The 53295-nt window shown below is 33.9% G+C and overlaps 4 protein-coding genes across 5 annotated transcripts; 3 read left to right on the forward strand and 1 right to left on the reverse strand.

The window, feature by feature from the left end:
* Window positions 1-11342: 11342 nt before the first annotated feature.
* LOC110692995 (ADP-ribosylation factor 1-like 2) lies at window positions 11343-18000 on the reverse strand. 2 transcript variants are annotated; one of them, XM_021870087.1, is made up of 7 exons: window positions 17642-18000; window positions 16107-16197; window positions 14520-14635; window positions 13375-13434; window positions 13228-13293; window positions 11847-12046; window positions 11343-11769 (listed from the first exon to the last, which is right to left on the reverse strand). In XM_021870087.1, the coding sequence occupies exons 1-6, from the start codon at window positions 17696-17698 to the stop codon at window positions 11855-11857; spliced, it is 582 nt and encodes a 193-aa protein (XP_021725779.1). In that variant the 5' UTR covers window positions 17699-18000; the 3' UTR covers window positions 11343-11769; window positions 11847-11854. The 2 variants fall into 2 exon arrangements, with proteins under 2 accessions (XP_021725779.1, XP_021725778.1); XM_021870086.1 differs by having other exon boundaries at window positions 11343-11766; window positions 17642-17999.
* Window positions 18001-25913: 7913 nt separating this feature from the next.
* LOC110692996 (anthocyanidin 3-O-glucosyltransferase 7-like) lies at window positions 25914-30657 on the forward strand. Its single transcript, XM_021870088.1, has 3 exons — window positions 25914-26807; window positions 29206-29651; window positions 29911-30657. The coding sequence occupies exons 1-3, from the start codon at window positions 26270-26272 to the stop codon at window positions 30334-30336; spliced, it is 1410 nt and encodes a 469-aa protein (XP_021725780.1). The 5' UTR covers window positions 25914-26269; the 3' UTR covers window positions 30337-30657.
* A 2012-nt stretch (window positions 30658-32669) lies between these two features.
* On the forward strand, window positions 32670-36247 carry LOC110692997 (anthocyanidin 3-O-glucosyltransferase 7-like). The gene is made up of 3 exons (XM_021870089.1): window positions 32670-33211; window positions 34896-35341; window positions 35644-36247. The coding sequence occupies exons 1-3, from the start codon at window positions 32719-32721 to the stop codon at window positions 36067-36069; spliced, it is 1365 nt and encodes a 454-aa protein (XP_021725781.1). The 5' UTR covers window positions 32670-32718; the 3' UTR covers window positions 36070-36247.
* A 6451-nt stretch (window positions 36248-42698) lies between these two features.
* LOC110693100 (protein FAR1-RELATED SEQUENCE 5-like) lies at window positions 42699-46857 on the forward strand. The gene is made up of 4 exons (XM_021870225.1): window positions 42699-42771; window positions 42871-43129; window positions 44617-45746; window positions 46187-46857. Exons 1-4 carry the CDS (start codon window positions 42699-42701, stop codon window positions 46855-46857), a joined length of 2133 nt encoding a protein of 710 aa, XP_021725917.1.
* The last annotated feature ends 6438 nt before the right edge of the window (window positions 46858-53295 follow it).

Here is a 53295-nt window from a genome sequence, read left to right on the forward strand (position 1 = left end):
TCATCCGAGTTATTAAATCCACCCAAACCATGGAGTCGAGTTCGATTTCATCACGAACTCGCGGAGCCGCCCGTTGGCATACACCCTCAAGGGAGGCTGCCTTGCTAACGCGTCCAAACTCTTAACCATGGTACCCTTTTGACACCCAAAGCTTGACCAATAGTTGAACATAGATCTTGACTCTAGGTTGCGATTTTTCTTACATCATCGTGCCTAAATGCTATGTGGTTGTTTGGTGCTAACCTTCATGTGTTTGCTCTTTTGTTTAACCCATGACCGAGGGTTTTTATTCTCACATAGTAATTAGTACGGATCTAAAATCGGTTAAAATCTGGAAAAATCACAAAACTGACCTGGAACTGCGCACCGTGTCACGGCATGTTCTGCCGCGCCACGGTGAACAGTGCCGTGACACGGGGCTGTCTACCGTCTGACGGCAGACTGCACCGTGTCACGACAGTCTGTACCGTGACACGGTGCCCAGAAAAGTGTCCTGTTAGTCCTTTTTTCGATTTTTGTGCGAATGCTGTGTCCAGTTTTGTGTCTTGTCTAGTTGTACGGTCAAAACACGCGTCCATAACCTCACTTAATCACTCACATGTCGTGTTCACACAATTTTTTGCTTTAAGTCGTGCATCACTTTTTTGACCGTATTTTAGGGAAGTCTTGTTTTTGTGTCGTTTTTTTTTTTTTCGGAGTAAGTCGGATGGTATCCTCCCTTTAAAAATAAACAAGTAGAATTTCAAAATTATAGTTTTTTTTTTAAAAAAAAAAATAAAATAAAAAATAAAAAAATTCCCGTGCCACGTCAGCATCCACCGTGGCACGGGAATGGTTGCCGCGACACGGGACTGTCCACCGTGTCACGGCACAGTCCACCGTGGCACGGTGGACCTGTAAAAAAAAAAAAAAAATCTCGTGCCACGTCATCATCCACCGTGGCACGGGAATGGTTGCCGCCACACAGGACCGTCCAGCGTGTCACGGCACGGTCCACCGTGGCGCGGTGGACCTGTAAAAAAAATAAAAAAAGAAATTTCCCGTGCCACGTCAGCATCCACCAAGGCACGGGAATGGTTGTCGCGACACGGGACTGTCCACCGTGTCACGGCACAGTCATCCGTGGCACGGTGGACCTGCAAAAAAAAAAAAAAAAAAAAAAATTCTCGTGCCACGTCAGCATCCACCGTGGCACGGGAATGGTTGCCGCTACACGGGACTGTCCACCGTGTCACGGAACGGTCCACCGTGGCGCGGTGGACCTGCAAAAAAAAAAAGAAAAAAAAAAGGGGTTGCCGCGCCACGGGAAACTTTACCGTGTCACGGCAAATTTCCACCGTGACACGGTGGAATTTCCAAAAAAAAAAGAAAGCGTCAGTCAAGTCTTCCGTTTTAATTTGGTCCTCGCGTCAGTCATTTTGGTTATTGTTCACATGTCTAGCCATACGATCATACCACGAGTCTTATAACATCACTTAGTCACTCACGAGTCAAGTATAGTCCACACACTTTCTTTATGTTCCGACTCGAGTCGTGCACCAGGTCGTTTATGATCGTATATTAGGTTCATGCACCCTTTTTTCGTCATAATAAAAAATGAGTGGAGTTTTCTCACCTGTTTTCAAATGTCTATTTTTTCCTTCCTTTCCTATCTTGAGCAATGAGTCAAACAATTAAGTGAATTATTTTATTTCAAATACTTGGTCAAGGAACAGGGAGAGATCAATACGTTCGAGCCATTACCGCAACAATCTCTCAGATCTAATAGGTGTTCAAAGAGAACTTTGTCATCTCCGTTACTCATCACCTTTCAATGGCCACTAAAGAAGACATTGAGAACATCAACAAATCCATTGAGGCACTGTCTTCCATGATGCAAACCCTTACCACTAGGGTCACTACCATGGAACAAAACAAGGTTACTGTTTCCACCCTTGACAAACTGAAGGAACAAATGAGTAAGATCTCTGAGGATTTCACTTATGTGGAACGGCCTCCCACTCTTTTGGATGTGAAGGATAGACTCCCTGAAAAGTTCTCCACTGCTGATATTCCAAAGTTCAAGCCTACTGACAATCCAATATTCCATTTGAAGGCGTTCTCTGCAACCATGGCTCTTAAGGGATTGGACGTAACACTCTTCCCTACGGTGTTCCCTCTCTCCTTAGAACATGCTTGCCAACAATGGTTTTATTTCTTAGATGCCAAGCATACTGCGACTTGGCAAGATGTCACCGAAAGTTTCATGAATCGTTACAAGTGTAACATTCAAACTATAACTTCTGAATGTGAACTCTCCATTCTCAAACAGACAGAGAATGAAGGCTTCACCGCTTACCTGAACAGGTGGAGGGAAACAGCTTCACTCTTGGTAGATCCCCCCAAAGAAAGAGAGATGGTTCGCCTCTTTATTCAAAATCTGACTCATAAATATAGGGAACATCTCAAATTTCTTCCACTGAACACTTTCGAAGCTGTATACGACATCGGCATCAATATCGAGGATGAGCTAATAAAGACTGCTGGTAGTAACAATAATAACACTTGGAAAAACAAGAAGAACGACCATCCTTCTTCTTCGTCTTCTAAGCACGAAAATACTACCAACAATATAAGTCAAGTTGATCTCAATGAAGTGTTAGCTCTTGATACTCCATTGCCCAAGAAGAAAAGAACTTACACTCCTTTAGGAATGACTTATGATGCGTCCTTTGATCGCCTTTACAGTTAAGGATTGATCACACCTATTGGGCAATTTCCAGAGCCAAAACCTGAAGAAAGGAGCGCCAAATGCAATCCCAATGCCTATTGCAAGTACCATCAAGGAAGGGGCCACACTACGGAGCAATGTTGGAATTTGAAGGACGTCATTCAAGACTTGATGGATGCAAATAAACTTCCTGTCCCTCCAGGCGGCAAGAAGTAATGAATACAAGGCACACAGATCCTTCATGCAAGATTTCATGCTTTTTTTTTGTTCTTTTGTTTCAACCCTCTCCCCCAATAAGTCTAGCATAGGTTCCCGTTATCCATGTGTATTGTCTATGTGTCATATTTCTTACCTTTTCCATCAATGAGCATTCCTTTCCTTTGCAATCGATCATCGAATTCATTTGCAAAATAAAAAAATAAAAAAAAAATAAAAAAAAATCAATTACCGAACTAAACCCAAGGTACACCAATGACTTGAGGCACCTTTGCAACCATGTCATTCCCTGTTAACCGTTCAATCACATTCCATTTCTTCATCAACCATTTTGAGCCTCGTCTAACGTTTGGCCTTCATTTCTTCAACCCACATTCACTTAACCCTGGGATTGGAAGATGTTTAATTGTATAACATTCAAAAAGCAAGTAAAAAAAAAAAGAAAGCAGCAAAGCAACAATAAAACAATGTCTAAAGGCAAGTGTTCCAATGTCTTTGATATGAACACGTCTCAAACTGCGTCTCTCATCGAGTGCTCGGTACCGTGCCTGAGAAACATGAATGCTAAGTGAGTGATGGACCGCATGATCTGAGATTGCCTACATTGATTTAAAAGAATGAAAAAAAAGTTCAAAGCAAAAAAAAAAAAAATGTGTTGAAAATAAACTTGCAAAATTCAAAATTTTCAAATTCACAATTACACATCTTGGGGGCTTCTCTCGGGTCTTGAGCCTTTTACCTTCCTTAAACCATCAACTTAACCACATTACAACCCTTGAAAGACCTTTTTGAGGTGTACGTACACTTGTGCAAAGTTCGGTTAGAGCTACGTTCGGCCTGATTCCTAACGGATACGTAGGCAACCTCACATCGAGGTGCGGCCACATTCATATTCATATCCATGCATGATCGAGTCAAAGAATATCCAATGCTTATCCCTACACATTTAGAGCTAGACTTGGGAGCTTGAACCCAAATCACATTATCTTACTTAGCCTGAAGAGTCATCATCTTTAACTCTTCTCACATCTCTTTCCATCGCTATAACCCTTGCAGCCAGCCTTAGTATCACATTCACACACTTCACTCACACATCCATATCCATATCAATCATCCTTCCCTTTAAGAGCCTTTTATCATGAAATCTTGTTTCAACACTGTGCATGTTTCATCATATTTAAAGACAACATTCAGTAGAAGAAACATTGTATACTTGCTTAGCTTCCTGACCTGAGCAATGTTCATTGTTTCGCATAATGTGCTAAGAAACATTTATATATCAATGATTTTTAATCATACAAAGCATATCGTGCTTAGCTCCTTGATCTAAGCAACGTTCATTATGCAATAATCACTATACGTGCTTAGCTTCCAGACCTAAGTGACGTTCAAAATCGCTTCTTTACACCATATATGATGCTTAGCTCCATGACTTAAGTTCATTCATCTATCGTGTCACATGATGTAATTTTCCTTAGCCTCCTGGCCTAAGAACATGCATCATGCCTACATTATTTTCAGGACAAACAATTCAATCCATACGATTCATTTCGTCTTGCTCAAGGAGGAAGTTCAAAACTTCTCTCCCTTTTCATTATTTTATTTTGGGGAAGTTCAAAAAACTTTTTCCAAGTTTTCATCGAAGGAAGTTCGAAAATAAAAGTTCAGTTTTCACATCTTTCTTTTTCGGGAGAAAGTCGGTACCCTCCACTCATGACAAAAATTGACGGAAAATTTTTGCTTTTGCATCTTCGTTTGCTTGTGTCTGCACACACACATACATACACACACACACACACACACACTCACAAGTCATACACATGTCATGTCACATCAAGTCAAACTTGGTCAAGTTAGTGGTTAAGTCAATCACAGTATATACGAGTCCATTGGCAAATTTATTTTTGCAGGTCTTATCTACAGCCCACGTCCGGGGACAAGCGGACCACCATCATTTCATGACGCAAGGTTCTCGATACACAGAGACTTGCAATCTCATAATCTTTCGACTTTCCTCAAACATAGAAAGTATTATCCGGTGGATTTTTCTTCAAGTATAGAAAACCGCCCAAATCGGCTTTCCTCAAGCATGGAAGGCATTATTGGTGGAATTCTTCAAGCATAGAATGACACCATACTCATAAGTCGGCTTTCCTCAGGTTTGGAGAGCGTTATCGGTGGATTTTTCTTCAAGTATAGAAAACCGCCAAGTCGGCTTTCCTCAGGCTTGGAAGGCGTTATCGGTTGATTTTTCTTCAAGTATAGAAAACCGCCAAGTCGGCTTTCCTCGGGCTTGGAAGGCGTTATCGGTGGATTTTTCTTCAAGTATAGAAAACCGCCAAGTCGGCTTTCCTCAGGTATGGAAAGCGCTATCGGTGGATTTTTCTTCAAGTATAGAAAACCACCAAATTCCTTTGTCGGCTTTCCTCAAGCATGGAAGGCATTATCGGTGAAATTCTTCAAGCATAGAATGACACCAAATTCGTTCATCGACTTTCCTCAGGCATGGAAAGTATTATCCGGTAGCTTTCTTCAGGCTTAGAAAGCTACCAAACTCTTCAGTCGGCTTTCCTTAAGCATGGAAAGCATTTCAACAAACGTCATCCGGTGGATTCCTTCAAGCATAGGAAAATACCAAACTCATTTGTCACCGATACACTGGTGTCAGATACGTATTTTATCCCTTTACTCCTTTTATCTGTAGAACTAACATTTTTCTGCAGGTATCGGCGTATACAGAGTGATTTAGGATCGCAGACGTCTTAAATAATTCTCCGTCCCTATCAGGTACTTTGACTATCGTTTTCGAAACTGACGTTTCTACAAACTCAGTCAAAGTGGGGGCTTCTGTAGACACCTAAAAATGTCTCCCCAAAACCAAACCTGATGATGAACAACCTTTCACCGCCACTATTGGTCGGGTTCAGTATTTAATCCCGAGAGTGCTTAAAAAATCGTATTTGATTAAATTCGTATTTTTGAACAGTTCATGGATTAGCCTTGATGTTTGGTAAAAGCATAGTTTTTATTTCAGCCCAAACTTATTATTTAATTTTAGCCCAAACCTTTTTTATTTTATTGTTTTATTATTTATTTTTTGGCCCAAACCTTTTGTTTATTTTTATTTTATTATTTTCTTATTTTAGCCCAAATAATAATAAGTCAGAAAAGGCCCGAAATTATCAATCGACACTTTAAATGCCGAAGGAAATTAGGGTTAAAAATGTATTTAGACGGAAAAACGGGCTGGAATTTCCCGCGCCACGGCAGGTACCTACCGTGTCACGGGAATCCTTCCCTTCTGACGGTGGGATTTCCCGTGACACGGGAAGTCTGCCGTGACACGGGACATTCCGTGTCTTTTCCGCGTAAACCCTTAACGCGTTTTCTTTCCCGTTTTCTGAAAATTTCCCGCGTCACACCAAAAATGTACCGTGTCACGGGAAAGTGTACCGTCTGACGGTGGGACTTCCCGTGTCACGGGATACTTTTTTAGGGTTTTTATCATTTTAGGGTTCCGTGTGCTCCCTCAGCACATTTTCCCTATAAATACCCCCTCATTTCTGATGTACGGGGCACCGAGTAATTCTCTAATTTTATTCTCCCCTCTTCTATGCTTTAGCCTAAACACTAGCCTACCCTTTTCTACTTCAAAATTCCTTCTTCAAGTACTCAAAGGAGTCCATACTTCACTCGTGGTTCCATCCTTAAGCCAAGGTGTGAAAGGTAGAATTGTTTGAGGGTTTGGCCCCAAAATCAACTTTACTTTATTTAATTTAATTTAATCATCGTTTTATTATTTCCTTGAAGTTACTAACTCGTTTATTATTTTGTAGTTGCAAACAAACAGAATCAAAGTAAGAGTCATGCTCCTTTTATTCTTATTATTTTTCTAACGATTTTATGTTGTTGGAATTGTGATTAAATTGGTTTTAATATTAATGTTGTTTTTGTAACACCCCAATAATTCTCCCTTTTCCAAACCACTTACTTTAAATAAAAATAGAGGAGAACCATTGGCATGTTACCGCCAGTGTTAAAACGTTAAGGCTTTATCAAAGTATTGCAGCGGAAATCCAACTTAAATATTAAAATAATATAATTTAGGAAACCAATAAGTCAAAGCTTACAAATTGGAACCATAAAGGCCCTTATTAAAACCAAACCAATATTCCAAAATCCCAAAACATAATTAAAATAGTAAAACATAAATAAGTTCAACACAAAGAACAAATACTCTCAATCACACCAATCCCTTGACAATGCGTATGTCAAATCCCCGAACTTCACATCATCAAGCTAACCTGTGCAATACTGCTCCCCAATAATACAAATGTAATAATTGGATCATCACAGGGTCATTGAAAGGCGAAGACCATGACCAAAAGAAAACACACAAAAGCACGCAATCAGCAAAGCTGAGTACATACAAGCTACAACGTACCAAGCCTAGCATGCTCAACTAATTAAAGTAAATAAACATACAACATAAATTCATTAATCAAGACTCCACACTTAAACAATTCAATCGACTCAACATACTTGCTAATCAATCCCAAACACTTGACTCTTTATATTTAATTTAATTAATTTAGTTGGAGTAAGCAATAGACGAGGTTGTCCAATCCACCAAATCATTTTGGTCCCAAATGACCATTTAAAATAAAAGTTTAGCGCGATGCAAGAATGGGCGCGACTCCATTCTCACAAAGTTAGCCTAGGATCCCATCTAACTTTCATTATAAAATAAAAATGTAAATACCAAAAGAAAAGAGGACATGTTGATCAAACAAGCCTCGAAAAGCCACGGGCTACCACCGTGTACCCCAACCCATAATTGTCAATACTCTAGAAGTGCACGCTTTCCAGAGTTTTATTGCTCATCCATGTTTCACTTTACGTGATTACAATTTTAATTAATAGCCGACTCATTCAAGAAGACCATACATAACAATCATACATCAATTCACTTTTAATCTTATTTAGGACAATGGTGATCACATCACAAATTGACCTTTAATTCCATTAAACTTCCAAATTATCCAAATTGTTGAACATAGTCAACTCACCTAGCCATTTCGGCTTAATCTTTCTTTACTCAACATACTAACAATTCATGATTGAGTAATAAAATAAAATAAATAACAACCTTGTGGAATAATTAATAAATTCACTCCACTTAAACCATTCAATTTCAATCCTTTAATAATCCAAATGTGGTTAACAAACCGATCCAATAAAAATATGCCTGTATCAACATTCCATACAAACAATTAATCCAATATAATTCAACATGTTTGCATCCATAATTCCATACAAACATAATCAATTCACCAAAACATGTCTCATAAACATAAGCACATGAATTAATTAAATGTATAACCAAACAATTTTCATCCAAGTGTTCTCTAATCATGAAACTAAGTTCTTTTGTTTGGTACCTAAACATGATACTACTTACAACGAAGTAGACATGTACGTACCTCGTATAAACAATCCTTTGTGCCACTTTTAATCACTTAAAAGTCTCCTAAGAAATAATCACTTCCTAGAAAACAACCAACAACAATAAATTAATACTTAACCAAATTTCCAGCAATATAATTTAGATTAAAACTCCTTAAAAATTCATTAAAAACATGTTTTTATGGTTAATTATGCATTAGAAATACAATAGGAATAAAAGCCCCAATTTAATTAGTCATAAGAACCCTAAAATCCCAATTTAAATAAATTGAAACCCTAGGTTTTTAAAATCATAAAATCTGAAAATTATAACAACAATTATAATCTGAAATTATTAGTTTAAAACATAAAAACATGATTTTGATACTAAAAATATAAACTTTATACTATAAAATCAAAACCCAAAACTAATCATAAACATTAAGCATAAAAAAAACTTCGTTAAAAATCAAAAACTGCCCGAAAATCATATTTAGAGGCTGAATTTGGCCACGAGAGGGTGGTGCACACAACCAAAGGTAGTGAGTCTTTCTTAAAACATTGTTTCCACATGGAAAACACTACTTTTTTGTCAAAATCGGATGAGTTCAGAACCTGATCGGGATTAAAACGAGATTAATATTAACGAACCAAAATCTAAACATTAAAACACGAATTTACGTGTTCAAAATAATCTGGAATTAAGTTAAACTAATTAGTAGTATAATCACCAAAATTTCAAAACATCATTACTATAAAATCCCTAAATCGATTGTTCATAAAAACCCTAAAATCATGATTTTCAATGATTAAAAACCCTAGGTTATTAAATTTACAAAATCTGAAAATTATAACATTTATAAAATCTGAAATTATAAAGTTTAATCATCAAAATACAATTTGATACTAATTAAATTAATTTCAAACAATAAAATCAAAACCCATAATCAATAATTATAATTACACAAATTAATAAAATAAAGGAGAATAAAAATAAGACTAACCTTTTGTGTGGGGAAATTTTTGGGGATGAATGGGGTATTTATAGGAGAGAGGGTAGTAGGGTAAGTAGGGATATTGGGCCTCATTAAATTAATGGGTCAATTAAGAAAGTAAACTGGGTTTGGTTTATTTGTTGGACATAAATTATAGAAGGAAGGTTCATAAAAAGTTCTTTGTAATAAAATCATTTATCAACCCCAAAAATAATTTGAAACTTTTGAAATTAAATTTCGGAAAAATACAAGTAAATATTATAAATAATATATAATTTCATTTATAATATATTTAAAAATATGGGGATTACAGTTTTATTATATTTTTATTGATCACCATATTGCATGTTAAAGGGAATATGTAATTGAAAATCGCGCCTAATAAGATAATTTGGACAACCGATTTAGGTTCCTTTTTAATCTTGTTATTAACTCAAGTGATCACTAATATTTTAGAATTATGTGTTGCATTAATATTAAACCAATTTTAGCTTAATAATAGTTTGGAGCAAATTGAATCTCTGTTTGTATGCCCTTGAGATCGCAGGAATCACTTTTCACTATAAGAATCGAGTAGAGGCCAATACGGGCGAATGTGACTCCATGACTCACTTCGTACCATCATCCCCGATCCTCCTTTCGTGGTTGCGAACCATATGGAGTTAGTAATCTCATGGATTATGAATGGGGTGTAACCTTCACGGGTCAATCGTTGTTGCCTTCGTTGTCCCTTTATCGTGGTTGCCTTTTATGATCCGTGAACGGTTTACAAGTTCCTTAAAAACTTGTTGGCGGCTCCCTACTTTCCTTGTCCCTAATCGTATTATGTCAATTCCTACTTCCTATGAGTGCCAAGCATATTCACAACATGCTTTAACGTAGGCGCACTTCGAGCGACGCCTACAGGCCCCTTAATCTCTTTCTCTCTCTTGATGCTCACCACCAATGGAGTTGCTCTACAGTACGAGTACATCACATCGTCACATAACCATTACTATTAGTCTATTACAATAACTTGGGCTCCCACACATTGGTAAGTTAACAAGAGCTAGTTGTTCCTCTTAAAAAAAAAAAAAAGAAAAAAAATAGCGAGAGAGCTAGTTGAGTAGGGAAATTTTTCAAAATTCTTGTGAACATCCTAAAAGAGAATATCAAAAGTAATACATAAACAAAAGAAGTAACTATCGCAAGATCATGCTGATATCTTACGGGCTCTCCAGATTCTCATGCTGATATCTGTCTTGTGTTCGATGGTGCTTATAATTCCCAAGATCATGCAGCAGGGGCTGATTGGATTTTTAGATATCCACATTCTGATACAGTACTTGGTGGCGGGGCTAGAGCTTTTATTTCATCTTCGGCCTTTCATTCAGAGTTGCAAGCCTGTTTGTGGGCCCTGAAGGCTGCTGATCGTCATGGTTTTCGCCGTCTGCTGATCTATACAGACTGCTCTACCTTGTTATCTTTCCTTACTAGCAAGGGGTGTCGAGATATTTCTTGTTTATGGCAGCTTCAGGACATCAAGGATTTAGTTGCTCGATTTTCTTCTTGTGTAATTCTGAAGGTTCCTCGTTAGTGGGTGATCCCGGCGCATTGGTTGGCAACTCAAGCTCGTAGCGTCGTCTGTTGTTGTGGTCCTTCTAGTTTTTTTCCTGCTTCCTTTTATGTTTTTTCGTGTTTTTTGGCTCGTCTTGTCAAAAAAAAAAAAAAAAAAAAAAAAAAAAAAAAAAAAAAAACTATCGCAATGCTTTTAATAGAAATCTCACAAATGTAGTGCAAAGTTCAATTTTTCGAAGAGGAAAATTTCAATTTCAGAAACTAGGTGACATACACATCTCAAGAATCTGACAAAATTATAATGTAGTTAGATTTCTTCGGGTGTCTTAGCCTCTCAGGGTTCTATTAACAGCTGCTGAACAATGATTGCCAATTTGCCATATAAAGTATAATGGGGTAATTCAATGGGATGCATGGTCTAACACAATTCACGAGCGTGGACACAATCAAAAAATTTGCTCAACTGCAATAGCTAATATGTTGCAATTCGAGAATGGTACAATCACACTGCCATGAAGAATTTTTACAAACAGATCTGCATCCATTTCAGGAAAGCCCTGAAACAAACTCACAGTGACAGAAATTGATGCTTATCAACCTCAGTTGAAAACACACTTTCTATGAATGTTGACAGATCCCCAGCGAGGTACAGCCATACAGTGAACATGTCATGTCAATATACATCTGAAGTTGTCAGGAGATTTGAAGGCAAGGCAATGCCAAAAGCAAATGCCCAAAGCATCATTAGTTTTCACCACAAAACCCGAGAATTACCTACACTTGCTATTAGTAAATGGTAAGCTCTCTCACTACTTCCTTCAAAAGCTATCGCCTTGATTCCACCTGCTGGAAGTGTGAAATACAACATAAGCAGTATGAAGACAACTTGATTCTAGAAAGGTGTCAGAAATTAAAGAATATACCTGGTCAATCAGATGGATGACGCCCCCAAAGACGAGTATCCTGCAGCTCTTACCTCCTTGAGGGTGTTAGATAACCAATCTAAACCCTCATATAGACCATCTCCCTTTAGAGCACAAGTCCCCTGAATATGCCATTTCCTATTTTTGAGATCAAAAAGACCCAACCCTTCACAAACTTCCATCGGTGTCATTGCTCCTCTCTGTAAACAGAAGACACTTCTTTGTTAGCTATGGAGCTGTAAGATACAGATCTACAAAAAAAATTCAGCAACAACCCAATAACATGTCATATAATAGTATAAAAATCTTTTCTGTAGAACAGCTTTAATCACTGCTTATCACATGGACAAATACTTATAGTCAGATCTTATTCAAAATCGCAGATGACAACAGCAAGCAATTTCACGAAAGGGTATCTGATTCAAAATCCTGCATATTGCCTTGAAGGTGAAAGAAATTTGACAGAGATAAATGGAGTGTAAAAATGATCCCATGGCCTAAAGGGTCCAAAACATTCTAAAGAAAAGGCTGCATCAGTCTAATGTACGCCAAAAGATCTGGTCAGATCTCATGATTGGAATACATGACTTGTGAGAATGGTAGTAGAGTATCAAGGTCAACAACCTATTTGTGTTTGATGTTCAGATATTGACAATGAACTTCCCAAATATAATTCCTTCACTAGTTTAATCCTACAGTCCTCCACAGCCATAGTCACCTCTCACCAGCCAGTCAAACTATCATTTGAGATCCTTCAACAAATTCTAACTACCAGAAACAAAATTCCAAAATAAAATAATGATAATAGAACAAAAACCCCCATACCATCAAAAAAAGGGGAAGAGGCATCACATACAAAGGCAAGAATCATATTTTCTCCATGTCATTGATTTAACTACCTTATCACCTCCACCTACTTGAGCAATTAAGCTCAATTCAGCCCCACTAGAACTAATCCTTCACTTAACCCCTAAATTGAAGGGGAAATTAAAATAACAAAACTATCCTATAGTAACCCTGTGCTTAGATTTGACACAGCAGGTTTTGTCACATCTTAAACAAACCCTTTTCCATAGACCAATTGCAAAAGAAAAATATGTTCAACATGATGTGTTTATCAAACTGAAGCAAGCAAGACTGCTTGGTAATAATTACACTCTTTAAAAGCCTATTGCACTTGCTTAGACTGAATGGTCTCTTTGTGCCTTATAGGGTCAGGATACAGGTGATACCTGTGTGTGTGTGTGTGTGTGTGTGTGTGTGTGTCTAATCTGGTGAAAATTGTCCAAACATTAGGTTATTAGTTGAAACCTATACTGGGTTATCATTTCTGTTGCTGTGTTAATCTATACAGAATATTTCAGAGGTAGTAAGCTCATACCATATCTTGCTTATTTGCAAACACCAGAATAACACTGTTAAGCATGAATGGATCATTGATGATAGTCTGAAAGAAGAACAAGGAGGTCAGTTCAAGAAATCGATGGTACCAAACAATGGAACTCTTCCCATTTAAACATAGGATCACCTGAAACTCTAGCTTTGCTTTTCCAATTCGTTCTCGGTCCAAGGAATCAACTACATAGATCTGCAACCATAGAATGGATAAATTTAGGCCAAAGTGCCATAAGGCCATAACATCACAATACACGACAATAATCAAATGAAAACTAAAATAAAAGCTATGTAAGTAACTTCAAAAATATATACTTCCTCCATTTCAAAAAAAAAAAAAAAAAAATGCAAAACTTTCTGTTTTGAGAAGTTTCACAATAATTGCAACACTTTCTTTATATAGTAAGTTTCACCAATCCAAATCCCAAATATGCCCTTAATTACCAAATATTGAACAGCTGCCCTCCCCACCACACCACCAACCTGGCACCTCTCATTTCCATGTTCCATCCTTACCATCACCTTCAAGCCCACACAACCCTCACCAACCACCACCGTCAAGTTCACTCACCAACCACCACTCCGATATTTTCTTCAAACCAAGTAGCAACCACCATGGCACCACCACAACTTCCATGGCTCCATCTACTTTCGCATCAACAGTTGGCAAATTTCGATTTTAAGGGATTAAACTCGTTGAAGAATATCGTGTCATCGAAGGGGGTTAAATAGTCATATTCAACAACCAACTCATGATTTGAAATTTTAGCTCTCAAATTTGACCCTTAAAAACCTATGCCAGAGATAAAAGTAGTATTTCCTCATTCAAATTATTTTTTTTTTTTAATTGTATGATTGTGGTATACTGGTATGATTGGGTGACAGGGTGAGGCTCTTAGGGAGGTGGTCGTGGCGGCGGAGACTTAAAGGTAATAATTTGGGGTTATTGTGGAAGTAGGGTGGTATGGTAGTTAATCTGGTGTTGTGTGACGGTGGATGGGGTTGTTGTCAGTTTGTCACTGGTTAGGGTGGCTGAGCAGAGGGGTGGAGTTGGAGTTGGGGTTGCTAGACATGAATGACATGGGATCATGGGTAATTGGGTATATGGGTAGATGCATTATTTTACCCCATCTCTCATCTTTCCTTAAAAAAAGCGTGCTAAGGTAAAGTGTTGCAATTTTTATTGAAACAGATGAAGTAAAAAAAAATGCCTACAATATGAAAAACAAAACAAAAAAAAAATAAAAAATAAAAAATAAAAAAATATTGAACTAATACCAGCCCATCTGTATTGTTGAAGTAATGCCTCCAAAGCGGTCTCAGCTTTTCTTGACCTCCAACATCCCACACAGTGAACATTACATTCTTGTACTGGACTTTTTCAACATTGAAACCTACAGAGGGGAAAAACATATCAGTTTGAAGTTTCAGATTACACCTTATGAACTTCAGCCTAGCAAATTATAACCAAGGGGTAAGGATACTACAGGTCTCTAGGATAATTGCATAAATAACAAGCATTAGGGTGCTAAACTAATTACACAGTCAGGAAATCATGCCGCCATGGTCGTAGCTTGTGATCCTCTAGAGTGTAGAGTTTAGACAGATCTGATGGCCAATGGGCAATCAATCAATCAAAGCCTTAAATCCCATAATTGGGGTCGGCTACATGAACAAAAAATGATTAATCCGTATAGGCCGATGGGCTTCCCAGACCCAACATATTTAATCCCTCCAACAAAGCAGATTTTCTGACCTCAAAATCCAACTAGATCGCTGCAACCCTTAATCCTAACTCTCACTCATCATCTATCAACTAGCAAGCCCCTCTAAGCCTAAAAAGCTCTGAAGCCAAAATTCTAGCATTGTACCTCTTAATAATAATGCTATAGTTTTCTACAACCAAGATTGGCTTCAAGGGATTAAAGTTACTTATCCAATTATGTGCTCAATTATGTGTTCCAACTCTTCCAAGATATAATCAGCCTAAAATAAGCAGAGATAGGACAGCACATTTTACTAACTTGTTTATATAGTTAGTTGCTTTGTTGTCTCTTCCAACCTCCCTCAGTCGCAAGTCTCACAACATTGTGAAAATGTCTTACCAGTCTGCAAATATACCTCATCTCTCAACAAATAAAATAAAATAGGGCATTTCAGTTTCATGCAGCTAGCTTAATGTTCAAAAAATCTATTCTATAGTTTCTTAGAGATTAAATTTCAACAATATGATTCAAAAATACAAAGGTTTGATTGTAAAGACTTTAAACTTAGGAATGAAAAGTCCTTTACGATAAATCAATACTACTCTTGCAAGTATGTGAGATGGAGACCTACCAAACCAAACAAAATTAAACTTTCTTTAAGCCATACAGAAAAATTATTGCAATTCAACCTGCAAGTTTGGAGACATAACTTATTTAATGTTTTACACTATCTTTAAATAAAAAATACAACCCATAATTTCATGGCTTAGTGGTTAAGACTGAGGGCTCGTGTACAATAGGTCGCAAGTTCAAATCCCCCACCCCCATTTGTAATATGTATTTCCTTATGGCTTGTTTGTACCAAAAAAAAGCCACTTGTAATTCACAACTATCAAAAGAAAAATGGTACCAGCATACTGCAAAACTACTTCATCTTATTCTTAGATAGTGAGTATTGAAGAGCCAAGCAAGATAGAGAAACAAAAGCAAAAAGAGGGTTCATGGGGATGGAAGGAAGCAAAAAAGTCCTAATCAGCATACTATGTTAGGTCTATGGTCAGTGGCAGGTCAATCGCAGCCATTCCCACACTATTCCACAACAGAGTAATTTTTCAAGGTACAGAATAACAGAAACAAACTAAATGTTAATGAGATGTACCTATTGTTGGAACAGTAGATAGAACTTCACCAATGTGCAGTTTGTACAGTATGGTTGTTTTGCCAGCTGCATCAAGACCAAGCATCACAACCTGATCCAACTCGAACAGATAATACATTGCCAGATAATGTGATCAAAACTCAAGCATCAATTACATTTTAATTATTAAAGACGGAAACAAATGCAGATAGGTGCAAAAAGATTGAAAACATAGAACAGAGAACAGTTCGATGAACAGCCAAAAAAAGCAATAATTGCTACATTATTAAACATACAAACCACGCCAAACTACCCAGAGGCCCTTTTCAGTTAAGAGCTCGCCCATGCCTCAATATATGACGAGTTAAACACTTAAACTCACCTAGGTGACAGATGTTCCAATAAAAAAACTGCCTAATATGCTTCCATCCAAACAACTTTGGCAATGGCTGCAGGAATTTACCACTACTCTTATACTGAATACTAATTGTCTAGTGCCAATAACTTCCGCATGAAAAAAGCTTCCCACATATTTACTTCTTCAACAACGACCACAGTCTAAATCAGTAGTAGAGAATTTCCCTGACTTCATTATCTACCAAAGAAGCGTGATGCTATATAGTCCCTCAGTACCACCCACATCATCAGACCAGCATCACTAGCAATAACTCCCTCAATCAAATGCAATATTTCATTAAGATTTTACAATATCTAACTTCGACAACCAAATTATCTTCAATCACGCTGATTGACAACATGAAAATATTGTTATATTTGCATTAAAGATAACTTTCATAATGTTTACTTTTTATAATATCAATCCATTATAAGAGTATATCACAGTCGAAATTCAATATTAAACTGAGGAGAGGCCAAATAATCCAGCTCTTTCGCCCCATCCCCACTTCCTCAACCGGTAGACTGACCCCTGTGCTCCAAGCCTCCAATACTCATACTACTCGCAAACCCAATAGATAGATTTTTTTAGAAACATACAAGAAAACTATACAGGCCGCAAATGAAGCTAATCTAGCTTGTTTTATTTTCCCTTCACCTTTATGTCACTCATACTCATCAATTCACCTCAACTACCCATGTCAAATCCTCCACACTTCATTTTGGGCAAAAATCAAGGAAAATTTATACAAAATAGCCGATTTAGACACTTAGACTCATCACACATACCCGTGTCCGACACAAGTATCCTAGCCCGAGTAACATACCACACAAATTAACAATTTCAACAATGCATTGCAAGATTTACAACTTTAAAACAACAATAAATAACTAAACAAACCCTTAATAAGAAACAGGATCAATAAACACCCTATTAAAGTAATTAATCAATACACAGGAGAAATCATCAATTTAGGTGTAATTCTGTTAATGTAACCTAACAATCAATAATTACAAAAAAAAACTAAAGACAATCCAAGCAAAAATAAATGATTAACCACAATCAAATTTTAAAACCCATATACAAAACAATCAAAAAATAATCAACAATTAAATGAAATCGTGAAATTAATCAACAAAAACAAAATAAAAAGACTAACCCTCATTTCGGTGTTACCAAAGAAAGTATCAAACAGCTTGCGAAAAGCTTGACCCATTTGTCAAGAACTCTCACTACTATCACCAACAACACCGATCTCTCAAGAAATTGCAGAAAATTGAAGAAAAAAAGAAAATTTAAAATGGGGTAGAAAAAAAAAGAGAGAAGAAAATGATCAACTTTAATGACTTGGATTAATTTCTTTTGTAGTAGTAATATAATTTGGGTATAATTTGGATTCGTGGTTGATCAATTGAGAGAGTAGGAGAGAGATTATACAAAAGGATCGAAAATAAAAATGGGTAGCGTTTGTTTTCTTCAACTTTGTTCGTCAAGACTCAGTCTCTTTTTGTTTTTTTTATAAAAAATAAAAATAAAAATTGGCACCAACAATCTTTGACTCTTTGTTCTTGGTCAAGGTAACTTTATAAATTTTTACATGGAGTACCTAAATTAATCCCTTTAATTTCCTTAAAAAAATCCCTTTAATGATAATTTTTTATTTGTTGCACTAAAAAAAATTAATTTGTAATGGAATTTATTGTACTTTGTATTTTAATGAGTAATTTTTAATGGATACATGTTATGAACTTATGAAGACTTATGATTGATTTAGTGATTTTTAAGGGTAAACTTTACATTAAAAATATGATAATTTTTTTAATACTTTCTCCGTTCTTTTATTATTGTACCACTTACCTTTTAGGAAATTTCACAAATAATGCACCATTTCTTTTTTAGGAAAAAAATTATTTGTGTTCACACTACAAATACCCAACATACCCTTGTTTTTTCACACTTAGGGCCTGTTCCGATTGACTAAACTCAGCTGAACTGAACTGAACTGAACTGAACTGAACCGAGCTGAACTGAACTGAACCGAGCTGAACTGAACTGAACTGAACTGAACCTGAACTGAACTGAACTGAACTGAACTTATTAATTAGTGATTTTTAACTACGGATTAGTGATCTTTGATTATTTATTGATTATTTATTACTATACATATGTGTATATACAAATGTACATATTAAAATATTTAAGAAAAATATACTATATAATTATAATTATAAAATGTATGGAAAATATATTATAAAATGTATGGAAAATATATTAAAAACTTGAAACCTCTAATTTTCTCAATGAGATTAACATTAGAAATATGTTTCAAAAAAATAGAACCATTTGAACAATGAATTGTATCAATATTATTATTGTTATTATTATTATTATTAATTATTGATAATTATTATTATTATTTATTGATTATTATTATTAGTATTATTATTATTATTGTTATTATTATTATTATTATTATTTATTGATGATTATTATTATTTATTGATTATTATTGTTAGCATTATTATTATTATTTCAATTATTATTGTTATTATTATTATTGTTAATATTATTATTATTATTATTATTATTATTATTATTATTATTTTTATATACTATTTATTATTATTATATTTGTTGTTGTTGTCGTTGTAATAAGATCTTAAAAGAATGAAATTTGGCTTTATATCATTAGCAATATCATTAGACATAAATTAAGAGCTGAGCTGAGCTGAGCTGAGCTGAACTGAACTGAACTGAACTGAACTGAACTGAACTGAACTGAACTAAACTGAACTGAACTGAGCTGAGCTGAACTGAACTGAATTTCAACGGAACAGAACAGGCCCTTACTTTTTTAATTTATCAATATGTCACATGGGCAATTTTGTATTTTTACCTTTCTCTCTTACTTTTTCCACTATCAAAATATTTGTACCCAACCCCTTTGCTGCAATAATAAAAAAAATGGAGGAAGTATAAAGGTTAACTTTAACACAAACTATTGAGTGCGTCAAGTTACATCCAATTGTTTGTACGACAAGAAAAGGTACTCCCTCCGGTTTTTTTATATGCATCACTTGCATTTACACGGAGTTTTAGGAAAGTTATTTGCTTCAATATTAAATTGTGCAAGTGGGGCAAGTGGATGATTAATTTATTTTGATAAAAGTACAATGTGGGTCATGAAATAGATAGTATGTGAGAGAGAATGATTTATTTAATAATATAAGTGGGGACCATGAAAGAGAGTGAAATGATAAAATATTTTGAGTGAGGTATTTGAGAAGAGAGAGAGATAATAAAATATAGTATAAAGTTACCAAATATAAAAGTGATGCATATATAAAAAAAAACACCCCTAAATAGAAAGTGATGCATATAAAAAAAACGGAGGGAGTACTTCTCTCTTCCTTTCTCCTTTGCTCTCCTGCTTTCTACTCTACTCCATTAACTAATCCTCTAAAATTACTACCACCACCACGATTATTCGACGGATAATTATAATCATGATAATAATTATTACAGTTATTGCGATTGTAATTGTAATCGAAGCTATTAATCGGGCGAAAATCGGAGAATTACTAGCAATCCCGGGCCGATCTCGATCATGACCTTGACCTTGACTTTGATCTCCTCTGAACTACAATGGTGGGGAGAGAAGTGATAGAATTTGATGGTGAAGAAGATGAGAGAGAGAGAGGATAGCCTAGTGCATGATTATGGTGGTCATTGAATTGAAAACAGCTTGTAATTGGAATCAACGTCACTACAAAAATAAAAGCTTTTTAGCAACTAAGTTTGGCAACAGATATTTTAAACGTTGCTAAATAGCAACGAATATAATTTTTTTCATTGCCTAATTAAAAACGACATTTTATCCTTTAATTTTTTAATAATCAATGGCTACATTTTTTTATTTGTTGCTTTTAAAAACAAATTGTCTTACTAGTTGTTACTAGATGGCATCATATTTTTCTCTTGTTGCCATTTAGTAACAAATTATGACAACAAATATTTTATTTGTATTGATTTAGAAACAAACAAAGACAATGAATTTTTTAATTGTTGTCATTAGAAACAAGTCGTCTAAACTTTTGTTGCTAGATGATAACGTATTTTTTTTATTTGTTGCCATTGGAAACAAGTTGTGTTACATTTTGTTGTTAATTTATATGTAGGTCAGTTTTTTCTATTATGTATAAAATTATTGTGAAGACCCTCTTCTTATTATTTGTTGCTATAATGAATTCAAATAGAGACGGATTTCAATTTAGTCTCTAATTTGGAGACGGATTTTTAATTTTGTCCCTAATTTAGAGACAAACTTTTCAATTTCATCTCTAATATTTCATTCACTTATTATAAATTATATGTATAGAACTAAACAAATAGTGCTTTGTATAATTGGTAAGAGATTCACCATGTGACTTTGAGGTCACAAGTTCGACTCCTACCAACTGCGATTCTTGAGATAGGAGATTCAAAAAGCCTTACATGCAAAGTCGAGCCAAGTTGACCTGACCTGAGTGAGATTTCAGATTGGTAAAGGCCGAGATCGGGTTGAACTGATTTACTAATAGGGATTAGGTTTTTGTCTCGTAGTGTTGATATCAACCAATATTTATGATTTGTTGCTATTTTTATGAACCAACTTTAATAATTTGTTGCTATTTTTAGGAACCAACATTAATGATTTGTTGCTATTTTAGGAACTAATATTAATAATTTGTTGCTAATTTTAGCAACGACCAATGATAATCTGTTGCCAAAGTTGGCAACGAATGTACCAAAAACAACAACAATCATGGAAACTGTATTTAAATTGATGCAATATTGCAATAAAATTGCTTTGCAATTGGTAGCCAAAATCCCATGGCAACAAGTTTTTTAGCAACAACAAATTTTCGTTTCCAACCCGTTGCTAAATAGAGTTGGCAACAAATTTTAGTTGATGCTATATTGACTTAATTTTGTAGTGCGTGTAGTTGGTAATTGGAAGCAACTTGTAGTTGATATCTTTTAATGGAGGTAAAAAATGCAAATGGTGTTATGATTAATTGGATGTATGATATGGTTAATTGTATAAATGATATCATTTAAATGATATCATTTATTTCTTGGCTGATATCATCTATAAGTTATATGATATATATTATCTATTGGTTGGATGATATCCTCTATTGGCTATATGATGCCATTTATGATATCCTTTATTGGCTAGATAATATCCTCTATTGTCTATATGATATCATTTATGATTGTGTCTATGATATCTTTTATTGGTTGGATGGTATCCTTTATTGGGTGTATGATATCATGGCTCATCTAGCCAATAAAGGATATCATATCATCCAGCCAATAAAAAATATCATCAAGCCTGTGTAGAAATATCTATCATCCAACATGTAGAAATATCATCCAACCAATAAAGGATATCATCTAGCCAATAGAGGATATCATCCTGCCAATTGAGGATATTAAAAATCTGCATGTCGTCAGTCTGGACTAACGTTATACCTTCATTCTCTAACTTTAAATATTTTTATGATTAATTTAACCCATCTTATAGGTAGATTGTGGTCTCTATCACTATTTTTTCTCTTTTATGTACATGGAAGAGAGACCGAGCAAAGTTTGATGAAGTTGGTAGGGAATTCACCTAGTGACTTCAAAGCCACAAGTTTGAAACCTTCCAAAGTCGGTGCAGTAGAGTGACAGAGTCTTTCATCTTATATATTTCGGATCCAACATGCATTTGAGGGTATTTTCTACTCATTTAATACTATTTATTTGAAGTTATAAAATGAATGTAAGAAAATATCAAATCAAACAAAAAAAAAAAAAAACAATAAAAACAACCACAACTGCACAAACACAAACTTACACTTGAATGAACAGAAAAAAAATGCAATCCAACCACTCCATTTAATAAGTTAAGCAAAAGCATATTTCTGCAACCAATGAATCCTCCACCAAGTCAGTCATTCATTCATTGTGGCATGCTACCTTTTTTCTAAAAAAAATTGTCAAATTAGATCTTTTAATTTTTTTTTTGTCAAAAACAACCTTTAAATGTATTTTTTTTTTAAAAACAAAGTTAGACCTTGATAAAAAAAATAATAATAAAATAAAAAAAATTGTTAGAAATAACCTTACTCAACTTTCACGCATTGTCCGACAAATTTCCAGTGTTGACGTGACTCCTATTTTCCTTAATTACACCCCATTTCAATCATATTAAATTATCCAAATCGAGATTTCAAATACACTTGAACTTTATATATTACTCATACTTTTGTATTAAATTGAAGGAAAAAAGGGGTGCAATAAGGAAAGTAAGAGTCACATGCCCTACATAAGTGATCAAGTCAACACCGAAATTTGTCAATAAAGCCCGAAAGTGGAGTAATGTTAGTCGTAAGTTGTAACACAAAATTTTCTTATTAAGGTTTGACTTTGCCAAAAAAAGTTTAAAAGGTTATTTTGGATAAAAGTGTCTTTTAAAAGGTTTGATCTGACAAATTTTCCTTTATTCTATTATGAGTTTTATTTGACACAATTTTCATTCACTTTGTCACAAGTTTGAGATTGATGAGATATAGTGAAACATCCTTTTTTGTGGTGATATTCATGAAGGCTAAAAGTCAATTGTAGACATATATGTTACACCTAGACAAACTTAATTCCAACCTCAAATTATTGATGTGGATCATTATTACTATTGATGGAATTGAACCTAGAAGCATAATATTTGTAGTATTTAAAATTTTAAACCACCCCCATTATTAAAAACTTTGGTATCCAAATACTCATATAAAAGATTAAGAGTAATTAAACCTATTTTGGCATTCCTATTACTAAAAACGAATTGATGAACCGATTAGATCAAATTTTGACAATGGGCATGATTTCTGAGTAATGGATAAATTTATGAATAAAGTTTGATTCTAGTTTAATTAAAGAATGGGAAAAGATTGGGAGATTTAAACTATGAATTGCATGGGAAAGTTAATGGAATTGATATGAAAATTGAATAAAATTGGAAGTTAGGGCCTGTTCTCATATATTTATTTTCATTTCAATTCAGTTCAGCTCCTAATTTTCTTCTCTTATAAAATATTCATTTCAGTTCAGTTCAGTTTAGTTCAGCTCTGCTGAGTTCAGTAAATGAGAACAGACCCTTAGTGGATGAATAGAGAAGATCACTTGGGGATTAAACATTCTAGAAAGAACGGGAAACTGAAGTAATCCTTTAATTCTCTACGATCTTTTATGTTCTTTCTATTTAAAATATTTTCGTGGAACAAAAGGTAGAGGAAAATTATTGTGTAGAACATACTCACATGAGTCCAATAATACAAACAGAAAAAAAAAATTGTTAGAAATAAGATAATAATGATCAGATTTTAGATTATAAATATCATATATTAGATTATAAGTGTCAGAATTAGATAATAATGGTCAGATATTAAATTTCTTTTGTTTGATAACAGGTTATATTGGTCGAGTATTAGATTTCTTTTGTTTGGTAATGGGTTATATTGATCGGGCATTAAATTTCTTTTGTTTGGGCATTGAAACTTGATGCATGTGTGAGTTCTCCATACATTGTAGTATTCTAGGTACACATATAGACGTGGCACATGAGTATGACAGAAATATAGTTTTAACTCACTTGGGAAACTGGACAAGTATGCTACTGTCACTAAAATTGTCTTTATGATTCTGACTGCGAATTGCGAAATGAAATCTCAAGAAATAGGCAATTATTTGAAAACGACTGTTTATCATCAATAAGAGTATCACAAAGCAAAGATAATGGAATGAAGCCATTGTTTTTCGAGAAAAAGAGAGGAGATCAAATGTGCAATTAAATTTGATAATAGACTAACACTATATAATACTCCTACTTGTTGTATCAGATGGCATTTGACTTGTATCGAGCTGCCGCTAGTGTTTATATAACTTTATATGAAACTTGAGAAGTGTGAAGGTGTTGCGAATTAATACCTTCCTAAGGTTGGGGAGGGTCACCGGCGCCGGGATGAGAGAGGGAGGGACGCCGACAGGGGACTAGGCCGTGATAGTGGGTGGGAAATGAATGTGTGCATTATAAATTGGACTCACTTGCGTCTGTTCTATGATGGAACAAATTGAACAAGATAAGGGATTGTGGTGCACTCATTTCAATCCATTAATATAGTATGCATGCATTTGTCAGACAAATTTATGAACATGTAATAATGTAAGATGCCTTAAAAAAAAAAAAAAAAATGTAAGAAGTGTCATAATTTTGATGTGAATGAAGAATACAAAAATCTTCTGTAATTAATAGTTTAATTACTTTAATATAGTTCCTGTAAAGTGACCGAGGAGTACATTTCATTGTTACTTTAATAGTTTAATTTGTTAACCTTTGTGTAGACAATTACCGTAATTAAATGCATGACTAATTGACTATGAATGGAAAAAGAAAATAATTTCCCAACAAAAAAATCCAATAGCCTAGGGCCTACTACACCTGCTTAAGTCTTTAACAAGATTCCTACCAATTTGTTCTTTTAAAAATAAAAAAAAAAGTTCCTTACCAATCTTAATTACATTTTGCAACCAAACCCCAAACCCTATTAAAACGAAATTAGTAATAAATTAAAGGAAAATTTGATTCTAATAATCCCACATTTAGCCGGTCCGTTGTTAATAATCCCACCTTTAGATTATTACTCGCTTCGTTTTTTTATATACATTACTTTGATTTTTGCACTATTCACATATCATGGTTGACTTGATTTTTTCACCTTTGTAAGATAAATAAATGTTATTATATAATACTAGATTAGACACTCGTGCGATGCACAAATTGAAAAATTTAATAGAATGAAATAAATTGTTTCTATTATTATTACCCCGTACATATTTATAAATTAGATCATAAAAACATATCTTTTATCATAAATTACTTAGTAACAAAATATAAAAATGAAAGCCAATCTGATCTAAACAAACCATATGCATACGAATTTATATATCTTAGAGTTCGATAAACAAATTAAAAATACATGTAACTTAAATAAATTGAAGCGATGTAATAAAAAAAAAATTGAAGCACCTTGGAAACATTGCGGAGCAATGGTAACATTAAACGACAACATTAGATCATTTTTGTATAACAAACCTCTATATTATTATTACACGACTTCTAAATAGGCTGCTTGCACAATCCTACGTTTACATACACAAATAACAGTAAAACCCTAAAAAAAAAATTAAAAAAAGAAACGTTGTAGTTACAAAAATATTTTAGCTCAATATCAATTTTATTTATTCCAACCCCCAAAAAAAATATTTATTATTTATTTATTTATTGACACAGTCATAGAGTGAAATAAAAATGATTAAAAATAACTAATTCTTAAAAAAAAAAATATGTATGACATCATAAGTGCATTAGGCGGAAAGTTTTTTTTTATGAGATAGCAACACGTATACAATTTGAGGAAAGGGTGATGCCAGCAGTTTTCTGTTTTAGTAATAGTTCATAGATATCATTAGATTCGTCATAATGTCTAGTTTCATAATACGGAGTATAATTTTGTTATAATTTTTACTACTGTAAGTCTGTAATTAACAATTAAAGATACTAATGGTCAAAGTTGCATCTCGAAAAATATGTCGGTCGACGCAAATTAAAGAACATATGGACAAATGTATCAACACTTTTTTTTTTTTTTTTTTTTTTTTTTTTTAAGAACATCTACCAACTATCCACCACCTAATATATATACATATGCACAAATATTTTAACACCCAAAAATCCAACAAAATAAAAACCATGAACAATCACATAGCTATATTTGCCTTCCCATTTGGCAGCCATGGCACTCCTCTCCTAAACACAACAAGGCAATTAGCATCCTTAGCACCACAAAACAAGGTACATTTCTCCTTCATTAGCACACCCAACACAATCACCTCTCTTTTTCCGAGCGGCTCGAAAACCGATGCCGATTACCCTAACATTAAGGCCTATGAAATTTGGGATGGTAAGCCTGAAGGCTACGTTTTTAGCGGAAATCACTTGGACGAAATCGACCTTTTCCTTAAGCACGCGGCGAGGCCGGGTGCATTGACAAAGGTTTTGGAGGAAGCCGAGGACAATATCGGTGTTAAAGTGAGTTGCGTGATGGGAGATGCGTTCTTGTGGTTTTTATGTGATTTGGCTAAGGAAGTTGGTGTTCCTTGGGTGTCTTGTTGGGTTTCTGGAGAGCATTCTCTTTCTGTTCATGTTTACACTGATGTTCTTAGGGAGAGGTTTGGCATTCAAGGTAACAATTTTATTAGTTTTGGTTTTTTTATAGATCGCATTTTGATTTTGTAAAATTGCAATGATTTGACTGTTACACGTGACTGCTATAATTGGTAAATAGCTACGACTTAGGGCCTGTTCTGTTCCGTTGAAATTCAGTTCAGTTCAGTTCAGTTCAGCTCAGTTCAGTTCAGTTCAGCTCTTAATTTATGTCTAATGATATTGCTAATGATATAAAGCCAAATTTCATTCTTTTAAGCTCTTATTACAACGACAACATCAACAAAAACAACAACAACAATAATAATAATAATAATAATAATAACAATAACAATAATAATTGAAATAATAATACTAATAATAATAATCAATAAATAATAATAATAATCATCAATAAATAATAATAATAATAATAATAATAATAATAATAATAATAATAATAATAAATAGTATATGTGTTTAAAATGATTAGAGGTTTCAAGTTTATAATATATTTTCCATACATTTTATAATATATTTTCCATACATTTTATAATTATAATTATATAGTATATTTTTCGTAAATATTTTAATATGTACATTTGTATATACACATATGTATAGTAATAAATAATCAATAAATAATCAAAGATCACTAATCCGTAGTTAAAAATCACTAATTAATAAGTTCATTTCAGCTCAACTCAGTTCAGTTCAGTTCAGCTGAGTTCAGTCAATCGGAACAGACCCTTATTGTAACTCTTAAAACTAATAACTTGTCAAATATAGAAATTATAATTTGACTATTACACGTGAGCTACAATAGACAAATAGCTACCATTAATTGCAACTCTTAAAACTAACCTGTCAAATATTTGTAATTTTTTTAAAAAATATTTATTTAATTTGATATGATTTTTTTTTTTGTTAGTCTAACTCGTAATAAATAAAGTCATGATATGGAGCATAAGTGAACTAAACATAGCATTAGTAGAGACCAAGACTGATCATATCACAATTTTTACCGTATTGGATTTTTGGTATACTCCCCTCCGTCCCAAAAAGTTCTAACTTTTATGATCAAATTTTAGTCCCAATATGATTATCTCATCAGTATTACGGAGTACAATATGGTCAATAATTATCAATTTACAATAATATTTGTGCAAAATTAGTTTTCTCATATAAAGTTTTGTTTTTTCATATACTTTTATTAATTTCTCTCTTTACTTTTTTAAAAACCCCATATAAATTTATCTTTACAATATATATATATTTTATTTAGCTTTTTTAATAGCCGCAAAATAGGTCAAAATGACCGTTCTTTCGGAAACAAAGAATAATATTTAATAGTCAGATACTTGAAGTAGAGGGGAGAGTAAAGAAAACTCTACTCCCAATATTCACTTAGCAGGATTCGAACTGTAAATCTTAATGATCTGAGGTAAGCAACTTATCAACACCTTCTTGTTAAAAATAATGAGTATTTGTGATATGTAAATAAATGATGCTCGATCCATATAAAAGATACTCTCAATCTAGTCCCACAAGAAAAGTACTCCGTAGAAAACAGCTACATGCAACTAGATCAATCTAGTCCCACATGAAAAGTACTCGTAGAAAACAGCTACATTTATGGCAATAAACACTAGAAAACAAAATAAAGTAATTGAATGGGAATTTTGATTGATGGAATCAATTTCAAACAATGCCCATGTCACCATTATTTTTTATTTTTTTAAAAATAGAATAGAAAGGCGTAATTTTATTAAATAATTATAGTCATTCTACACTTATAAATTTATAATCATCACTTACGAATGACATTAATTGCCCATGTCACCAACTCACAACATAAGTGTTGCTCATTTATAAATTTTAGGAGCAAAAATCTAATGAATGAGCAAATAGATATAACATCATCACACTTTTTATAAGAACTTTTTAGGTTAAATGGTTCAATATAATAAGAAATAAAGAAGGTACAACGTTTTAAAAAAAAAAAATCTAAAACTTGTGTTATATTAGTTGTACCTAGTTAATTCCTAGACAATCTGGGGTATAATAGTCTTTTCAAGTACTAGTAGAGGGGTACATGCGTCTTTTCATGTATTAGTTGAGCAGTACATGTATAATTTCCTAAATGCAAGTTGCAAACACTAATTGGATAGCTCGCCAAAAGTACTGAATAAATGACGACGACGCTATTTCAATATATTTACAAAAATGCCACTAGATTAACAAAAATTTGTTTGTCTGACAGATAAACTTGTATTTGCCAATATTATATTCCTCATAAAACCAAGTTTAATGTGTGTGTTTTTTAAACTAATACCTGTAGTTGTATAACTAAAACTCGACCACCTTAGACTTCTAGTGAAGTCGAACATGTTACGAAGTACTTGTATAATTTTTCTATTGTTGGATCAATGAACTAGGCGTCGAAGCAAGAGAAGACGAAACATTGGATTTTATACCAGGACTATCCAAGATCAGGGTGAAAGACATACCAGATGGAATTGCAACAGGAAATCTTGATTCAACATTTGCTCAAATGCTACATAAAATGAGTCAAGCTTTACCTAATGCAAGTGCAGTTTGCATTAGCTCTTGTGAAGAATTGGACCCTGTTGTTACAAATGATTTAAAGTCTAAATTCTCAAAAACTTTTTCAATTGGTCCACTAAACTTAGTAATTGCACCACAAAAAATAGCAGACAATTATAACTGTTTAGGTTGGCTTGACAAACAAAAGCCTAATTCTGTTGTTTATGTGAGTTTTGGTTCTGCTGCTACACCAACACCAAATGAGCTTTTTGCTCTGGCTCAGGCTCTTCAAGCTAGTGGGGTCAAGTTTTTATGGTCTATCAAGGATCATCTAAAGGTATGTATGCTACTTATAAATTTTCGATCGAGGATTACTTTCTACACCCATGGTCGGGGGCAGAAGGATCAAACCCCGTCCATGGGTGCTGGAGGTATGTAGAAGATCTCACCAATCTTCCAACCCCTCGTTTTTTTATTCTTTTTGTGTATGTAGTTGTTATAATTGGTCATATAATAGACATGACATTAATCATTTACAACTTTGGACAAATAAATATGTTGCATTGAACCTTTTTACGTGACCAAAATTATTACAGGTACATTTTCCAAACGATTTCCTAGAGAAAAGCAGAGAAAATGGCATGGTGGTCTCTTGGGTACCCCAAATAGAAGTCCTGGCACATGATGCAATAGGGGTGTTCATCACCCACTTTGGTTACAATTCCGTGACCGAGAGTATAGCTGCAGAGGTTCCGATGATCGGGCGGCCCTTCTTTGGAGATCATAAGTTGAATGGACGACTAGTAGAGGCCGTTTGGGAGGTTGGACTGCAAGTTGAAGGAGAGACTTTTACAAAGGAAGGAATTTTGAAGAGTTTGGATCGAATTTTGTCGAGTGATGAAGGAAAGAAAATGAGGGCAAATATCAAAAGCCTTAAACACTTGGTTGGAAAAGCTGTTGCCCCTGATGGGAGTTCCAACAAGAATTTTAGGTTGCTTTTGGAACATATCACAAAAACATAGTTGTAACTATGAAACTAGTCGAGTAGAAGAACAATTTTGCATTGGTCACTTGTTAAAATAGGTCAAATTAGGCAAGTTATGCTCTTATTTAAATTGAAGTGAGTGAATATGGTAAGATGTTGCATTCCTTGTTTCCTTCTAAAACAAGGGGCTAAGATATCTCAGAGTTGTATTAAAAATAGTTCAAACAAACTCATGAAATAAAAGACATTTTTTTTTTAATATTTTTTAATATTTTTTTTTATTATGTATACTTTTTATTACTTTCATCGAACTACAAGCTGATAATAACTTAGGCCCCGTTCTCTTCACCTTAATTTTGCTGAACTGAAATTATTTTTACTGAATTGAAATTATTTTTGCTGAACTTAAATTAATTTTACTGAACTTAAATTAATTTTACTGAACTGGAATTATTTTAGCTGAACTGAAATTATTTTTATTAGATTCTTTTAGTTATAATTCTTCCTTAAGGAAACTAAATTTTACTGAACTGAACTTATTTTTACTGAACTGAAATTATTTTTACTGAACTGAAATTAATTTTACTGAACTGAACTTATTTTTACTGAAATGAAATTATTTTTACTTAATATTATTTTATTAAGGTGAAGAGAACAGGGCCTTACAAATCATAATAAAGAGCATTCTAGATTCCCTGGAAACTACTAGGTCGTAAAGACCAATCATTACAGAAATTACTAATTAAGGATCTGTAAGGGTCGGGTATGTTCTCTTTAGCTTAATTCTAGTTCAGTTCTTTATTTAATTTCCTTCTATCACAAACAGTTCACTTCAGTAAATCAGAACAGTACAGACCCTAAGTCTAATAATCCAATGATTGATTTTTTTTTTATTTTTTTTATTGTTTTTATTTTTTTGAATCTAAAAATATTACTCCCTCTGTCCCTAAATTACATTCCTACTTCTAGTATTTATTCCTCACAAACTCGTAATAATTAGAGAGAAATAGAAATGTAATTTAAGAACAGAGGGAGTATTTCTAAATAGACTAACAAAAATAAACAAGGGCCACAAAATACTAGTTACCTATATATTAAGGGTGGCGACGTTTGATATTAGTTATTCCACTATAGTGATATCATATATACGAAGTAGATTGAACTTTTCCAAATTTTGATTGAACATATAAACAATAATAAGTAATAACAATCACAAAAACTTACAAATTTGAAAGTAAAATTGCTATCCAACTAAAATTAGTTTGAATTTCAAATCAATTAAAAAGTTGGTTGATGTTTGGAAAAGATGAATTGGGGATTAATCATAGCCCCAAAAACAAATGAGAAACTAACAAACTAGAAAACAAAAAACAAAGCAACTAGAACTAAAGCAACTAGGTCAATTGCTATTGTGACGTTTAGGAAAGTGAATATAGGAGTAATAGAGTTAAATAGAAAAATGACACGAGTGTTATTATTGGCTATTAGTACTACCTACTACGTAGTACCTAATATGAAGACAAAATTAAATGAATGAAAAATTGAAAAGTTAAGGCTTATGCTACGATTTTCTAATTAACTACCTACCTACACGGCTACACCAAATTATTACAACGGGATGTTTGGTATAGTGTGTGGTTATGTGAGAACGAGAATTTGTGGAATAGAGGTTTGGATAAGAAGTGAGAACTTATTGCTAGGAATTAATTAAAATATGTGTGTAAGAAATATATTATGGAGTACTCCGTACAAGTGTAAAAGCTTGTTCTGATTTATTGAACTGAGTTGAGCTGAGCTGAATTGAACTGATTGGAGCTAAACTAAATTAAACTAAATGAATTGTTTATGAGAAAAGGAAATTAGGAGCTGAACTGAACTTAAGTTGAAGAGAACGAACCCAAGTTTACAAAGATACTCCCTCCATTTCAAAATACTTACTCTACTTTATTTTTCCGACCGTTTTTAAATATTTGCTCCATTCCCTTATTTGAAAAGTTTTTACAATATTTAATTAATTTATCTCATCTAATGGCCTGGACCAAACATAAATATATTTTATTAATTTCATATTATTTCCCATTACCAATAAGCGAACTCATAATTGACGGCTATAATGGAAAGAAACAAAAAAAAAAAAAGTTTCTCTCTCTTCCAATCCTCTCATCTAATTAATTTATCTCATCTAATGGACCCAATATATATTTTAATTTAGGTGCGTAACACTTTGTGCATATACAAACGATACACTTATTTAAAGTCAACTACTACTATTTACTGAACCCACCTAAATTATTTGTAGTCCTAAGTTAAGGTAACCAAGTAATTAGGTACCAACTACTCACTTTAATTATTTTATCAACCTTATATATAGACATATAGTCCATGCTATAAGCAACAAAGAATAACGACCACCAAAGGCATGAGTACTCATATAGCAGTATTTGCCTTCCCATTTACCAGCCATGTCGCCAATCTTCTAGTCACAATAAGAAAATTAGCCAGCTTAGCACCGCAAAACAAGGTGCAGTTCTCTTTCTTTAGCACACCCAACTCAATAAACTCTCTTTTCCAAAAAGAGTCTAAAACTTGTGAAGATCATCCCAATATTAAGGCCTATGAAATATGGGATGGTAAGCCTGTAGGGTATGTTTCTAAGGGCAACCCCTTGGAGGAAATTGACCTCTTTGTTAAGGGGGCAACGTGGCCGGGTGTTTTGAAGAAGGCGGTGGAGGAAGCTGAGGAGGATGTAGGTGTTAAAGTGAGTTGTGTTATGGGAGATGCATTCTTGTATTATTTATGTGATTTGAGCAAGGAGATTGAGGTGCCTTGGGTGCCAATATGGAACGGAGGAGAGCATGCTTTCTATGTTCATGTTTACACTGATGTTATTAGGCAAAGGTTTGGCACTCAAGGTACGGTACATATACAGTTTTTAATTTTTGGTTTTACGATAATCTGATCTGTATAAAGTACCAAGTATAATTTATAAACATTAGAGTTCATATTCTTAAATATAAATTGGGTGACTAATAGTTTGTTTGGGTAATGTTAAGGGAAGGAAAAGAAAGGGAGAAAGGTGAAGGGGAAGAAAGAAGAATCATTTTCTTAGAATTTAGTACTACATTTCTCTCCCTTTCAATTCTCTTTAGGGCTTTTCGGTTCACCTTATTTTTTGTTATCTGATCTGATTTGATTTGGTCTGGTCTGGTCTGATCTAAATGTCAAATTTGATCAAACTTTGACTCTAAAAATACGATAATCCATATGAAAAAATATGTTAAGTGGGGTCTTGTTAGATGCGTATTAATGTGTATTTTATTAATATGTGATTTTCATAATTTTTTTCATTACGAAATTAAAGATATTTAGCGATAAAAAACTGCACATAAAACGAGGATTTGATCTGAACCTTTTTTTTTTAAATAAGTAAAAATAAGGTGAACTAAACAAGACCTTATTCCTAATTTTTTTTATCTAGATGAAATCAACTCCTTCCCTTCCTTTCCTTTCCCTCCATTTCCCTTAATCCAAACACACTATAAAACAATAAAGTTTTACCAAAGTAATATATGTGGTGTGACCGTGTAAATTTGCAATTTAGTGTATATTATCAAATAGTTGAAAAATTAAGGAAATGCAAAGTTCTATTGAGTATTGACCCCCAAGGCTAGACTTGACAATCTCAACCCGACCCGAATGACCTGACATGCGATCCGAAAATTGGTGGTGGGTTTGGCTAAAAAAAGTGGTAGGTTGGAACAAATTTTTCAAAATTGGTGGTCTTAAAACGTGGTTATATGTAAAAAAAAAAAAAACAAGATTTAAAAAGGTGGTTATTTGCAAAATTTCCTAAAATTAACTAATCTGTACTATTACTGAAATAAGAGGGAATTATCCCACAATTTTTGTAGGTGAATTTATTTTTGGCGACCCAGCCCGAACTTGACCCGACTCAAATTGACCTGCAAAAACTAATCCGACCCGAAAACTAGTCCTGAAAATAATTGACTCAACCCAAACTAACACGACCTAGCTCTAAATATTAACTGGTCCAAAAGCAACCTGACCCGAACTCGACTTGAATGACCTGTTCTCCAGGTCTACCCAAGGCTATATGTTTTGAATTTTACCAACTACATTAAAACAACAAAAACCCTAATTATGAGTATACATATTATTGTGAAAAAAATTCTTTTTGTTTTGGCACCATTTAGGGCTTGTTCTAATTTATTGAACTGAGCTGAAGTGCTGAACTAAACTGAACTGAACTATTCTATTTATGAGAGAAGGAAAATAGGAACTGAACTAAAATGAACTGAAATTAAGCCGAAGAGAACAAACCCTTAATATATTCCTTTCAAGAATTTATTGGTGGACTCATTTGTTAGTTTTCTCTCATTAACTATTTTCATGATCCTCCTCCTTCTCTCCCAACAAGTGTAGTTACATGACTAAAACTTGCCCATCCTAGACCTCTGGTCAAGTCGAGACACTGCTTAATGTTATTTTCTTATCATCATTACTGATATTGGTTGGCCCCTTTTATGGAATTAAGGCTTTGATTGATTACTAATACTGGTGTGATCAATGAATTAGGCATTGGAGCAAGAGAAGAAGAAACACTGGATTTTATACCAGCACTATCCAAGATCAGGTTGAAAGACCTCCAAGATGGAATTGTATCAGGAAATCTTAATTCACCCATTTCTCAAATGTTACATAAAATGAGTCAAAATTTACCTTATGCAAGTGCAATTTGCATGGGAGGTTGTGAAGAATTTGACCCTGTTGTTATAGGTGATTTAAAGTCTAAATTCTCAAAGGTTTTTCCAGCGGGTCCACTATGCCTAGTAATTGAACCACCAAAAATGGCAGATAAATATAATTGTTTGGGTTGGCTTGACAAACAAAGAACCAATTCTGTTGTTTACGTGAGTTTTGGTTATTCTGCTACGCCACCACCAAATGAGATTTTTGCTCTCGCTGAGGCTCTTCAAGCTAGTGGATTCAAGTTTTTATGGTCAATCAAGGATCACTTAAAGGTAATATACTCGTAAATTTTCGATATAGGATAGCTTTCTGCACCCCACCCATGGTCGAGGGTGGAAGGATCAAACTAGACCATGGGTGCGGGTGTTAGAAAGCTCGCTCACCGGTATTCAACCCCGGCCATCGACTTTTCTTTTTCGTGAGGTGTGGTTAATTTGTATTTATGTTTACGTGATTTAATTTGTTTTTTTTTTTTTTTTTTTAAAATAAAGTGAATTAGTCTTGACATAGTTGTTAAAATTTATACTCTGTGTACGTAGCACTGAACTTAATTACGGGACCAAAATTAATGTAGGTACACTTTCCAAACAATTTCTTGGAGAATAATGGAGAAAATGGCATGATGGTCCCTTGGACACCCCAAAGAGAAGTCCTAGCCCATGATGCAGTAGGGGTATTCATCACCCATTTTGGCTACCATTCCGTAGTTGAGAGTATAGTACCCGAAGTTCCGATGATCGGACGACCCTTCTTTGGTGACCAAAAACTTAATGGACGGCTAGTAGAGGCAGTTTGGGAGATCGGATTGATAGTTGAAGGAGGGACTTTTACAAAGGAAGGAGTATTGAAGAATTTGAATCAAATTTTGTTGGGTGATGAAGGGAAGAAAATGAGGGCAAATATCAAAAACCGTAAAGAATTGCTTGTTAAAGCTATTGCCTCTAATGGGAGCATCAACAAGAATTGTATGTTGCTATTGGAACATATCTTGAAAACATAGGTGTAACTATGTAAGGCTGAAACAAGTCGAGCCACCGAATTGTTAGTTATATTTTAAATTTAAAGTTGTTATACTATATTGGTAGTTGGTGTAATAATGTCTTTATTAGATTGCATTTTTAAGGAAGGATTGTTTTTTTTTTTTTTTTGAAACAATAAAGGAAGGATTGTTTAATTCATGATTGTCTAAGCTTGATTTGATTGAGTTTTCTTGCTTGGATAGGACAAACTTCCAACCTACATCAAACAAGTATTACTCGGTATAAAATAAAGCTTGCAAATTGCAGAGACTAATTAATATTTAGGAAAATTTGATAAATACCACCATCTATTGTTGGCAAAATTGGAAATACCACCTCAAGTTTTTTTTTTTATATTTTACCACCTAGTTTTTTTCTAAACTTTTGAAACTCCCACCATGACGTCATTGTGGGTCCCACATTTGCGTTTTCCCTCTCTTTCCCTCTCTCTTCCCTTGATTTCCCCTGTTCCTCATCTTCTTCCTCCCTCTCTTCCAATTTCGTTTCTTGATTTTGATAGCGTGTACAAAAATTTGCGCAAATTAGGTTATAATTTATGCAATCTAACCTAAAACGAAGTGTATTGATTAGATTAATTAGGGTTTGGGTAATTAATTTGGAGGTTTTGCTAAATTGGACAAATTAGGGTTTATGAAGTTAAAATTGAATGAATAAGTGGACAATTAAACAAGTAATTACCACGAAAACACAATTAAACATGCAATTGGAGGTGAAAACACTAACATTGTTGAATAGAGAAGGAGAAAACAAGTAATTACCATGAAAACACAATTAACCATGATTCTTTCACATAGAAAAGGAAAGAGTGAAAAATGAATGTTGAATGTTAGGGTTTAACAATAAATTTGGGTGGGTGAGAGTATAGTAATGGGTATTGAAGAGGAGAGAGATGAAATTGAAAGAGGAAACTCGAGGAACAGGGGAAATCGAGGGAAGAACGGGGGAAAGAGAGGGAAAACGCAAATGTGGGACCCACAATGACGTCATCTAAGAAAAGAGGTGGGAGTTTCAAAAGTTTAGGAAAAAACTAGGTGGTAATTTACAAAAAAAAAACTTGAGGTGGTATTTCCAATTTTGCCAACAATATATGGTGGTATTTATCAAATTTTCCTAATATTTATAAACAACACTCTTATTTCCCAAAACTATTATATTATTATGGCAAAAGCTAAATGAGCGCCCCCGGGGCATTAGATAAGAGAATTAAAGTGCAAATATTAGAGTAAAATTAACATTAATTACACCGAACGACGCGTGATTTTGTCATGAATTCCTAACTTAATACCATTTGAACCAATATAATTTATTCTTATCTAACGCCCCGGGGCGCTCGTTAGCAAGATCGTATTATTATTATATTATTAACCATAATAAATACTATAATGTAGGTACTCGGTACTCCTCCACTTGTTTTTGATGTTTTCAAATTTGTAACTATTCAAAAATGGAAGGGAATAATCTTATAAATAATCTCAATATATAAGGAAAAAAATGGTCATATGGAATCTTAAGATTTTTCTCAATGAATGTTTTTTTTTTTTTTACAAGAAGAAGAATATTATCATTAATAAATAGCCATACGACATCTACAACAATAATAAAGATTTGTAAACCATAAATCTAGAGAAAATAACGTAACTTTTACAATCAAAATCATAACTAATTTGCATATCGGGCATAGCTCACACTCCACTACTTCTCAATGAATGGTTTAAGAATATACAAATTTATAAAAAATATTAATGAATTTATACATACAAAGTTATAGAAATTAGTTGTCAAAGATTCACATTAGCAAAGGTACAATGTCAAAATATATAGAAACTACTACTCCCTCCATCCCTAAATTACATTCCTCCTTTCTATTTTTGGTAAGTTTTTTTTAGTAAATCAACTCTCTTTTTCTGTTTTATATTTAATGTTTTCTCACTCATCCTTACCCTAATCTCACTCATAATCCTTGTGCCAAATTACAATGAATATGATTGGTTAAAAATTTTCAATTAGGAGCATGTGATTGGTCCTTTTTTTTTTGCAAAGGATTGATGACATGTCATGAGTAATAACTAATCTATTTTTGTACTTCCCATTGCATTATCTAATTATTGTTATTTGTCTTATTCTTCCCTCCTTAATTCCCGTGTAAATTTCCAAAGAGAAATGTAATTTAAGGACGGAGGGAGTAAAAAAACAGAAGGGTAGAAAATTAACTAGGGATTGAGAATTTATATTAATTATTACAAGAATACGGGGTACATTTTTAATATTTTATACGAGTACTAATTTTATTTTTAAAAAGGTACAATTTTTTTCAAACTTTATTTGAATGAGTTTTAATCGAGCTATAAAATGATCATGATTGGGCAATTTTGTGAACACAAATAAGAATCTCATTTATTTATGGTTTTAATTGCGCTATAAATGATCATGATCGAGCTATTGATCATGATTGAGCTTCTTAATAAATAATTAGTACTCCGCAGTGTTAATGTTAAACAAAATTGTTTGTGCTAGATTAACTTTAATAATTATTTATACTTTTTTTTTTTTAATTGGGCGAGTAAAGCGGGGTTAACCCTACCTAAAACACCGACCATTATTTATGATGCGAGAGACAAGAAGGTACAAATTAAATTATTACAACGAAAATAGGGTGTCATTGTTGCCCCTCCTTTACTGACATTGCTGTATAGTCCAACTAACCCCATATTGTCTTAATGTAACAGTGGTGGATGGAGTACGAATTGAGAAGGTGTTTAAATTAAATAATTTAATTACATTTGTGTCATAAATGAAATTGTTGATTTAATGATTTCCTATGATATTCAATAAGTTGTTCGCAAATTTATTGATTCATTTCTTTCCTATACATTAGGTTACAAAGTGAACACGTATAACCTACAAATTCTTAAATGGACCTGGTTCACACTAATTCATTGTGGACCACTAACATCAGAAAAACTATGGTTGTTTTATTAGTTAAAAAAAGTCACTATAATAGAAAAAAGGTCTCTATGTTGAAATAAAAGTCATTTTGGTAATATATAGGCTATAAGAGGTTAATTTTTTTAATAAAATATTTTATATACCGGTCAATATGAATAATAAAAGTCACTATGCTAAAATTAAAGTCATAACGTTATACTTTAAGTTCACAATAATATTAAACGTTATACTAGTTTTAGTAAAGGTTACTATGTTAAAAATAGGGTTACTATGTAAAAATTAAAGGTTACTATGTTCAATATAATGTCAGGTGCGTGTGTATAAACCTCGGGTCCACAATATTGTGGACCAGATCCACGCAAGTCTTTTTGCGTTTAACCTGCGCAATAGTATAGCGGACAATCCTTTTACTTATCGTGTTCTTAATGTCCCTTTTGTAATTACTACCTCCGTTAACTATTATGTGCAACAAAGCAAGGGGTATTATTTGTGAGACATAAAATACTCCTTTGTTGCACATATTAATTAACGGAGGTAGTATTTTACAACTGTATAAACTGATTTTTAGTTTTTTTTTTAATAAAAAAGTAAAATATGGTAAAACTAAATAAAATCACTTCAAAAAGGGACATAATTTTAAAGAATACAAAATTACGAAAATGTCATTAATGACAAAAAATACATGCATTTTAGGCATCCGATTATGATGTTTATTATGAAACGAATAATATTGGTTGCTTATTCTCTTTTTTAGCCTTAAAACTTTCACATGATCTAACCTATATCAAACTAAAAAAAAAATGTACACAAAATCAATGACGACTACAAAATTGTTCACTTCACTGACATTGGGGTTTTCTATTTTTCGAAATCATATGATATATGTCACATAATGAATAAAAAAATTAGTCAAATTTATTAAACTCATGGTAATTTTAAAAACTGACAACAGAATAGTGGAAACACATTTTTCTTATTTTCAATTTTTGTTTTCCAAAAATAACTAATAACAAAAACGTTTTAATTCACATGCGTAACACTTTGTGCATACACAAATATTTTTTTTTAAACGGGATGTAATAATAACATTACATAATAGTCATACGACATCTACAATAATAAAGATTTGTAAACCATAGATTCAGAGAAAATATCATAACTTTTACGATCAAAATAATAACTTTTACGATCAAAATAATAACTAATTTTTATATTTGGCATACATAGCTCATACTCCACCGCTCCGTTTCAAGCTTGACGCGAGCAATGATTTTCGATATCTTTGCATCTTTCCAAGTTGAGACCTCTGCAATCTGCGCTGATATTTTGATCGATCGATTCATGACAAATCCCAGACCCATAGGAATCCAAATCACCTTCCCAATTAGTATAAGAAACCTTACAAAAAAAATTCTCATCCATGAATGAGAATCAAAACCCCAGAAAATTAGGACAAACTTTTACAAATGCAGAGAACAAAACAGACAAACCAAAATGTAAAACAAAACAAAAAACTAAATTGAATTAAAGAAAAAGCGTTGGAATACTTGGAAATAGTCTAATTTCCGGCCTAAATGGCAAAGAAAACTAAAACCCTAGAAGAGAGAAGAGAGAAAAGAAAAAGGGCGGCTTATATATATCGTATTACCGTGCATGCATACACAAATATAATGATACACTTAGGGGGTGTTTGGTATGAAAATTTGTAACATAGGAAACATAAACAAATAAGTGCTTCCGTTTCTATTAATTTGGTATGAGCTATAAGTAACTAATACCGTTTCTAAAAGGTAACAAAATCCCCCAAATTGTTACCCTTATCCAACTAGTGGAAACAAAATGTGTTTCCTTCCTCAACCTCAATCATAAATTCCTTAATTTGTTTCCATTTTATAAAGATACCAAACATATATATATATATCAAAGGTAACGTGTATCATTACCCTTCTTTCCCTTACTTATATAAATCCTTTCCATTCCGTTTACGGAATTTATACCAAACGCCCCCTTAGCTACTATTTACTCAATCCCCCTTTATTATTTTGAGTCCTAAGTTAAGGTTACTAATTAAGTAATTAGGTGCCAACTACTGACTTTATTTTATCAACCTAATATATAGTCCATGCTATAAGCAACAAAGAATAACGACCACCAAAGGCATGAGTAATCATACAGCAGTATTTGCCTTCCCATTTGCCAGCCATGGCACCAATCTTCTAAACATAATAAGGCAATTAGCCACCTTAGCACCGCGAAATAAGGTGCATTTCTCTTTCTTTAGCACACCCAACTAATTAAACTCTCTTTTTCCTAAAACTTGTGTAGATCACCCCAACATTAAGGCCTATGAAATATGGGATGGTAAGTCTGGTGGATTGCTAAATATCGCCCGCAAATCTCCACATAAAGCCCACAAATCTATATTGAATTTACCTTATTGCCCTAAACCTAAAATAAAAAAATCTAACCCATACCCACACTCTAATCACCCGAAAATACGGCAATGTCGAGGCGGCAAGGTAAAGACTTGGCGGCCACAGCAGCGGAGGGAAGGACGGCTCACGGTGGCAGGATTTTTGTAAAAAAAAAAATTAAAAAAAAACCAGAAGTGGTGGGGCGCCTGGCCAGGACGCCCAGCCCCTGGTGGTGGCGTCTGCTCCGGCCGCCGGAACCAGGGGGCTGGCGTCTGACCTGGACGCCTAGCCACGGTTGTGGCGTTTTCCAGAGGCGCCACCGCTGTGGCTGGGCGTCCAGGTCAGACGCCAGCCCCCTGGTTCCGGCGGCCGGAGCAGACGCCACCACCAGGGGCTGGGCGTCCTGGCCAGGCGCCCCACCACTTCTGTTTTTTTTTTGTCTAATATTTTTTTTTTTTGGAAAATCAGAATTCTTTTGTTAATGTTTAATATTTTTGTTTTATGTGTTAATGTTTTTATTTCTAATATATATAAATTTTTTTTTTGAAAATCTGAATTTTTTGTGTTAATGTTTAATTTTTTTTGTTTTATGTGTTAATTTTTCATATGTGTTAATTTTTTTGTATGTGGTAATTTTTTGCGTTAATAAATAGTGTTTAAATTTTTAACATTATGTAAAAATTTTATTTGTAAATTTCATTTCTATATATAATTTACACATACAAAATTAAACATAATTTTATTAACACATATTTAAAACATAATTTCAAATTAAAACAATTTTTTTTTGAACTTATTAACACATATTTAATTTCAAATTTATCAAAGTTAAAAAACCACAAAAAAAAAACAAAAAAAACAAAAACTTTAAATAAAATTAAAAAAAATTACAAAAAGTTTAAATAAAATTACAAAAAAAAAAGAAAAAAAATAACAAATTACAAAAAAAAAAAAAAAAAAAAAAAAAAAAAAAAAAAATTAAAAAAGTAGGGGTGGCGTCTGGCCAGGACGCTACAGCCATGGTGGCGGCGTCTGGCTAGGACGCCACATCCATGGTGGCGGCGTCTGGCCAGGACGCCATAACCGTGGTGGCGGCGTCCTTGCCAGGCGCCACTGCCACGGTTGCGGCGTCCCGGCCAGACGCCACCGCCATGGTGGCGGCGTCCTGACCAGACGCCACCCCTACTTTTCGTAATTTTTTCCCCCGATTATCTCGCTTTCCGACGACGATGACGGCTCTCTGGTGTCCCTCGGCAATCCACTCCAGCTCCACATTCTTCGTGAGAGGGAATTACGGTTTCGGTAAAAATTAGAAAAAGGGCAAAAGAGTCAAAGTAAAAATAATTGTGGGCTTTATGTAGAGATTTGTGGGCGATGTTTAACAAATCCCTAAGTCTGTAGGGTATGTTTCTAAGGGCAATCCCTTGGAGGAGATTGACCTCTTTGTTAAGGCGGCAACGCGGCCGGGTGCATTGAAGAAGGTGGTGGAGGAAGCTGAAGAGGATGTTGGTGTTAAAGTGAGTTGTGTTATGGGGGATGCCTTCTTGTCTTATATATTATGTGATTTGGGTAAGGAGATTGAGGTGCCTTGGGTGCCATGCTGGAACTCAGGGGAACATTCTTTCTATGTTCATGTTTACACTGATGTTATCAGGCAAAGGTTTGGCACTCAAGGTACATATATAGTCTATCACTGTCAATTTTTAATTTTTGGTTTTATGATTAAAAGATTCTACTAGAATTAATACAATGTAATCCGATCTGTATGTACAAAGTATAATTTATAAACATTAAATCACCTATTACAACAGGGGAAAATTTCATATTTTGAATTTAGAAAATTCATGACAAAAACACACTAATTATGAGTTAAAAAGACACTATTTGAAAGGGCATGGATACACCTACCCACTGGGTAGTTTACCCGGTTGATGTGGAACTGACGTGGCAATGATGTGGCAATGATGTGTAATTTTTTTTTTATAAAAAAAAAACTATTTATTTGACCCACTTTTAACACCATAAAATCATTAATAATGCAATTTAATTTTCCAATAAGCATAATACAGGGAACTAGACAACATATTTAATGCATTCCTATTTTCTAAATCTAAATCATTAAAGTGAAGTTTTAATTTACAGTACAACACTAAATAATTTTTATTTTTATTTTTTATTTTTTTAAAAAAAGACCATTTGCATTCTTCATGAGTACAACAAGAAGGTGCTAACTATTCTTCTTTATTGACAAAGTCTTGCATGATTTTTGTTATCAAAAAAATATACTCCATAATTATACAAGTTTCAATCAAAACAATTATTCTGTAATTTGGCTTCAATTGATAATGTCCTTTCGATAACAGTATTAAAGGAGTTTATCACAGGTTAGTAAACTATTTTTATGTCATAATCTATCAATTTGTTGTGGTATGAAATAATCTTCTTGAAAGCAGATATAGTTTATATTTAATCATATACTTATGTGATAACTTAAATTATTAAGAACGATTTTTTTTATAGTCAATATTTTAATTTTAATCAAAATAATACTAGTTTAAAAATCAGTTATTTGATAGTTATTCTATAACATTTTATTTATGATATTTGAAAACATTGTAAACAATTTTTTTTATACGATATTTTTATGTGAAACGATTTTTTTTAATCAAACAATAAAAAAACATATAACTACATTTTTTTTGAGGGAATAAACATATAGCTATATTATTGAACAAGATAATAGGAAACAAATTCTTAAAATATCTACATGATAAAAGCAAATAATAGGAGATAAGTATTATCATGAAAACTAAATATTATAAGAATAACTTTCAATTCCCTTGTCTCATACGTCAAACCCCCTTGCTTAGACTTTTAGGTTGTTCTATTTTGTTTTCTTTTATTTTTGGATGTAACCCTCATTTGCCAAAAAAAAAAAAAAAAAAAAAAACAAAAAAACAAAAAAAAAAATTATAAGAATAATAACGTGTAGCTTAGAATTTTTTACCAAAAAAAAAAGTCTTTGACTGTTGAAATATTATTCAAGTAAACAGATTCATTATTTTTTAAAAAAAATATGAATTTTTTTTTTTTTTCAATTTCTCCCTTTAATAATGATTGACTAATTATAATATATATTGTATGCAGAAATTTGAAAATGGATGAGAGTGGTATTGCTAAAGTAGTACCATCCACAATAGATCTTAATATGGAGTATCAAGGTGAAGACAGTGAATACGATAGTTCCGATATGGACTTTGATATTAATTCGGAACCGGATTTTATTTGTGACGAAGTGAATGAAAATATTGATGTGTTGAGAGATGATGATGATACAAATGGAACTAATGAAAGTCATCCTATGCTAGAAAAACTTGCTCCTCCAAATGTAAGGATGATTTTTGCGTCTTATGAAGATGTCATTGAGTATTATCATGAATTTGGAAAACAAAATGGGTTCCAAATGAAAATCAGAAGTAGAGAAAATGTCAAAGGTACTGAATGTGGTAATAAGTATGATTGCACAAGGTTGAGGCTAGTATGTAAGAAAGAAGGAAAGTTTGTTCCTAGGGGCAAGGATCCATCAAAGCCTACACGAAGTGAATTTACCGGTTGTAAAGCTAAAATTACAGCTACATTTGACAAAAGTAGCGGGGAATGGAAACTCACCACGGTAGTGTTAGAGCATAACCATCCCATAAACCCTTCAAATTCTAAATTTATGCGGAATTATAGATTCATTAGTCCACATAACAAGGATGTTATACTAACTAATGAAAAGGCAGGAGTACCTATTGGAAGAAATTTTGCTACATTTGCGGTACGATATGGAGGATTTGGTGCAGTTCCCTTCTCTGAGAAAGATTGTAGAAATTTGGTTTCTAAGCATAGACGTTTGTGCCTTAAAGAAGGAGACTTTTCTGCTATGGAGAAGCATTTCATGGATATGTCTACTAAAGACAAAAAAATTTTCTACAAGTATGACACAAGCGATGGTACTCTTAAAAATGTATTTTGGGCGGATGGGAGATGTAGAGCTGCATATCGTGATTTTGGAGATGTGGTATCATTTGATCCGACATACTTAAGAAATAGGTATAGGATGCCCTTTTGTCCTTTTATAGGAGTGAATCATCATGGTCAATCGATATTGCTTGGGTGTGCTCTAATTTCGGGTGAGGACACGAAAAATTATATTTGGTTGTTTAAGACCTGGCTAGCTTGTATGTCGGGAAAAGCTCCAAATGGTATTGTCACAGATCAATGCATGGCTATAGGTAAACTTCCTACCACTTTATAAATAACTTGCATAACTTTTTCATTTATATATTTGCATGCATGGATTAATAATGTGTACAGTAAATAACTTGTTGTGCATATATATTTGCATGCATGGATTAATAATTTATACAGTGAATAGTTTGTACATTTTGCTAAGCTTTTATTTGGTTTTGTTGTGTGTAGCTACGATTGGTAGCAACATTACCCAAACTTATGGTGAATGATTAAGTTTTAATATATATATCTCCTTTTTCCTTAAAAAAAAGTGTATTTGCATAGTGATAGGCATAATATTATACTAATTAATCTTGCTTTATTTTATAATAAATTATATATGTGGTGTTTGTTGGTAATTAGTAGCTAGAATTTGTCTGTATTAGTGATAGTATCTACCTTGATGTTGTTTTGAAATAATTAAATATTCTATTTACCTCAGGGAGTGCTATTAGGGAGGTATTTCCAAACACAAAACATAGATGGTGCATTTGGCATATTATGAGAAATGCAAAAAAGCACTTGAATTTTCATGAAGATAGAGATATAATCCGTAGAGAGCTGCGTCGGACTCTCCATGATTCTCTTCATGTTGAAGAGTTTGAGAAAAAATGGAAGGATGTTATTGAAAAGCATAAGTTACAACAAATTAATTGGTTTAACGAGATGTTTAATCTAAGACATCGGTGGGTTCCTATATATTTCAAAAATGACTTTTGGGTTGGAATGTCTAGTACACAACGTAGTGAGAGCATGAATTTTTTTTTCAAAGCATTTGTGAACCTTAATACTACCTTGAAAGAATTTGTTGAGCAATATTGTCTTGCATTAGGAAAACGAGCCAATGAGGAGGAAAATGAAACATTTCGTTCAATGAATAAGCCAACCCTATGCTTCACCGAATTTGTGAGCGAGAGTGTATTTCAACGTCTTTATACCTCAAAAAAATTTGAAGAGTTTCAAGAACAAGTGCGTATGGTTACATATACAAGTGCAACTAAATCCCATGATAATGGAAGTGTTTGTGTTTATGATGTAGTGACCAAGAAGGCTAAATGGCAACAATTGATGATAAACCATACTCTTTTCTTTTGGAGAATTTGGTTAAATTGAGGCCACAAGTGAAAGCATTGTGTTGAGCCTTTTGGTTTTGATGGACAAATTGACAAACTCGACTAATGAATGTTTTGAGTCTTTGGTGAATAAAGGGTTCAAGCAAAGTTCGTTCCGGAGTAGGAACTTGGATGCGGAGTAGCATTCTCTAAAAAGTCTCATGCAAATCTCACGTTCTAGTTTTAATTGTGAGCACTCAATAATATGAAGTCGGAAAGGAACTCAATGACTTATGTTATTAAAAAAACTACTGGAATAAAAGTTAGTTTTAAAAGATAATTTCTTAAGGAAAAGATAATTTATAAAAGTTTTATCTAGTTATCTAATTTCGAATAAAGATAATTATCTAGTTGTTTTAATATAAATAATTAATTTATCTTTTCAAATAAAATCCTTTTTAAAATAAAATCTTTTTAAACAAACTTTTGATAAAGTTAGCAAGCAGTTTTCTTTGTGAAAATCGCTGATTATACGGTTTATCATAGCTAATGTTTATCAAGTTGTTGAGATAGTGGATTAGTGAGATAAGGCTAGGAAACCTCCTTCATGACCACCATCTGTCAAGATAAATCCACAAGTTGTTAGTGGGGTGTTGGCATGTGGACGTAATTATAGTGGAGGTTAATGACTAAGCCTTCTCTATAAATACTCATGCAAACTATCTCAATAAAACACAACTCTTGAGCATAAAAACTCCAGTAGCCATCTAATAACATAAAGAGAGTTATTTTCCTTCATATATTCTTGAGTGCAATAGGTATTTGTAATCACAGATTGTATTCAAGTACTTTGGGGTTTGGGATTGTGAGTTTGTGTAAGGTGAGGTCAAGGAAGCTTCGCTGCTGAATGCTTCTGTGAGAGTTGGGAACAAGTTCCTAATTTGTGGAACTTGTTAACGGGTTTGAATCTTCACTTGTAAAGAGTTTGATTACATAGTGTAAATTTAGAAAAGCCTATATCTTCTCTCGTCATTATTTCATTTAGTTAAATTCCGCAAAAAGTTTTTAGATTTCACCTCAAATACAATTCACCCCCCCTCTTGTATTAGCTAGTTAGACTTTCAGTTGGTATCAGAGCGGGAACTCAGAGCACGCAGGCAACCCTGTTGAGTAAGTTCCTGGGAAAATGGCTTACACAGAGGAAAAGGAATTCGGGAGTACATCCATTCAAAGGCCTCCATACTTCAACGGCAAATATTATCCTTATTGGAAGGATAAGATGGAAATCTTTATCCAAGCAGAGAACTATCAGGTATGGCGGATTATACAAGTAGGAGATTACGAAATTACGAAAACGAATGCTATCAATGAGGTAATCCCTAAACCTATGGATGAATATGAAAAAACTGATTTCGAAAAACTAGAAATGAATGCTACTGCCAAAAAGTTTCTAATTTGGGGACTTGGACCCGATGAACATACTCGTGTCAAAGGGTGCAAATCCGCAAAGGAAATTTGGGATCTTCTGGAAGTTACACATGAAGGAACGTCAGATGTTAAACGTTCCAAAATAGACATTCTTTTGTCTCAGTATGAGCGCTTTGAAATGGGAAACAAAGAATCCATTAAAGACATGTTTACTCGATTTAAAAGTATTACTAACGAACTAACGTGTCTTGGTAAGATAATTCCTATAGATGAGCAGGTCAGAAAGGTCTTAAGAAGTCTTCCAGACAATGACAGATGGAGAGCAAAGGTTGCAGCTGTGCAGGAATCAAAAGACTTCACCAAGTTCAATCTGGAACAGCTTGCGGGTTCCCTCATTACCCACGAGATCCAGTCGAACAATCGGACTCAGGAGACTGTCAAAAGTCAAGGGCTAGCACTAAGAGCTAATGAAGAATCCGAAGAGAAGTCTGACATTGATGAAGAAGAAGCTGCAATGTTGGTGAGAAGGCTGAAAAAATTCTATCGTAATAACAAGTTTTTAGACAAGAAGAAAGGATACAGTAAAAGAAATCAGGAATCCAAAGCCAAGTCTTCTTGTCACAAATGTGGAAGCACCAACCACTTCATCAAAGAGTGTCCATTATGGGAATCTGAGAAAGGCAAGGGAAAAGAAGCTGATCAAAACAGAAACTCCAAGCCTAACTTTTCTAAAACAAATTTCAGGAAAGCAATGATTTCCACGTGGGGAGAATCAAGTTCTGAAGAAGAGGAACAGGAACGCACAGACGATGAAGTAGCCAATCTCTGTCTAATGGCAAAGCATGATGATGAGGTAGTCATTCAACCTAGTTATTTGAAATCTCTCTCAAAGGATAAGTTAATCTCTTTATTGTTAGAAACCTTAGATGAATATAAAGAATTATGTGCAAAACTAAGGCAAGCCGAAAAGGCAACTGGAATTTGTAGAGATCATGTTAAGTATCTGAATAGCTTAAGAAATGATGTTCAAGGCAGATTCTTTGAATTGTTAGATAAAAATATTATGCTAAAAGAATCCCTTGAAAGAGTCAAGAGTGAGAATATCATGCTGAATATTGAATTGACTCAATATAAAATGTTGTGTACTAACATTGATTCTTGCAGGTCTACTGAAGTTCCTTTAATCATGTTTAATAATGAACTAGAGCATGTTAAGAAAGAGATAAAGGATACTAATGATAAAAATGAAAAACTAGAAAAGGACCTAGAAATTGCAAGAAAAAGTAAAAGTACAGCAAGCACAGGTGTTCCTAAGTGGGTAAAGGAAGCTCAGACAAAAAGAACAGAAGGTCTAGGCTATGTTCATAAGAAGAAGTCTACTAGAAAGAAAAAGAAGTATGTGGACTTGCCTAGTGAGACTGTTTGTTCATTTTGTGGGAAACAAGAACATCGCAGTGAAGAATGTACTAAGAAAGCAAAACAGTACAATAAGAATGTGAATTATGTTTGGCAGAAAAAAACTGATTTAAATGTGTCAACACGGGAACCCATGAATGAAAGGGTTCCTGCTACTAACCCTTAATTTCTTTTGCAGGTCGCAGTGAGGGGGAACAACCAGTGGTACCTCGATAGCGGTTGTTCTAAGCACATGACAGGAGATGAATCCAGATTTCTCTCACTGACGGCCTATACAGGGGGAACAGTGACCTTTGGAGACAATAAGAAGGGCAACATTGTTGCTGTTGGCAAAGTAGGAAGGTCAAGTTCCCATGCAATTGACAATGTATTTTTAGTCGAGGGTTTGAAGCATAATCTACTCAGTATTTCTCAGTTTTGTGATAAAGGAAACTCAGTAAGCTTTTCTTCTGAAAAATGCAAAATCATCAACAATAACACTGGAAAAATCGTTTTGGAAGGAACTCGTAAAGGGAACACGTATACCGTGGACCTTAACAAAGTTCCAAAATACAATCTATCTTGTTTAAGTGTTATTGAGGATGATCCACTTCTATGGCATAAACGTTTTGGACATGCTAGTCTTTCATTGCTTGACAAATTAAGGTCAAAGGACTTGGTAATCGGACTACCTTCTATCAAGTTCCTAAATGACAAAATTTGTGAAGCCTGCATCAAAGGAAAGCATGTTCGATCATCGTTTAAATCAAAGAAAATGGTAAGCACCACAAAACCATTGGAACTCATTCATATGGATTTGTGTGGCCCCGTTAGAATTCAAAGTAGAAGTGGAAAAAGATATGTCTTAGTTCTTGTGGATGATTATTCTAGATTTACATGGGTCATATTCTTACATAGTAAAGATGAAACTTTTGATATGTTTATGACTTTCTTGAAAAAGACACAAAAATCAGTAGGTAATCAACTTATTCATGTGAGAACTGACCATGGTACGGAATTCGAAAATTCCAAGTTTGATGAATTTTGCAGGGAATAGGGAATAAGTCATAATTTCTCAGCACCAAGAACACCACAACAAAATGGTGTGGTTGAGAGGAAGAACCGAACATTGGAAGACATGGCAAGAACGATGCTAATAGCAAGTGGACTACCAAGGAACTTTTGGGCAGAAGCCGTCAACACAACATGCTATATCATCAACCGGGCCATGCTTAGACCAATGTTGGACAAGACACCTTATGAACTGTTAAAAGGGAGAAAACCTAACATTGCTCATTTAAGAGCCTTTGGATGCAAATGCTTTGTTCACAATAATGATAAAAGAAATCTTGGAAAATTTGATGAAAGGAGTGATGAAGCAGTCTTTTTAGGATATGCATCTAATAGTAAAGCTTATAGAGTTTACAATAAGAGGACTATGTGTGTAGAATAAAGTATACATGTGATTTTTGATGAAACTAATAATTATGATTGTATACAGGAATATGAAGATGTAGATTTTGAAATCGGTCTCACTCGTTCAACAGACCAAGATGAAGAATTAATTCCCAGAAAGCAGCCTGTTCGAATTACTGAAAATACTGATAAGGAACCTACTGAAGTTCCAAAAAATACTGAAGCCTCTGTTCAAAATACAGAAGAAACAGAAAACACAGAAGGCGAAGAAAATGCAGAAGCAGAACACCATGAAGAAATGGAAGAAAGAGCAACTCAAAATAACACTTTTATACCAGCTCAATCATTCCAACCAAAGCCATGGAAACATCAAAGGTCACACCCCCTGGATAAAATTATAAGTGACCTAAGCAAGGGAACTCAGACGAGATCCCAACTGAGAAACTTTTGTGCATTCAACGCCTTCCTATCAACACTGGAACCTCGAAATCACAAAGAAGCCTTGGAAGATGCTGATTGGATTGTTGCCATGCAAGAGGAATTAAATGAATTCGAAAGAAACAAAGTGTGGCACCTTGAACCTAAACCAAAGAATCAAAAGGTTATTGGTCTCAAATGGGTATACAGGAATAAGCTAGATGAACATGGCACAATTGTAAGAAACAAGGCAAGATTGGTTGTTAAAGGCTACAATCAGCAGGAAGGTATCGATTTTGAGGAGACTTTCGCCCCTGTAGCTAGATTAGAAGCAATTCGTATTTTAATTGCATTTGCTGCATTTATGGGTTTTAAACTTTATCAAATGGACGTCAAATGTGCTTTTTTAAATGGTTTTTTAAAGGAAGACGTCTATGTTGAACAACCACCTGGATTTGAGGATCCAAACTTTCCTAACCATGTTTTTAAGCTTGATAAAGCACTGTATGGATTAAAACAAGCTCCAAGAGCATGGTATGAAAGACTTTCTAAATTCCTTTTACAAAATGATTTCAAAAGAGGAAAAGTTGATAAAACTTTGTTCTTAAAATCAAAAGGAACTCATTTATTAATTGTACAAATTTATGTTGATGATATTATTTTCGGTGCAACTAATGAATCTTTGTGCAAGTACTTTGCCAATTTAATGAGCAGTGAGTTTGAGATGAGCATGATGGGGGAACTCAACTTCTTCCTTGGGCTCCAAATTAAGCAAACTAACGAAGGAATAATGATCCATCAGCAGAAATATGTGAAGGAGTTATTGAAAAAATACAGTATGGAAAGCACAAAGATAAACCACACTCCCATGGGAACAACCACAAGGTTGGACCAAGACCCCAAGGGAACTCGTGTGGACCAAACAAAATACAGAGGTATGATTGGTTCCTTGTTATATTTAACTGCTAGCAGACCTGACATTTCGTTTAGTGTAGGTCTTTGTGCAAGATTTCAATCGGATCTAAAGGAATCGCATCTAACAGCCGTCAAAAGGATTCTACGATACTTAAAAGGGACGGAAGACTTGTGTCTGTTCTATCCAAAAAGTGACTCGTTTGACCTAAGAGGATATGCTGATGCTGACTATGCAGGAGATTTAGTAAATCGTAAAAGCACGTCAGGTATGGTCCGATTCTTAGGCTCTTGCATGGTTTCTTGGAGTCCCAAGAAACAAAACACTGTTGCTCTATCCACTGCCGAAGCAGAATATGTGGCTGCTGCTGCATGTTGCTCTCAATTGCTATGGATAAAACAACAGTTGCGTGACTATGGCATTATTTTAGAGTGCGTTCCTATTCATTGTGATAACACAAGTGCCATTTGCATCTCTAAAGATCCAGTACAACACTCTAAAGTTAAGCATATACATGTAAGGCATCACTTTTTGAAAGATAATGTTGAAAAGGGCTTAATTAAGCTAGATTTTATTTCTACTGAATGTCAAATTGCTGATATATTAACTAAGCCTTTAAGCAGAGACAAGTTTGAAAAGATGCGTGTGGAATTGGGGATGCTACGGCTCAAGTGATTTTTGTTTGGAACCCCTAAGGTAAAATCGGATGTAACTAACAATGCTATACTCAATCTTGTGTGCATAACACAGCTGAAATTACCCAGGGGAAAGATTTGTGAAGTATTGAAAAGTCACTTATACATACTTTTAATATGTTAAAAATATTGAGCCTTATTTTTTATGTTCAATTCTTTTTCTATTCCTCATACAATTCCAAAATACAAAAAGATTTTTTTTCGTAAGATAAGGAGCTAGTATATTCACTACTCC

The sequence above is a fragment of the Chenopodium quinoa genome, unplaced genomic scaffold (genome assembly GCF_001683475.1).
Source record: "Chenopodium quinoa cultivar QQ74 unplaced genomic scaffold, ASM168347v1, whole genome shotgun sequence".
Taxonomy (NCBI): Eukaryota; Viridiplantae; Streptophyta; class Magnoliopsida; order Caryophyllales; family Amaranthaceae; genus Chenopodium; species Chenopodium quinoa.

What these genes read in the sequence shown, in the direction of transcription:
- LOC110692995 (XM_021870087.1), bottom strand. Translation starts at nt 17,698, where the DNA reads ATGGGTCAAGCTTTTCGCAAGCTGTTTGATACTTTCTTTGGTAACACC. An exon ending in ATCTACTGTTCCAACAATAG is followed by an intron (nt 14,636 to 16,106) that starts GTACATCTCATT and finishes TCCCCTCTGTAG; the next exon opens with GTTTCAATGTTGAAAAAGTC. An exon ending in AAGCAAAGCTAGAGTTTCAG is followed by an intron (nt 13,294 to 13,374) that starts GTGATCCTATGT and finishes TTCTTCTTTCAG; the next exon opens with ACTATCATCAATGATCCATT.
- LOC110692996 (XM_021870088.1), top strand. Translation starts at nt 26,270, where the DNA reads ATGCACAAATATTTTAACACCCAAAAATCCAACAAAATAAAAACCATG. An exon ending in GGAGAGGTTTGGCATTCAAG is followed by an intron (nt 26,808 to 29,205) that starts GTAACAATTTTA and finishes TCAATGAACTAG; the next exon opens with GCGTCGAAGCAAGAGAAGAC. An exon ending in CTATCAAGGATCATCTAAAG is followed by an intron (nt 29,652 to 29,910) that starts GTATGTATGCTA and finishes AAATTATTACAG; the next exon opens with GTACATTTTCCAAACGATTT.
- LOC110692997 (XM_021870089.1), top strand. Translation starts at nt 32,719, where the DNA reads ATGAGTACTCATATAGCAGTATTTGCCTTCCCATTTACCAGCCATGTC. An exon ending in GCAAAGGTTTGGCACTCAAG is followed by an intron (nt 33,212 to 34,895) that starts GTACGGTACATA and finishes TCAATGAATTAG; the next exon opens with GCATTGGAGCAAGAGAAGAA. An exon ending in CAATCAAGGATCACTTAAAG is followed by an intron (nt 35,342 to 35,643) that starts GTAATATACTCG and finishes AAATTAATGTAG; the next exon opens with GTACACTTTCCAAACAATTT.
- LOC110693100 (XM_021870225.1), top strand. Translation starts at nt 42,699, where the DNA reads ATGACGGCTCTCTGGTGTCCCTCGGCAATCCACTCCAGCTCCACATTC. An exon ending in GAGAGGGAATTACGGTTTCG is followed by an intron (nt 42,772 to 42,870) that starts GTAAAAATTAGA and finishes CTAAGTCTGTAG; the next exon opens with GGTATGTTTCTAAGGGCAAT. An exon ending in AGATCAATGCATGGCTATAG is followed by an intron (nt 45,747 to 46,186) that starts GTAAACTTCCTA and finishes TATTTACCTCAG; the next exon opens with GGAGTGCTATTAGGGAGGTA.